The following is a 72,089-nucleotide window of genomic DNA, read 5'->3' as shown; positions in this document are numbered from 1 at the left end:
GCTATATGTGGAAATACATATAGAAGAATGGCATATGTTTAACATATATTGTATTACTTGCTATCAAAGGAAGGAGAGAGGGGAAACAGAGGGAGAAAATTTTGGAAGACAACGTTTTGCAAGAAAGATCGTTGAAAACTACATTTGCGTATATTTTCAAGATATAAAGTATTATGGGAGTCACCTGCTTGTGGCTGCTGGGGATCTAATTCTGACCAGCAGAATGATCCTTTCATGTGAGAGGAAGATAAGGATACAAGGAGACCGAGAGGCAGTTGCATTCTGTGACCTCTCCCCTCTTCCTTCTTGCCTCCAATTTATTTCATTCTCCAATTCACAAACCACATCTGCATCAGTAAAGGCTGCTTTGCAATTCCTTCAAGTGGGTTATATTCACAGATGTGGGGGCCCTCGGAAAATCCACCTGTCCCTTCACACTTAGGCATGGTCCTTAACAATAAAGCTATTATTTAGAAAAATAAGAAATTATAAAAATAAGTGGTTATAAAAAGGCACATTACACTGTGTACTTATTTGTGTATATTACTATACGTTCTTGTAAATATATGTATGTTGCATTATATATTTTGTGAATGAGGAAAAGTACACACACAAACACACATATATATTTATATGTCTATATGTGTCTTCATAACTGTATATACATTTTTCCTTATTGGAACCTTGAAATCCATAGTCCCAGCCACTCAAAGCCTCATTCCAATACCTACTTGTAGTTTGAAAAAACCTGAGCCTCTTCAATCTGTATAAAACTCTGGCAACAAGAGAATACACAATTTCTTTTCAGAAAAGTTCTGTAAGAGCTTGAAAAGGACCTAATGGACCATGTGAACAATAAGAAATGTTTTTTTTTTCTTTCCCTCAAGTTGTAACTACCATGACTGAAAAACATGCAAGGATAATGGGAAAGACCAGTTAATTGGGGATAATGGGCCACATCAATCTAACATATTATTCCTCTTAAGTCCTACTGTAAAGGTCAGTGTTTACAGAGAATCAAAGTCTTTTCCAAAGCAACACCATTCAGGAAGCTCATCTGCACTTGAAAGCTTTAGGGAATTTATTACCTGACATCAGAGTTTGGAAAAATCTCCATCTCTCCAGTATGAAAGCAAATAGAAAATCTTTTTGACTAGATAAGTGTAACTGGGAGAAGGGGAAGGGACAGAATATAATGGAAAGAGAGGAACTATCCTGAATCCTGCTCCTATCTCCACTCTCATTTCCCAGTGAGAAGGACAGATACATGCATCAACAGCAGAACCAGGGCCAGGAATCTGGGGAGGAAAAAGGCAAGTTCAGAAACTGGACCCTTTCTTCATCATTATTCTTCATCCTCGAATCAACTGAAGATTTTGGTGAGTTTAATCCTTTATAAATTTGTGTGCACAGCTGGGTATTAGCCTGGGAAGTAGGGAGCAGCAGAAATTTCTGCTTCTGAGGTCTTATGCTTTCTTTTTCCCTTGGAGGGCAAAAGCAACACCCAACCTTCAAACTCTTTGAAATATGGCCCCCAGCTAGGAGGGAGAATGAGTTTGGAGCGCTTACGAAGTCTCTGAACAAGGGCATGAAAGATCATGTTCCCAATCCTCCAAATGCAGATTCTGGCTCAGGGTATGAGGGAGTCCCACATCTCCTTAATTTTTTCCTATTCTTAGTCTGAGTTAACTGATGTATCCTTTCCCAGACATTTGACCCTAAATCTCATCATTTGTCAATAAAGAGAAACTGAAGCCATAGTCCCAGACATCTATTGTTGGGCATGTTCTGTGCTGATCAATTATCTGGTTTGGCACAAGGTGAACACCTGGGGCTGCATCCTGCTCCCCTCTGATTCCTCTCAGTACGATACCAGCTACTTCGGGGTAGAGACGATTTCATTGTCCTTGTATTCCAACACCAAGCTCAGTGGTAAAAATGAGTCTGGGACCAGAATCTCCAAATAAGTACTGAGCAAATACTTATTGCAGTTTGACACAGAAAAATCAGGGAAGAAAGTGTTTCATTTCCTTCTCTCCTTTCTAGAAGTGGTTGACTAAGGATGTGGGACATATAGAATTTAGCTCATGTGATGGTTAGTTGTGGTGATGTGGAGATTTTAAATGTCCAGCCTGCAATAAGTTAGACTGAGGGAAAGCTCTGAGCCAATGGCAGTTTATTAAAGGGTCTGTGGTCCCCTCAGATCTTAATTCTGGGAAATAGGTGCAAATATATTTTATTCCTTTTATACATATAAGGGCTCATTTAGTTCTCTAATTTCCTCCCATTACAATACTTTCAACACAATCAATTTTGATTTATCATGATTAGTGACAATAACCAAATCTCATTGCAAGTAAGTTTCCATTACTTTTTGTTGCATATATATATAATTATATAATTCATGGTGACTCTCCCACCCTCTCAGTACTGCTTCCTTGTTTCTTTCAGTTACCCAAAGAAATCCCAGAGCAAAGCCAGAGTTAAGAGATAATCCTTTCTCTATCAATCAATTAATTAGCATGTATTTTATGAAACAATTCTTTTAGAGTCTTATCAAAAGATGTAATTGAGTAACAAAATTGCTTTAATCAAATTTGCCAAGTGGATTCATCCATTGAAAGCGCTGTTTTGGTTCAATTTGTAGTAGAGAAGAGCTGGCTACATTTCCATATCTCTAGACTTTTTGCCCAAGTGTAACCAAGGGAAGAAAAAATGAGAATGATGCAGAGTTTAGCAATGTTCTAAGCTGATGGTGGGAGATTGATCAATAAAATCCCGTATGTCTCATCTATCAGCAACTTCCTTTGGAAACTGATTTAATAACCTACAAGGGGTTGGTTTCTGAATAAGTTAATAGGAATGAAAAATCTTCGTCCTAATTGGATAATTGGTTACCAATATGAGTGAAATAACCCTTTTTCTCACTAGTAAGTGAGACTAGAATATTTTTCATTGCTTACCCTTGACCTACACTTCTGGGGAGGAGAGGCTCTAATGCTTGAAGGTGGAGATGGGAGTAAGCCCTTTTCTGTCTCTGCATCCCTAGGGCGTCTGAGAGGAGCAGGGCTTTCTGGGGCTGGGACCCCCCACCATGGCTGTGTCCCCTACACCTCAGCAACAGGACTATGGTAATGACAGTGCTACGGAGGGAAGCATAAATGAGAGTGAGGCTTCTGGGACACCTGGAGGATTTCATTCTTATGATTGGATGCACGTGTTCTCGCTGCTTGTTGCCTCCCTTGGGCTGCTGGGGAACGGCACGGTCCTGTGGCTCCTGGGCTTCCGCATCCGGAGGAACCCCTTCTCCGTCTACATCCTCAACCTGGCGGGGGCCGACACCCTCTTCCTCTGCTGCTCCTTTCTGTTGTCCTTAATGAGACTTGTTACCTGTTTTTTTCCTATAATATACACGGTCGTGGTCTACCTCCAATGCATGTCCTACACCGTGGGCCTGAGCCTCCTAGCCGCGATCAGCACCGAGCGCTGTCTCTCCGTGCTCTTCCCCATCTGGTACCGATGTCACCGCCCCAAGCACTTGTCTGCTGTGGTCTGCGCCGGGCTCTGGATTCTGGCAGGGATGATCGAAGTCACAGAGTTTGTCACTGTGTTGTATGTGGCTCCTCAACCCTTCTGTGACAACTTCCTCATTATCTATTTCCTGTGGTTTCTATTCCTCACTTGCGTCCTGTGCTTGTCCAGCCTGACTCTACTGCTGAAGGTCCAGTGCAGCTCCCGGCGCCGGCGGCCTCCCAGGCTCTACCTCCTGATCCTGCTCACGGTCCTCGTGTTCCTGCTCTGCGGCCTGCCCATCGGGGCCTGGGGTTTCATATATACTCGCTTGGGAATAGAACTTATGCCAGTTAGCCTCCCTCAGCCCCTGGCTTGTGTGAACAGCTGCATGAACCCCTTCATTTACTTCCTCGTGGGCAAACAGGGGCATAAAGGGAGGGAGTCTCTCAGGCTGATCCTGCAGAGAGCCCTGGGGGAGGAGCAGGAGGTGGGAGGTGGGATGAGGGACATCCCCCACACCAACACCCAGGAGACCTCATCATGAGGCTAAGAACAAGAAGCCCAGAGATGAAGCCTAAGAAATAAGCCCCTGCTCCAGGCCACCTGCAGCCCCTTCCCACCTCCCTCCAGGAAAAGCACAATTTCCTCTGTCATTCTTTAGCTTTGTGTCCAGAGTTTCCAGTCTAAGGGATGAGCAAACATTTATTAGGTGTAAGCCAGGCAGGTGGAGATGGCAGAAGGTAGAGCTCCAGGGTCTGGAATGGGAAGAACTGGAATCTGGTCTGAGACACTTGCCAACTCTGTTACCCTGCACAAATCACTTAACTCTCTTTGCCTCAGTTTACTCATCTGTAAAATGAGCTACAGACAGAAATGGCAAAACACTCCATTCTCTGCCAAGAAAACTCCAGATGAGTTGACAAAGACTCACATGACTACAGGACAAAATTATACCAGGAACCCTCCTGTGTGCTTTACAAATAGCTCAATTAATCCTCACAATATACCTGAGAGGTAAGTGCTCTCAGGATATCCATTTTACACTTGAGGAAACTGAGGCAGAAAGAGATTAAGTGTATGTGAGATTGGATTTGAATTCAGAGCTTCTTGACCCAGGCCCTGTGCTCTGTGCTCTTTGAAGCCCTCTAGCTTGCTGGAGAGTTTTTACCTGGGAAGTGAGGTCCAGGGTCTCACATGCCATCAGCCCAGAGGAAACTTCTACAAGAAATGACCCTTGTCCTAAACAGTACAGGAAAAAGAAATCCATCCTTGAAGGCCCCAGGCCATCCTGTCATTTTGTAAATGAAGGCATGGATTCAGGTCAGACTCTTCACCCTTCTAGGAACTATGACCCTGCCGACCTGGTCTCCTCTTAGATTTGATCCAGTTAAGTTCCTTCAGGCCTCTGGGTTCCTACCCCAACTCTGTGCTCTGCCAGGAAAAGAGATTTCAGCTTAGCCATGTCCCCCTCCCTTCTCTGCCAGGGCTCCTGTCCCTTCCCCCCACCCTTCCTCTCCCAGCTGAGCCAAATCCTTTTCTCTAGATAAAGGGCAAGGCTGGAGCTCAGCATCCCTTCTTGTGTCCTCTCTGTCCAGGTCTCTCTGAGTTTCTCTGACTCTATTCCAATCTCTCTGCACTCTTCATGCCCCAGTTCCTGATGAATGCAGATATTATAGGGGTGATATATGACAGAGCACAAACTAATGAGACCAATACAAGGGAAGGAGACACATCATTTCACACACATACATAGCACCCACACCACACAAACATATCGCACAACATGCATACAACACAGGAAATACACACACACAAAGAAACACACACACACACACACACACACACACACACACACACACACATACACACACACTGACCAACCATTTCCTGTGTATTATCTCAATTGGGAAAATCATTCAGCCCCATTTGATTCCTCCAGTGGCAATAGTCTTATTTCTTCCTCAGTGGTTCCCAGTTCAATATTATACTTCGTTCAGACACCAAATGATATAAACTTATGATTCTTCTTAACTTTTATTATTCATGTGATCGATTATGTTGATATTTTTCTTTATGTTAAACCAATTCAACATTTCTGGTATAACTACCCCTCAGTCATAATGTACAATGTATATAATGGTTCCTATTAAGAAGGGGAGCAAAGGAGCACCGAATTTATTTAGGAATCTGAACACAAAGGGGAGTGTCTGACCAAGGGGGAGAGGCTAGCAGACAGATGCTGATGGAACAGAGAGGGGCCAGGAAATTGCTCAGGATGGTTGTGTTGCTGCATTAACAGGGTTTCTGAAAACAGTTTGGTAAAAAGTTGTTAAACATTTCACCTCAGTAAAATTATTGTAAGTAACAAAAAGGTTTGCAAACAATGTTGTGTAGCTTGAAAATGACCCAAGTACTCATAGCACGCATGGTGTGTTCTGCCTTGTACTAATGTAGACACCAGACACCAGACACCAAAAAAAAAAAAAAAAAAAAAAGGAATTTCATCATCCTACCAGAAGTCAAGAAAACCCTCTTAAGGAATCCCTGTCCATATTCTAAAGGGAGCAGATAAACCTCTTCACTCTCTCAAGTACATCTAGAAGCAGCCTCTCCAAACTTTTGAATAAATTTTCACAAAATCATATGTGGAATATGGGTGATGCTATTTTCCCCGTGTTTTTCATCTAATTAGGAGATGTAAACATGTGACTTCTTTAGGTAAGTTACCAGAGAACCAAAAAATTTTTAACTTAAAATCAAATCAAATATAGATTAAAATTTCTAGTAACAATACTTCAATGCACATATATTTCTACAGTCTTATACAAGAATAAACAAGTTCACAAGTTTAGCATGCAATAGTTAATAGTAATGATTTTATTCAATTTCAAAATAATGATTCCAATTTAAATATAAACACAGCCTCAAAGTTTAAGGTGATGGAAACCTGCCCTTTCCAGTCCATCCACAGGGCTTTAAGAAATTGGCAGCCAGCAGTTCCAATGATCCTGTGATGAAGAGAGCCATCTGCACTCAGAGAGAGGACTGGGGGAACTGAGTGTGGATCACAACATAGCATTTTCCCTCTTTTTGATGTTGTTTACTTGCATTTTGTTTTCTCTCATTTTTGCTTTTTTGATTTTGCTTGTGCAGCACAATAATTGTATAAATATATGTGTGTGTATATACATATATATATTGGATTTAACATACTTTAACATGTTTAATATATATTGGCTTACTTGCCATCTAGGGGAGGGGGTGAGGGGAAGGAGAGGGAAATTTGAAATACAAGGTTTTGCATGAGTCAATGTTGGGAAAATATCTATGTATGTGCTTTGAAAAATAAAAAGCTTTAATTAAAAAGAGAAATTGTCATACTTTAGGACCCTGGGGGAAGAAGGTTGGAAAAATTTGGACCCAGGTATCCTGCTACAGGTCTGTGGACCAGTGACCTCTCCATCCCTCATGTCCAAAATGGGGGGAGCATGTCAAAGATACTGAAGCACAAGCATAAATCCAAGAAGAATTCAGGGATAAAGACATAGACCCACTGTTCTCAATTGGTGACCATCGATCAAAGATGGTTACATCCTTTAGTCTATCCAGTAAAAATGTTTGGGTATTTTGCTTTTAAGTCCTGGACAAGCCAGAAGCTGGCCAGGTTCCAGGAGCACATGGGGGAGTTGGGATAGCTCCCAGGTGTGTGTTGGTCTCTCCCTGAAAGAAGTAAATAAATGCTTTCTCTTTGTATCTGATGATGTCTTTGATTGGTTAATTGGGAAATGGGGTTCTGCACCAGACCCCACACATACACTATCAAAAGGTACTTTTGAAAGGAAGGTTCCAGTACCAATCCTCAATATCTGCCTCTCACAATCCCAGAGTCCCAGAAAAGTAGAGTCAATGCAAAAGCAAACAATCTATCTGAGGAGTTCCCAAATAAATCCAGCCAACAGCACCCCAGTTCACTGTTAAGTCACCCTGAACCCCAGGAAAGAAACTGAGCCTTCCTGGAGAACATGCTACTCTGAAAAAGTGGGCCTTAAATTGGGGAACCCTCTTATCTTTAGGGGAAGGAGGCCAGCAGGTTTGCTAGACCTGAAGATCTAATACACTAACAATTTGAAAATTTAGCACTTACCTAGCAATTCTTAATAGCCTACAGAGTGGTAAAAGAGAGCTAAGGAAGATAAGTTAGGAAGGGGGTTTTCTTGCAGACAAATCAGCAGCAAAAAGATTTTAATTGCTTCACAGTCCTTTATTAGACAATAGTCCCTGGGCTGTGACCCACCATTTCCCCCTTTTCTGTCTCCTGGGGAGCAGAAATTCTGGAGACAAGGGCTGGAAATCTCTCTCTTCCGCTGGAACTGTCTGCTTCCAGCTAAAAAGGGGTGTCGTTCATCATGTGGATAAAATTTATATTCTACAACTAAAACATATCTTACATAAAAGAGAACTACCTTTCTGGACACATGGCAAGGACTTATCCTAGAAACTTAGGATGCAGTAAGTTTTCATTTTTCATTATCATTACTAATATGGCTACTAAAATCCCATCAACAATGAATGGTAACTGTGATTTCTTAGAGATGAATTAGTAATAATAATTTTGGAAAGTCAATATTTAAGCGTCAGACATAGCAGTGTCCAAGGGAGAACTCAACCATAATAAAATCAGGAATTTCCATTCTGTATTTGCTGTTTTAGTGCAAGCCCTAATTTAAATTGGATGCTGTAATGTCCGGGATAGCTTTCTGGAGGCCCTCAGGGTCAGTCAAAGTCAGGATCAATCACAATCCTTGGTTTTTAGGAGGAGAAATGAAGGAGGTAGGCAAGCTGCCATGTGTCTGGTCAAGGATGGATCCTGGACTCTGAAGTCTGGAGCCTAAGTCTTGAGCAAGCTGTGGCAGAGAGACTCTGAATCTCTCCCTCAGCCCTCCAATCCTTCCTAGGATTACCTCACCACAACACATTCAGCAGGCTCCAGTTGTGAGGAGATCCATCACATCACCATTATCATCTAAGTATATGTTTATAGAACCATTATCTCACATTGAGTAGCCATTTAGCCTTAAATACTCTGCTGTCTTGGATTCAAGTACACCTTTTCAGAGTTCCAGTCCTCTGCAATTCTTCCAGCCTTCTACAGGATGACTTTCCATTAAATGTCAGCAAGAGCACATGAGACTATCCAGGGAGGATCTCAGATTTAGAACATTTGGCCAATTTCAGGGTTGTGTTGCTTCATCTATGGGATTATTCCCTGGAAATCCATATGGAAGAAGATTACAATTTTCAGTGGAAAGGGGAGAAATAGTCATTCAAAGCTAAAATGATGAACTGAAAAATTAGTTGAATTTACATTAAAGATCACAAATCTACAGCTTAATTAGGGTTAGTTCTAAATGAATTTAAGCAGAATGATTGAAAATCAACTTAAAATACTTAAATTATCAACTGAGAATTAGCTCTTTTCAGAATTAATTTGAAAGGCTAAAATATTTATATTTCTAAGGCACAAATGTATGTCTATCAGTGGAAAAATATTTTAAAATATATTGCATTATAAAAATATACAAAAGGCTACTTCTATCCTTCCTCATTCAAAGTAAGCTCCTTTGGCTGCAAAAGTTTATTCAGTGGAACAAATTATTCGTTGAATACAATTCTGTCTCATTTTTCTGATTTAAGGAATCATATATTCCATGGCCTATTAAGTTGGAAGGAAAGGGGAAAGTTCAGGTAAAAATGATTCCCAGAGTTCCCCAAGCCACTTGGAGGCAATCTCTGTCTAGAGAGAGAGGAAGAGAGAGAAAGAGAGGGAGTGAGACAGAGATAGACAGAGACAGAGACACAGAAAGAGAGAGACAGAGAAAAGCAGAGAGATGGAAAGAGAGAGGGAGAGCCATGGACAGGGAAGGAGAGAGGGGGTAGATGGAGAGCAGGGGAGAGGGAAGGAGAGAGAGAGCGAGAGCGAGAGCGAGAGAGAGAGGGAGAGAGAGACAGACAGAGAGAGAGACAGACAAAGAGAGAGAGAGAGAGAGAGAGAGAGACAGACAGACAGAGAGAGAGAGAGAGAGAGAGAGAGAAAGAAAGTATTTCCTGAGGAGAAGCTGAAAGAGATACAACCTTCTATGTATTTGGGGTCACAGGAGTATTTTAGGACTTGAGACAAATGGTGAGGTACATAGCAGACTAGTCCTCAAACCCACTTCTAAATCAGAAAATTCCCCATCTAAAGGAAAATGAGGTAACTCCAGGATATGGGGAAAAGGTTTAGGAGAGCCTATCACACATTCAGAGAGACTGGACATAACTCCAAGCTGCAGAGATTTTTTATCATGAAGGAGAACAGTCTTGGACCTTGAATCTCTCCTCCAAGGACAAAAGGTTAACTTAGCAATAGTTCAGATTAGTTTGAATTGGAAAGACAAGGCAAACTGGGTCTGGCAAAAAAAAAAAAATGAAAGCACAGAGATAGGAATAATAGAGAGAAAAGTACATTTTTAAAATCTTAGATGGACAGACATTTACACTAGTTCCCTTTGCAACACTGGGGACTCAAACACCTCTAAAAACACAAAATGCTACCCTTAAGCATAGAGAAGTGGGGTTGTACATTTTACCCCTTTATGTTCAAGTCCATTACTCACTACCCAGTGAGCAAAGTGGTTACCGACTGTGACATCCCTGCTTTAGATGAGCAGGATGAAAATATTAGGGTTGACATATCTTACTTTTTGTTTCAAAAAAAAAAATGGGACAGTTTTCTTTCATGACTTTTTTTCTATGTCCACATCTCTATACAGAATGTCTGCATCAGTTTTGTTTTGTGAGCTAGATTCTGTTACCTGGAAAGATTTAAAATACAGCCAGCAAGGAAAAAAAACTTGTATACTGCAGTTGGAATGCTCGGAAAAACTTTTTAACATCCTTGACTCTCACCTTAAAAGGAGAAAAAACCTGACTTTTTTCTTTGGACCCCAGCTCTGGCCAAGTGTACAGAAATAAAGTTAACTAATTAAAATTATAGAATTGCCAAATAATATCTTAGCAGATTCTCAAGATTTTGAGAGCAACAGTTAAGCACCTTGGCAATTAGTCATTTTAAGATTGCAAGAAAAATTCTTGAAACATTAGGGATAATTCTTGGGATTTACCCTGTTCTGAAGGAAGGGCGTGAAAAAAGAAAAAAAAATTTAAAGTAACTTTTTGCTTATCCTTTCTTGATTTCTATCTTGTCTGAAGTTCCTTCTGTTGCATTGGGGAAATATCCCAGAAACCTGATCATTGAGCATGCTCCACTCCCTGGAGTCTTAAGTGTATCTCAGTGGTGGAGATTGCTAACAAGACTGATGCAGCAACAGCCATGGAAACGCCATATACCTTATCCAAACAGCTCGCCAATCCAGCTTGAGGAAATAGAGGTCAGGACCATAGTCAGCATTCCCTCCATCCTGGCACTTGAAACTACCATCAAAGGGAGATCCTGGCACCAACTGCCCCAACCTTCAGCAAGTTCTGTTCAGCCTTTTTGAGAAGAATCTGATGCCTCTGGCAGTGTTCAACAGGCAGTGTAAGGTGAGAAAGCCACTCAAGCTCTGCATTTGGTAAGTCCACTATTCTCTATGGCAGTTTGGGATATGTATTAACTGTGTAATTTCTGGCAAATTATTTTATCTCAGCTTAGTTTTCTGATTTGTAAAGAGAAATGATGATTGGTGTTGTGACAATCACATGAGTGCAAAAGTGCTTAGCAAAAACAAATGCAATATGAATGTTCACTGCTTTATGGTATTTAATTGCTTCATATTTGATATTTTTACATGGGTTTTTCAATATGAACAACATACAATGCCATTGTTGGGACAAATGATTTTTGGGTGTGCATAATGTAATTTGGAAGCAAATTCAATTAGATTAAGGCCTCCCCAAGACTAAGAGGATAGTGAATAGAGGAAAGAGAGTCTCTTTCTCTTTCTTCTTCCTTCCCACTTTCCATGACTGGAGCAGGGATATGTGAATGAAGGGGTGAGAGGAAGAGAAAGAAACTACACTCAGTTCACTGAAATTTGTTATTTGGGATATGATAGTATAAGCAATTTTAAAGGAGCTCTAATCAAAGCCCCCTAAAGGGATATGTGAATTGTAGTCTATTTGCACTGACTGTTAACAGAAGATTTAAGAATTTGGGAACTTTAGGAAAACAGAACATTCTTCTCAAAACCCAGTCAGTGAATGACTTACTGGTGGGTGGCGTTTTCTTGAAAATGGACAAAGGAAGACAGGTTACTCTGTGGTGAGTCTCAATAGCACCTTGGAGGCTAAGTCTCTCTCCCCCTGGAATCTCTGCTCAGAGGGCCAAACTCCCCCCTCATCAAAGCTTTTACACAGATGCCCCGTACATGAAGGAGGGTCAAACTGTTTTTGGCTTTTCTTGGCACCTTTACTAATTGGATAGAAGCATTCCTTTGTAAGACTGAAAAGACTGAGTTTTTTTTTGCTAAAGGAATTCTTGCCTCATTTTGGCCTGCCCAGTTCTTTTTTTTTTTTTTTTAACTTTTTATTGACAGAACCCATGCCAGGGTAATTTTTTTACACCATTATCCTTTGCACTCACTTCTTTTCCGATTTTTCCCCGCCCTCCCTTCACCCCTTCCCCCAGATGGCAAGCAATCCTTTATATGTTGAATAGGTTACAGAATATCCTAGATACAATATACGTGTCCAGAACCGAACAGTTCTCTTGTTGCACAGGGAGAATTGAATTCAGAAGGTAGAAATAACCCGGGAAGAAAAACAAAAATGTAAACAGTTTATATTCATCTCCCAGTGTTCTTTCTTTGGGTGTAGCTGCTTCTGCCCATCTTTCATCAATTGAAACTGAATTAGCTCTCTTTCTCGAAGAGATCCACTTCCATCAGAATACATCCTCAAACAGTATCATTGTTGATGTATATAATGATCTCCTGGTTCTGCTCATTTCACTTAGCATCAGTTCATGTAAGTCTCGCCAGTCCTCTCTGTAGTCATCCTGCTGGTCATTTCTTACAGAACAATAATATTCCATAACGTTCATATACCACAATTTACCCAGCCATTCTCCCATGGATGGGCATCCTTTCATTTTCCAGCTTCTAGCCACTACAAACAGGGCAGCCAGAAACATTTTGGCACATACAGGTCCCTTTCCCTTCTGCCCAATTCTTTATAGAGTGTCATTAGCCCAGTTTCACTTCTCAAAGAACCCAAGCTGCGGCCAAGGCACTTAAGATTAATTATGATCTCCACACTGCATTTTATTTTTTCTAGCCAATACTTAATGTCTTAATGCCTTTTCAATATTATGGTCCTTGTATCCGAGGTCACCTGAGCACTCCTTGCACTGTGTATAATGCTGCTATTCCTCCATTGACCCTACTCCTTTGAGAAGAAAAAAGCAGGGAATTAGAGAAAATGTTCTTTGGTACTTTTCCTAGGAAAAGCTGGCTGGATGTGAGACACTCATGATAGCCTCATCTATTCTACCCCAACAAACCCTCTTCCTCTGGGTGGGGTTCCTGGTATGGGGTAACCCCCATACTAACTTACTTTTGTTTATTTTTTTTTGTTCACTTTTGGTCCTTGAATTTTTAATCTACTTGTGAAAGTTGTTTCTTCCAGATTCCAAAGAATGAAATTCCAAATACTTGGCTAACCTGAATATTACCTTATACCTGACTCTGACACTCAACACTCCCTGGATACTGCTGCCACCACCTTTGAGTCATGTCTCTCCCCTCTTCAGTCTGGACCCCACTAGACAAGGCCAGCTCTACAGCCCTTATCAGCCTGAAGCAGTTCCAAAAAAATGTAACCTTCTTCCCTTTGTCACAAATTCATTTGGCGTACAAACTGCTTGTAATCCCGAAGCGCCCAGACCTTAGGAATGCTATTGTTCTAACAATCTGTTTGTGGATGATTTTAAAGTCTCCTGGCCTTAGGAATACTATAGTGGAGTCCTGCAAACATTGTTGACTATGATAACAATCTGTTGATCAGGATGACAGGGTTTCTGAGACATGGTGAAGTGCACACAGGACTAGTCCTCAGCCCCACCTCTAAACCAGAAAATTCAATACTGAAGTGCATATCAGACCACGCCTCATTCTACCTCTAAGCCATACAATTAGCAGATCAGTGACATGAAGAACTGAATCTCTGTCAGTTGCTACAAATTTATCTTCTTGCTCCTGGTGCTTTGCTAAATCCTTTTGGAACTTAGTCCACTTCCATTGGTGTTACAATTATAATAAACATTGTCCCTTGATTTGGAGATGGGTTCAAGCCTTCAAATTCTTTTGAGTCACCTTGTGACACCATTCTGCAACCTCATCTTTTTGCGGTCTCAACAATATTGTCTGTTTATAGGTGTATATTCCCATATGTTCTTACACATATTTATATTGTACAAGTATATTCCATGGATAAAGAAATATGTGATGTATAGAAGTAAATGTCTATATCTATCTTCATAACTGTATATGTAGGTTTTCTTATTTGCAACATGATAATAGTTTAAATTAGTATGTATTTGATTTAACATATTTTAATATGTTTAATATATATTGGCTTACTTGCCATCTAGGGGAGGGGGTTGGGGAAAGGAGAGAGAAATTTAAAACACAAGGTTTTGCAAGAGTCATTGTTGAAAAATTATCTATGCATATGGTTTGGAAAATGAAAAGCTTTGATTTTAAAAAAAAGAAATTGTCATACTTTAGAACCCTGGGGGAACAAGGTTGGAAAAATTTGGACCCAGGTATCCTGCTACAACTCTGTGGCCCAGTGACTGCCTCATCCCTGTATGGAATGGAGAGATGAAGAACTTAGAGTAATGTGTGAATTCTTTTTCTTGATTTTCATTACTTCTGTGTTTCCATATGACCTGCATAAGTACAATATGTGCAGGCCTATATTTATTTAAACCTTAGTTAATTACAGGCATATTTATCTAACCTAAGTTGGTGACATTTATCAGTTTGATAATTATTGATATCTAGTCTATGAGCTTTTCAACGGTGAGCTCCATTATCTAAAGCCTGGAGGCCTAAGCCAGAAACTATCCATTCCAATCTGTTGGGACAGCAACAACAAATTAGATACCCCCCCCCCAATGCTCTCTTACTTGTGATGTAATCTCTTGTAACAAAATCTATAAAAGCTGTGCACATTCACTAATTCTTTGGCCCTGCTGCTATGAGTACTTTCATTTTCCTTTATCTCTCACAGCTGGATTGCCCTGCCTCTCATGAGATGCTCATGACATAAAACAATCTTTCTGCTTTGTCCTTTGAGTGATCTCTAAGTAGTCATTTTGGGTAGGGGTCTTCCCCATCCCACACATCATCATTTGTAGCTAAGGTTTAGGTTTTCACCTAAGAGAATTCTTTTCCCCCCCTAATTTTACTAATTTTCTTAGAGTTATCAAAAAATGTAATTTTGGTAACAATTTGTATAAATACAAATACAAAATACAAATACAAATAGTTTTGATCAAATACAAAATACAAAATAGTTTTGATCAAATTTTCCACTTGAATTCACCCATTTAGAGTGCTATTTTGTTTACTCTCTAGTATGCAGAAGAGCTGACTAAAGTTCTATTTCTCTGGACTTTTTGTCCAATCTTGCCAAAAAAATTTTTGGGGAGAAAAAAGAAAGCCAAGCTTAGAGATCCCATGTTCATTAAAGTGAAAATGGAAAGGAAGATAGAAGGAGAGGAGAAAGAAAATATGGCATTGGGGTATCATAGATGAAGATTAGTCAATAATGGACAATAATCTCCCTTGAAAGAGGGGTATCAGAGGCATAAACAATCTCAGCAACAAATAGCTATGGTCAAGAGATGTTTGATCTGATGTTGCTTTGAGATACAAATCCTAACAAGATACTAGAACTAAAGTACAGCCACATATCAAATCTCCTGATGTCTGATTAGTCCTGATCTTAGATTGCTTTGATTTTACTTCTTTATTCATTCTGTGAAGGTGGGTATCATATGTCATTTCCACACATATTCACCATTTAAGAAGTCAGTGATTGAAAAATATTCATTTCCGGAACTGTGCAAGTACCACAAGAAAGATACTTTTCAGAACCTCCCAATGTGACATCATCTGCCCAGCCTCACATGGGCTACACATTCTTAATCTTGGTAACCCCAATTTGAGTCCTCATGCAAACTATTTATTCCTTTCTAGCACCTAGAATAGGATGGTTATGTATGATTTGGAGTAAACTGGAACAGCAGTTATAGTAATGAATATAGTTCAACCATATCCATAGTTAAGGTAAATCAACTTCCTCTCCAAGAAAGAAAACATAAAGAAAAGGGAGGGCGGGTGACAAAAGCAGCAGCAGCATTATCATCATCACCAATTATATATTATTACTTTAATTGGCATTTCTATAATACTTCAAATATCATAGAAGTACCTTACCAAAAGTTACACCTCTATTATCGCATTTGAGCCTCATAACACCTCAGGACCCAGGTATATTTCAGTTATCAAAACATAAGTTTCAGGTTCCCAAAACAAAACCTCATAGTAGTTCCAGCCAGAATTATATGGATGATCTTTGTCTACACTCCTGATGGCATCAACAGTCAGTCAGGAAATCAGTAACCATTTATTAAGTACCTTCTGTGTGCCAGGCACTGTGGGAATAAAAAAGAATCCCCAAAGCTTAAGCATGGTTAGATGATAATATCGGTATGAGGATCTAGGAAAGAATACTGAGAAGGAACGGTCAGATATGTAAAAGTATAACAAGGAGAGGTTACTCAAAAATCTAGAGAGGTGAGAATGCAAAGAGAATGAGGATTACGAAAAGGCTACTGGATTTGGAAATAAGCACTCATGGAGGCGATTCAGGACAATTCCAATAGTCTTGTGATCGAGAGAGCCATCTGCATCCAGACAGAGGACTGTGGGGACTGAAATGTGGCCCATAACCTAGTATTTTCACCATTTTGTTGCTGTTTGCTTGCTTTTTAAATTTCTAATTTTTTCCTCTTTTTAATCTGATTTTTCTTGTGCCACATGATAAATGTGGAAATACATATAGAAGAATGGCATATGTTTAACATATATTGGATTACTTGCTATCAAAGGGAGAAGAGAGGGGAAACAGAGGGAAAAAAATTTGGAAGACAAGGTTTTGCAAGAAAGATCGTTGAAAATTACCTCTGCATATATTTTGAAGATATAAAGTATTATGGGAGCCACCTGCTTGTGGCTGCTGGGGATCTAATTTGACCAGCAGAATGATCCTTTCATGTGAGAGGAAGATAAGGATACAAGGAGACTGAGAGGCAGTTGTATTCTGTGATCTGTCCCCTCTTCCCTTTTGCCTCCAATTTATTTCATTCTCCAATTCACAAGCCACATCTGCATCAGTAAAGGCTGCTTTGCAATTCCTTCAAGTGGGTTATATTCACAGATGTGGGGACCCTCGGAGAATCCACCTGTCCCTTCACACTTAGGCATGGACATTAACAATAAAGCTGTTTTTTAGAAAAATAAGAAATTATAAAAATAAGTGGTTATAAAAAGGTACTTTATACTGTATGCTTATTTGTGTATATTACTATATGTTCTTGTAAATATATGTATATAGTATGTATATATTTTGTGAATGAGGAAATGTATACACACAAACACACATATATATTTATATGTCTATATGTGTCTTCATAACTGTATATACATTTTTCCTTATTTGAACCTTGAAATCCATGGTTCCAGCCAGTCAAAGCCTCATTCCAATACCTACTTGTAGTTTGAAAAAACCTGAGCCTCTTCAATCTGTATAAAATTCTGGCAACAAGAGAATACACAATTTCTTTTCAGAAAAGTTCTGTAAGAGCTCGAAAAGGACCTAATGGACCATGTGAACAATAAGGAATGTTTTTTTTTCTTTCCCTCAAGTTGTAACTACCATGACTGAAAAACATGCAAGGATAATGGGAAAGACCAGTTAATTTGGGATAATGGGCCAGATCAATCTAACATTATTCCTCTTAAGTCCTACTGTAAAGGTCAGTGTTTACAGAGAATCAAAGTCTTTTCCAAAGCAACACCATTCAGGAAGCTTTATCTGCACTTGAAAGCTTTAGGGAATTTGTTACTTGGCATCAGAGTTTGGAAAATCTCCACCTCTCCAGTATGAAAGCAAATAGAAAATCTTTTTGACTAGATAAGTGTAACTGGGAGAAGGGGAAGGGACAGAATATAATGGAAAGAGAGGAACTATTCTGAATCCTGCTCCTATCTCCACTCTCATTTCCCAGCGAGAAGGACAGATACATGCATCAACAGCAGAACCAGGCACAGGAATCTGGGGAGGAAAAAGGGAAGTTCAGAGATTGGACCCTTTCTTCATCATTATCCATCATCCTCGAATCAACTGAAGATTTTGGTGAGTTTAATCCTTTATAAATTTGTGTGCACAGCTGGAAAACATTAGCCTGGGAAGTAGGGAGCAGCAGAAATTTCTGCTTCTGAGGTCTTATGCTTTCTTTTTCCCTTGGAGGGCAAGAGCAACACCCAACCTTCAAACTCTTTGAAATATGGCCCCCAGCTAGGAGGGAGAATGAGTTTGGAGCGCTTAAGAAATCTCTGAACAAATGCGTGAAAGATCATGTTCCCAATCCTCCAGATGCAGGTTATGACTCAGGGTATGAGTGAGTCCCACATCTCCTTAAATTTTTCCTATTCTTAGTCTGAGTTAACTGTTGTATCCTTTCCCAGACAATTGACCCTAAATCTCATCATTTGTCAATAAAGAGAAACTGAAGCCATAGTCCCAGACATTTATTGTTGGGCATGTTCTGTGCTGATCAATTATCTGGTTTGGCACAAGGTGAACACCTGGGGCTGCATCCTGCTCCCCTCTGATTCCTCTCAGTACGATACCAGCTACTTCAGGGTAGAGACGATTTCATTGTCCTTGTATTCCAACACCAAGCTTAGTGGTAAAAATTAGTCTGGGGCCAGAATCTCCAAGAGGTAAGTACTGAGCAAATGTTTATTGCAGTTTGACAAAGAAAATCAGTGAAGAAATTGTTTCATTTCCTTGTCTCCTTTCTAGAACTGGTTGAGTAAAGATGTGGAACATAGCGAATTTAGCTCATGTGATGGTTAGTTGTGGCGATGTGGAGATTTTAAATGTCCAGCCTGCAATAAGATAGACTGAGGGAAAGCTCTGAGCCAATGGCAGTTTATTAAAGGGTCTGTGGTCCCCTCAGATCTTACTCCTGGGAAATAGGCGCAAATATATTTTATTCCTTTTGTACATATAAGGTCTTATTTAGTTCCCTAGTTTCCTCCCATTACAATATTTTCAACACAATCAATTTTGATTTATAATGATTACTGATAATAACTAAATCTCAGTGCACATAAGTTTCCATTATTTTGTTGCTTATATTTAGACTATAAATTCATGGTGACTCTCCCACCTTCTCATTACTGCTTGCTTGTTTCTTTCAGTTACCCAAAGAAATCCCAGAGCAAAGCCAGAGTTAAGAGATAATGTACTCTCTATCAATCAGTTAATTAGAGTATATTTTATGAAACAATTATTTTACTCTTATCAAAAGATGTAATTGGGCAACAAAATTGCTTTAGTCAAATTTGCCAAGTGGATTCACCCATTGAAAGCGCTGTTTTGGTTCAATCTCTAGTATGTAGAAGAGCTGGCTAAATTTCCATATCTCTAGACTTTTTGCCCAAGTGTAACCACAGGAAGAAAAAATGAGAATGATGCCGAGTTTAGCAATGTTCTATGCTAATGGTGGGAGACTGATCAATACAATCCCATATATCTCATCTATCAGCAACGTCCTTTGGAAACTGATTTAATAACCTACAAGGGGCTGGTTTCTGAATGAGAAAATAGGAATGAAAAAGTCTTCAACCTAGTTGAATAATTGGTTACCAATATGAGTGAAATAACCCTTTCTCTCACTAGTAAGTGAGACTAGAATATTTTTCATTGCTTACCCTTGACCTACACTTGTGGGGAGGAGAGGCTCTAACGCTTGAAGATGGAGATGGGAGTAAGCCCTTCTCTGTCTCTGCATCCCCAGGGCGTCTGAGAGGAGCAGGGCTTTCTGAGGCCTGGGACCCCCATCATGGCTGTGTCCCCTACACCCCAGCAACAGGAATATGGTAATGACAGTGCTACGGAGGGAAGGATAAATGAGAGTGAGGCTTCTGGGACACCTGGAGGATTGCCTTTTTATGTTTGGATGAACGTGTTCTCGCTGCTTGTTGCCTCCCTTGGGCTGCTGGGGAACGGCACGGTCCTGTGGCTCCTGGGCTTCCGCATCCGGAGGAACCCCTTCTCCGTCTACATCCTCAACCTGGCGGGGGCCGACGCCCTCTTCCTCTGCTGCTCCTTTCTGTTGTCCTTAATGAACCTTCTTACCTGTTTTTTTCCTATAATATACACGGTCGTGGTCCACCTCCAATACATGTCCTACACTGCGGGAATGAGCCTCCTGGCGGCGATCAGCACCGAGCGCTGTCTCTCCGCGCTCTTCCCCATCTGGTACCGATGTCGCCGCTCCAAGCACACGTCGGCCGCCGTCTGCGCCGGGCTCTGGACTCTGGCCGGAGTGATCGAAGTCACAGAGTTTGTCACTGGGAAGTATTGGGCTTCTCGCCGTTTCTGCTTCCTCATTATCTATTTCGTGTGGCTCCTCCTCCTCACCTGCGTCCTGTGCGTGTGCAGCCTGACTCTGCTGCTGAGGGTCCAGTGCAGCTCCCGGCGCCGGCGGCCCCCCAGGCTCTACCTCCTGGTCCTGCTCACAGTCCTTGTGTTCCTGCTCTGCGGCCTGCCCTGGGGGATCGAAGGCTTCATAAATATTCGCTTCAGAATAGACCTCATGCCTGATAGCCTCCTTCAGCCCCTGGCTTGTGTAAACAGCTGCATGAATCCCTTCATTTATTTCTTCGTGGGCAAACAGGGCATAAAGGGAGGGAGTCTCTCAGGCTGGTCCTGCAGAGAGCCCTGGGGGAGGAGCAGGAGGTGGGATGCGGGAAGAGGGACATCCCCCACACCAGCACCCAGGAGACCTCATCATGAGGCTAAGAACAAGAGGCCCAAGAAATAAGCCCCTGCTCCAGGCCACTGCAGCCCCTTCCCACCTCCCTGCCATGAAAAGCACAATTCTCTCTGTCATTCTTTAAGTTTGTGTCCAGAGTTTCCATTCTAAGGGATGAGCAAATATTTATTAGGTGTGGGATGGCAGAAGATAAGAGCTCCAGGGTCTGGAATGGGAAGAACTAGGATCTGCCTGAGACACTTGCTAATTCTGTGACCCTGGGCAAATCACTTAACTGTTTGACTCAATTTACCCATCTGTAAAATGAGCTAGAGACAGAAGGGCAAAACACTCCATTCTCTGCCAAGAAAACTCCAAATGCATTGACAAAGACTCACATGACTGCAGGACAAAATTATACCAGGAACCCTCCTGTGTGCTTTACAAATAGTTCATTTAATCCTCACAATATACCTGAGAAATAAGTGCTCTCAGGATATCCATTTTACACTTGAGGAAACTGAGGTAGGAAGAGATTCTGTGTATGTGAGACTGTACTGGAATTCAGATCTTCTTGACCCAGGCCCTGTGCTCTGTGCTCTTTGAAGCCCTCTAGCTTGCTGGAGGCTTCTTTATCTAGGAAGTGAGGTCCAGGGTCTCACATGGCACCAGCCCAGAGGAAACTTCTACAAGAAATGGCCCTTGTCCTACACAGTACAGGAAGAAGAAATCCATCCTTGAAGGGCCCAGGCCACCCTGTCATTTTGTAAATGAAGGCATGGATTCAGGTCAGACTCTTCAAGGTTCTAGGAACTATGACCCTGCCAATCTTGTCTCCTCTCAGACTTGATCCACAAGGTTCTTCAGGCCTCTGGGTCCCTACCCCAAGCATATCCTCTGTCCTGAAAATAGAGTTCAGCTTAGTCATGTCCCCCTCCCTTCCCTGCCAGGGCTCCTTTCCTTTCCCCCCACCCCTTCCTCTCCCAGCTGAGCCAAATCTTTTTCTCTAGATAAAGGGCAAGACTGGAGCTCAGCATCCTTGCTTATGTCCTCTCTGTCCAGGTCTCTCTGGGTTTCTTTGATTCTATTCCAATCTCCCATTCCAGGTCAATCATGACCCTGTTCCTGATGAATGCAGGTATTGTAGGGGTGATATATGACAGGGCACAAACTAATGAGACCAATACAAGGGAAGGAGACACATCATTTCACACATATATATATCACATACACCACACAAACATATACAATGTGCATACAACACAGGAAACACACACATATATACTCAAGAACCATTTCCTAGGTAATATCTCAATTGGGAAAATCATTCAGCCCCATTTGATTCCATAAGTGACAATGATCTTATTTTGTCCTCAGTGGTTTCAAGTTCCATATTATACTTGGTTCAGACACTAAGTGGTGTAAACTCATAGTTCTTCTTAACTTTTATTATCCATGTGATCAACTATGTTGATAGTTTTCTTTATGTTTAACCATTTCAATATTCCTTGTATAATTTCCCCTCAGTCATAATGGAAAATGTATATAAAGGTTCCTGTTGGAAGGGGAGCACAGGAGCAACGAATTTATTTGAACATTGGAACACAAAGGGGAATGTTTGACCAAGGTGGAAAGGCTAGCAGAAGGATGCTGATCGACCAGAAAGAGATCAGGAAATTGCTCAGCATGATGTTGTTGCAGCATAAAAGGGGTTTCTGAAAAGCAGTTTGGTAAAAAGTTGGTAAACATTTTACCTCAGTAAAATAATTGTAAGTAACAAAAAGGTTTGCAAACAACTTTGTGTAGCTTGAAAATGAGCCGAGTACTCATAGCATGCACAGTGTGCTCTGCCTTGTACCAATGTAGACACCAGCAAAAAAAGGGAATTTCATCATCCTACCAGAAGTCAAGAAGACCCTCTCAAGGAATCCCTGTCCATATTCTAAAGGGGGCAGATAAAGCTCTTCACTCCCTCAAGTACATCTAGAAGCAGCCTCTCCAAACTTTTGAATGAACTGTCACAAAATTATACCTGGAATATGGGTCCTCCTTTTTCCCATGTGTTTCATCTAATTAGGAGATATAAACATGTGACTTCTTTAGGTAAGTTACCAGAGAACCAAAAAAAATTTGAACTGAAAATCAAATCAAATATGGATTAAAATTTCTAGTAACAATACTTCAATGCACATATATTTCTAAAGTCTTATACCACAATAAACAAGTTCACAAGTTTAGCATGCAATAGTTAATAGTAATGATCTTATTCAATTTCAGAATAATGATTCCAATTTAAACATAAACACAGCCTCAAAGTTTAAGGTGACAGAAAACTGTCCTTTCCAGTCCATCCACAGGGTTTAAGAAATTGGCAGACATCAGTTCCAGTGATCCGGTGATGAAGAGAGCCATCTGCACTCAGAGGGAGGACTGTGGGAAATGAGTGTAGATCACAACATAGCATTTTCCCTCTTTTTGGTGTTGTTCACTTGCATTTTGTTTTCTCTCATTTTTGCTTTTTTGAATTTGTTTGTGTGTGTGCAGCACAATAACTGTATAAATATATGTGTGTATATATACATATACGTGTATATATATATATATATTGGATTTAACATATTTTAATATGTTTAATATATATTGGCTTACTTGCCATCTAGGGGAGGGGGTGAAGGAAAGGAGAGGGAAATTTGAAATACAAGGTTTTGCAAGAGTCAATGTTGAAAAATTATCTATGCATGTGCTTTGAAAAATAAAAAGCTTTAATTAAAACAAGACATTGGCATACTTTAGGACTCTGGGGGGAAAGGGTTGGAAAAATTTGGACCCAGGTATCCTACTACAGGTCTGTGGACCAGTGACTACCCCATCCCTCATGCCAGAAATGGGGGGGAGCATGTCAAAGATACTGAAGCACAGGCACAAACCTTAGAAGAATTGAGAGATAAAGACATAGACCACTGTTCTGAATTGGTGACCGTTGGTCAAGGATGGTTACATCCTTTAGTTTACCCAATGAAAATGCTTGGGTCTTTTGCTTTTAAGTCCTGGACAAGCCAGAAGCTGGCCAGATTCCAGGAGTACATGGGGGAGTTGGGATAGCTCCCAGATATGTGTGGTTCTCTCCCTGCGGGGATTAAACAAATGCTTTCTCTTTGTACCTGATGATGTCTCTGATCAGTTAATTGGGAAATGGGGTTTTGCACCCAATCCCATTCACACACTACCTTTTGTAGTGTGTAGTGTGTAGGCACTTTTGAGAGGAAGGTTCCAGTCCCAATCCTCAATATCTGACTCTCACAATCCCAGCATCCCAGAAAAGTAGAGTCGATGCAAAATGGAATGATCTATCTGAGCAGTCCCCAAATAAATCCAACCAATAGTACCCGGTTCACTATTGGGTCACCTTGCACCTCAGGAAAGAAACTGAGCTTTCCTGGGGGCCCTGCTACTCTGAAAAAGTGGGCCTTAAATTAGGGAACCTTCTTTTCTTTAGGGGAAGGAGGCCAGCAGGTTTGCTAGACCTGAAGATCTAGCACACTAGCAATTCTAAAATTTAGCACTTACCAAGCAATTCTTTTTTTTAAAATAACTTTTTTATTGATAGAACGCATGCCAGGGTAATTTTTTTACAGGATTATCCCTTGCATTTACTTCTGTTCCGATTTTTCCCATCCCTCCCTCCACCCCTTCCCCCAGATGGCAAGCAGTCCTTGACATGTTGAATGGGTTACAGGATATCCTAGATACAATGTATGTGTGCAGAACCAGACAGTTTTCTTGTTGCACAGGGAGAATTGAATTCAGAAGGTAGAAATAACCCGGGAAGAAAAACCAAAATGCAAGCAGTTTATATTCATTTCCCAGTGTTCTTTCTCTGGGTGTAGCTGCTTCTGTCCATCTTTGATCAATTAAAGCTCTCCTTATCGAAGAGATCCACTTCCATCAGAATACATCCTCAAACCGTATCATTGTTGAGGTGTATAATGATCTCCTGGTTCTGCTCATTTCCCTCAGCATCAGTTCATGTAAGTCTCGCCAGTCCTCTCTGTATTCATCCTGCTGGTCATTCCTTACAGAACAATAATATTCCATAACATTCATATACCACAATTTACCCAGCCATTCTCCAATTGATGGGCATCCATTCATTTTCCAGTTTCTGGCCACTACAAACAGGGCTGCCACAAACATTTTGGCACATACAGGTCCCTTTCCCTTCTTTAGTATCTCTTTGGGGTATAAGCCCAGTAGAAACACTGCTGGATCAAAGGGTATGCACAGTTTGATAACTTTTTGAGCATAGTTCCAAATTGCTCTCCAGAATGGCTGGATGTGTTCCCAATTCCACCAACAATGTATCAGTGTCCCTGTTTTCCCACATCCCCTCCAACATTCCCCATTATCTTTCCCTGTCATTCTAGCCAATTTGACAGATGTGTAGTAGTATCTTAGAGTTGTCTTAATTTGCATTTCTCTGATTAATAATGATTTGGAGCATATTATCTTATGTCTATAAATAGTTTCAATTTCTTCATCTGAGAATTGTCTGTTCATATCCTTTGACCATTTATCAATTGGAGAATAGTTTGATTTCTTATAGATTAGAGTCAATTCTCTATATATTTTGGAAATGAGACCTTTATCAGAACCTTTGATTATAAAAATGTTTTCCCAGTTTACAAGCAATTCTTAATAGCCTACAAAGTGGTAAAAGAGAGTTAAGGAAGATAAGTTAGGATGGGGCTTTTCTTGCAGACAAATCAGGAGCAAAAAGATTTTAATTGCTTTACAATTTTTGGTTAGACAGTAGTCCCTGGGCTGTGACCCACCATTTCCCCCTTTTCTATTTCTTGGGAAGCAGAAATTCTGGGGACAAGGGCTAGAAATCCCTGTCTTCCACTGGAACTGTCTGCTTCCAGCTGGAAAAGGGTGCAGTTCATCATGTGGATAAAGTTTATATTCTAGAACTAAAACACATCTTACATAAAAGAGAACTACTTTTCTGGCCACATGGCAAGGACTTATCCTGGAAACTTAGGATGCATTAAGTTTTCATTTTTCATTATCATTACTAATATGGCTACTAAAATCCCACCAACACTGTGATTTCTTAGAGATGAATTAGTAATAATAATTTTGGAAAGTCAATATTTAAGCATCAGAAATGGCAGTGTCCAAGGGAGAACTCAGCCATAATAAAATCGGGAATTTCCATTCTGTATTTGGGGCTTTAATAGAAGCCCTAATTTAAGCTGAATGATGTAATGTCCAGGATAGCTTTCTGGAAGGCCTCAGGAGAGGTCAGAGTCAGGATCAGTAAAAGTCTTTGGTCTTTAGGAGGAGAAGTGAAGGAGGCAGGCAAGCTGCCATGTGGCTAGTGAAAGATGGATCCTGGACTCTGGAGTCTGGAGCCTGAAGTCTTTCCTGCTTGAGAGAGCTGTGGCAGAGAGACTCTGAATCTCTCCCTCAGCCCTCCAATCCTTCTAGGATTACCTCACCACAACACATTCAACAGGCTCAATTGTGAGGACATCCATCATATCACCATTATCATCTAAGTATATGTTTATAGACTCATTATCTCACATTGAGTAGGCACTTAGCCTTAAGTACTCTGCTGTCTTATGATTCAGGTAGGTCTTTCAGAATTCCAGCCCTCTACAGGATGACTTTCCATTAAATGTCAGCAAGAGCTCATGAGACTATCCAGGGAGGATCTCAGATATAGAACACTTGGCCAATTTCAGAGTTATGTTGCTTCATCTATGTGATTATTCCCTGAAAATCCATATGAAACAAGATTACAATTTTAAGTGGAAAGGGGAGAAATAGTCATTCAAAGCTAAAATGATGAACTGAAAAATTAGCCGGATTTACATTAAAGATCCCAAATCTACAGCTTAATTAGGGTTAGTTCTAAACGAATTTAAGCAAAATGATTGAAAATCTATTTAAAATACTTAAATTATCAACTGAGAATTAGATTTTTTCAGAATTAATTTGAAAGGCTAAAATATTTCTGATATTTCTAAGGCATGGATGTATGTCTATCAGTGGCAAATATTTTAAAATATATTGTGTTGTAAAAATATATAAAAGACTATTATCTTCCCTCATTCAAAATAAACTACTTTGGTTGCAAAAGTTTATTCAATGGAACAAATTATTTGTTGGATACAATTCTGTCCCATTTTCCTCTTTTAAGGAATCATATATTCCATGGCCTATTTCTTTGGAAGGAGAGAGGAAAGTTCAGGTAAAAATGGTTCCCAGAGTTCCGCAAGCCACTTGGAGGCAATCTCAGAGAGAGAGAGAGAGAGAGAGAGAGAGAGAGAGAGAGAGAGAGAGAGAGAGAGAGAGAGAGAGAGAGAGAGAGAATTTTTTGAGGAGAAGCTGAAAGAGGTACACCTTTCTATGTATTTGGGGTCCTGAGAACATTTTAGGACTTGGGAAATTGGGGACATAGAAGGTCCCCATCTAGAGGGAAACCGAGGCTAACTCCAGGATATGGGGAAAGGGTTTTGGGGAGCCTATCACACATTTAGAGAGACTGGACATAACTCCAAGCTGCAGAGATCATTTATCATTAAGGAGGCAATCTAATCAGGACAGTCTTGGACCTCGAATCTCTCTTCCAAGGACAAAAGGTTAATTTAGAAAAAGTTCAGGTTAGTTTCAATTACAAAGACAAGGCAAACTGGGTCTGGCAAAAAAAAAAAAAAAGAAAGAAAGAAAAAAGAAAGCACAGAGACAGGAATAATAGAGAGAAAAGTACATTTTAAAAATCTGAGATGACAGATATTACACTAGTTCCCTTTGCTACATTGGAGACTCAAATACCTCTAAAAACCCAAAATGTTACCCTTAAGCATAGAGAAGTGGGGTTGTACATTTTACCCCCTTATTTTCAGGTCCATTACTCACTACCCAGTGAGCAAAGTGGTTCCCAACTGTGACATCCCTGACTTAGATGATCAGTAAGAAAAATATTAGCGTTTATATATATTCCTTTTTGTCTCAAAGAAAGGGACAGTTTTCTTCCATGTCTTTTTTTTGTGTCCACATTTTTGTACAGAATGTCTCCATCAAGTTTGTTCTGTGAGCTAGATTCTGTTACCTGGAAAGATTTAAAATACAGCCAGCAAGGAAAAACTTGGATACTGTAGTTAGAATGCTAGGAAAAGCTTTTAACATCCTTGACTCTCACCTTAAAAGGAGAAAAAGTTTGACGTTTTCCTTTGGACTCCAGCTCTAGCCAAGTTTACAGAAATAAAGTTAGCTAATTAAAATTGTAGAACTGCCAAATAATATCTTAGCGGATTCTCAAGGTTTTGAGAGCAACATACCTTGGCAATTAGTCATTTTAAGATTGCAAGATAAATTACTGAAAGATTAGGGATAATTCCGGGAATTTACACCCTTCTGAAAGAAAGGGGTGAAAAAAATTAAGAAAAAGCAAATTTTTTGCTCATCCTTTCTTGATTTCTGTTTTTTTCTGAAATCCCTTCTGTTGTATTGGGAAAGTATCCCAGAAAATATTAAAGGACCCTTTCCACAACCGTGATCATTAAGCATACTTCACTCCCTGGAGTCTTAAGTGTATCTCAGTGGTGGAGATTGCTAACAAGACTGATGCAGCAACAATCATGGAGACCCCATATACCTTATCCAAACAGCTCGCCAATCCAGCTTGAGGAAATAGAAGTCAGGACCACGGTCAGCATTCCCTCCATCCTGACACTTGAAACTATGGTCAGCATTTCCTCCATCCCTGGTACTTGAAACTACCATCAAAGGGAGATCCTGGCACCAACTGCCTTCAGCAGGTTCTGTCCAGCAACTTCCTGAGAGGAATCTGAGTGCCTCTGGCAGTGTTCAACAGGCAATGTAAGGTGAGAAAGCCACTCAAGCTCTGCATTTGGTAAGTCTACTATTCTCTATTGCAGTTTGGGATATGTAATTAACTGTGTATTACCTCAGCCCAGTTTTCTGATTTTAAAGAGAAATAATGATTGTTGTTGTAAGATCACATGATTGCAAAAGTGCTTAGCATAAAACAAATGCAATGTGAATGTTCACTGCTTTATGGTATTTAATTGCTTCATATTTGATATCTTTACATGGGTTTTTCAATATGAACAACATACAATGCCATTGTTGAGACAAATGATTTTGGGGTATGCGTAAAGTAATTTAGAAGCAAATTCGACTAGATGAAGGGCTCCCCAAGACTAAGAGGATAGTGAATAGAGGAAAGAGAGTCTCTTTCTCTTTCTTCCTCCTTCCCTCTTTCCATGACTGGAGCAGGGATACATGGATGAAGGGGTGAGAGGAAGAGAAAGAAAGTACACTCAATTCACTGAAATTTGTTATTTGGGATATGATAGTATAAGCAGTTTTAAAGGAGCTCTAATCAAAGCCCACTAAGGAATATGTAAAGGAATATGTAATAGTCTATTTGCACTGACTGTGTTAACAGAAGATTTAAGAATTTGGGAACTTTAGGAAAACAGAACATTCTTCTTACAACCCAGACAGTGAATGACTTACTGATGGGTGCAATTTTCTTGAAAATGGACAAAGGAAGGCAGATTACTCTGTGGTGAATCTCAATAGCACCTTGGAGGCTAAGGCTCTCTCCCCTGGAATCTCTGCTCAGAGGGCCAAATTCTCCCCTCATCAAAGCTTTTACACAGATGCCCCCCACACGAAGGAGGGTTAAACTGCTTTTGGTTTTTCTTGGCACCTCTACTAATTGGATAGAAGCCTTCCTTTGTAAGACTGAAAAGACTGCTTTTTTTGCTAAAGGAAATCTTGCCTCATTTTGGCCTGCCCAGTTCTTTATGGAGTATCATTAGCCCAATTTCACTTCTCAAATAACCCAAGCTGCAGCCAAGGCACTTAAGATTAATTATGATCTCCACACTGCATGTTATTTTTTCTACCCAATGCTTAATGTCTTAATGCCTTTTCAACATTATGGTCCTTGCATCCTAGGTCACCTGAGCACTCCTTGCACTGTGTATGCTGCTGCTATTCCTCCCATTGACCCTACTCCTTTGAGGAAAAAGAAGCAGGGAATTGGGGAAAATGTTCTTTGGTATTTTTCCTAGGAAAAGCTGGGTGGATGTGAGACACTCATGATAGCCTCGTCTATTCTCCCCCAACACACACTCTTCCTCTGGGTGGGGTTCCTGGTATGGGGTAACCCCCATACTAAATTACTTTTGTTTATTTTTTTTTGTTCACTTTTGGTCCTTGAATTTTTAATCTACTTGTGAAAGTTGTTTCTTCCGGATTCCAAATAATGAAATTCCAAATACTTGGCTGACCAGAATATCACCTCATACCTGACTCTGACACTCAACACCCTCTGGATACTGCTGCCACCACCTTTGAGTCATGTGTCTTCCCTCGTCAGTCTGGGTCCCACTAGACAAGGCCAGATCTACAGTCCTTATAGGCCTAAAGCAGCTCCAGAAAATGTAACCTTTTTCCCCTTTGTCATTCATTTGGTCTACAAACTTCTTGAGAGCAGATTGATAGGGTACAGATTCTAGGGGAAATATAGCAGTAATCCTGAGGACCCCAGACCTTAGGAATGCTATTGTTCTAACAACCTGTTTGTTGATGATTTTAAAATCTCTGGGCCTTAGGAATACTATAGTGGAGTCCTGCAAACATTGTTGACTATGATAACAATCTGTTGATCAGGATGACAGGGTTTCTGAGACAAATGGTCAGGTGCACGCCGGACTAGTCCTCAGCCCCACCTCTAAACCAGAAAATTCAATATTGAAGTGCATATCAAACCACGCCTCAGTTCTACCTCTAAGCCATACACTTAGCAGATCAGTGACATGAAGAACTGAATCTCTGTCAGTTGCTACAAATTTATCTTCTTGCTCCTGGTGCTTTGCTAAATCCTTTTGGAACTTAGTCCACTTCCATTGGTGTTACAATTATAATAAACATTGTCCCTTGATTTGGAGATGGGTTCAAGCCTTCAAATTCTTTTGAGTCACCTCATGACACCATTCTGCAACCTCATCTTTTTGTGGTCTACTTTTGAACCTCTGTTTATAAGTGTATACTCCCATATGTTCTTACACATATGTATATTGTACAAGTATATTCCATGAATAAAGAAAAAATGTGTATAGAAGTAAATGTATATATCTATCTTCATAACTGTATATATAAGCTTTCTTATTTGCAGCATGATGATTATTTAAATTAGTATGTATTGGATTTAACATATTTTAACATGTTTAATATATATTGGCTTACTTGCCATCTAGGGGAGGGGGTGGGGGAAAGGAGAGAGAAATTTGAAACACAAGGTTTTGCAAGAGTCAATGTTGAAAAATTATCTATGAATATGCTTTGAAAAATGAAAAGCTTTAATTAAAAAAAATAAATTGTCATACTTTAAAACCCTGAGGGAAGAAGGTTGGAAAAATTTGGACCCAGGTATCCTGCTACAACTCTGTGGCCCAGTGACTGCCTCATCCCTGTATGGAATGGAGAGATGAAGAACTTAGAGTAATGTGTGAATTCTTTTTCTTGATTTTCCTTATTTCTGTGTTTCCATATGACCTGCATAAGTACAATATGTGCAGGCCTATATTTACTTAAACCTTAGTTAGTTAAAGGCATATTTATTTAATCTAAGTTGGTGACATTTATCAGTGTTTGACAATTATTGATATCTAGTCTATGAGCTTGACAACTGTAAGCTCGATTATCTAAAGCCTGAAGGCCTAAGCCAGAAACTATCCATTCCAATCCCTTGGGACAGCAACAACCAATTAGATACACCCCCCTTGGTGCTCTCTTACTTGTGATGTAATCTCTTGTAACAAAATCTATAAAAGCTGTGCATATTCACTAATTCTTTGGCCCTGATGCTATGAGTACTTTCATTTTCCTTTATCTCTCACAGCTGGACTGCCCTGCCTCTCATTAGATGCTCATGACATAATAAACAATCTTTCTGCTTTCTCCTTTGAGTGATCTCTAAGTAGTCATTTTGGGTAGGGGTCTTCCCATCCCACACATCACCATTTTGTAGCTAAGGTTTAGGTTTTCAGCCTAAGAGAATTCTTCCCCCCCCCCTAATTTTACTAATTCTCTTAGAGTTATTAAAAAATGTAATTTTGGTAACAATTTGTGGCAACAATACAAAATAGTTTTGATCAAATTTTCCCCTTGGATTCACCCATTTAGAGTGATATTTTGTTTACTCTCTAGTATGCAGAAGAGCCAACTGAAATTCTATTTCTCTGGACTTTTTGTCCAATCTTGCCAAAGAATTTTTGAGGGAAAAAAAGAAAGCCAAGCTTAGAGATCCCATGTTCATTAAAGTGATAAAGGAAAGGAAGATAGGAGGAGAGGAGAAAGAAAATATGGCATTGGGGCATCTAGATGAAGATTATCCAAATATAGAATACAGAATGGTCAATAATCTCCCTTGAAAGGGGGGTATCAAAGGCATAAACAATCTCAACAACAAAGAGCTATGGTCAAGAGATGTTTGATCTGATGTTGCTTTGAGATACAAATCCTAACAAGATACTAGAACTAAAGTACAGCCACATATCAAATCTCCTGATGTCTGATTAGTCCTGATCTCAGATTACTTTGATTTTACTTTTTTATTCACTCTGTGAAAGTGGGTATAATGTGTCAGTTCCACACATATTCACCACTTCAGAAATCAGTAATTGAAAAATATTCATTTCCAGAACTGTGCAAGTACCACAAGAAAGATACTTTTCTGAACCTCCCAATGCGACATCATCTGCCCAGTCTCACATATGCTACGCATTCTTATGCTTGGTAACCCCACTTTGAGTCCTCATACACAGCTATTAATTTCTTTCTAGCACCTAGAATAGAATGGTCATGTATGATTTGGAGTAAACTGGAACAGCAATTATAGTAATGACTATAGTTCCAGCATATTCACAGAAGGTAAATCAACTTCCTCTCCAAGAAAGAGAACATAAAGAAAAGGGAAGGTGGGTGACTAAACCCTCATCATCATCATCATCACCAGACAATCATATATTATTACTTTAATTGGCATTTATATAGTACTTTAAATATTATAAAAGTACCTTACCAAAAGTGATATCTCCATTATTTCATTTGAGCCTCATAACAGGTCAGGACCCAGGTAGATTTCAGTTGCCAAAACATAAGTTTCAGGTTCTTAAACAAAACCTCATAATAGTTCCAGCCAGAATTATATGGATGACCTTTGTCTACAGTCCTGGTGGTATCAACAGTCGGTGAGGAAGGCAGTAGCCATTTATTAAGTACTTTCTGTATGCCAGGCACTATGGGAATAAAAAAGAAACCCAAAAGGTTAATCATGGTTAGATGGTACTACCTGGATGAAGATCTAAGAAAGGATACTGAGAAGGAACGGTCAGATATGTAAAAGTACAACAAGGAGAGGTTACTCAAAAATCTAGAGAGGTGAGAATGCAAAGAGAATGAGGATTAAGAATAGGCTACTGGATTTGGAAATAAGAGCTCATGGAGGTGATTCAGGATAATTCTAATAGACTTGTGATCGAGAGAGCCATCTGCATCCAGACAGAGGACTGTGGGGACTGAAATGAGGACCATAACTTAGTATTTTCCCCATTTTGTTGTTGTTTGCTTGCCTTTTAAATTTCTAATTTTTTCCTCTTTTTGATCTGATTTTTCTTGTGCCAAGTGCTATATGTGGAAATACATATAGAAGAATGGCATATGTTTAACATATATTGGATTACTTGCTGTCAAAGGGAGGAGAGAGAGGAAACAGAGGGAGAAAATTTTGGGAGACAAGGTTTTGCAAGGAAGATCGTTGAAAAATACATTTGCATATATTTTGAAGATATAAAGTATTATGGGAGCCACCTGCTTGTGGCTGCTGGGGATCTAATTCTGACCAGCAGAATGATCCTTTCATGTGAGAGGAAGATAAGGATACAAGGAGACCGAGAGGCAGTTGCATTCTGTGACCTCTCCCCTCTGCCTTCTTGCCTCCAATGTATTTCATTCTCTAATTCACAAGCCACATCTGCATCAGTCAAGGCTGCTTTGCAATTCCTTCAAGTGGGTTATATTCACAGATGTGGGGGCCCTTGGAGAATCCACCTGTCCCTTCACACTTAGGCATGGTCCTTAACAATAAAGCTATTATTTAGAAAAATAAGAAATTATAAAAATAAGTGGTTATAAAAAGGTACATTTCACTGTGTGCTTATTTGTGTATATTACTGTACATTCTTGTAAATATATGTATGATGTATTATATATTATGTGAATGAGGAAATGTACACACACAAACACACATATATATTTATATGTCTATATGTGTCTTCATAACTGTATATACATTTTTCCTTATTGGAACCTTGAAATCCATGGATCCAGCCACTCAAAGCCTCATTCCAATACCTACTTGTAGTTTGAAAAAACCTGAGCCTCTTCAATCTGTATAAAACTCTGGCAACAAGAGAATACACAATTTCTTTTCAGAAAAGTTCTGTAAGAGCTTGAAAAGGACCTAATGGACCTGTGAACAATAGGGAATGTTTTTTTCTTTCCCTCAAGTGTAACTACCATGACTGAAATACATGCAAGGATAATGGGAAAGACCAGTTAATTGGGGATAATGGGCCAGATCAATCTAACATATTATTCCTCTTAAGTCCTACTGTAAAGGTCAGTGTTAACAGAGAATCAAAGTCTTTTCCAAAGCAACACCATTCAGGAAGTTTTATCTGCACTTGAAAGCTTTAGGGAATTTATTACCTGACATCAGAGTTTGGAAAAAATCTTCATCTCTCCAGTAAGAAAGCAAATAGAAAGTCTTTTAGACTAGGTAAGTATAACTGGGAGAAGGGGAGGGGACTGTATATAATGGAAAGAGAGGAACTATCCTGAATCTTGCTCCTATCTTCACTCTCATGTCCCAGTGAGAACAGATACATGCCTCAATTGCAGTATCAGGGACAGGAATCTGGGAAGGAAAAAGGGAAGTTTAGAGTCTGGACCCTTTCTTCATCATTATTTGTCTTCGTCGAATCAATTGAAGATTTTGGTGAGTTTAATTCTTTATAAATTTGTGTGCACAGCTGGAAAACATTAGCCTGGGAAGTGGGGAGCAGCAGAAAATTCTGCGTCTGAGGTCTTATGCTTTCTTTTCCCCTTGGAGGGCAAAAACAACATCCAACCTTCAAACTCTTTGTAATATGGCCCCCAGCTGGGAGGGAGAATCAGTTTGGAGCCCTTAAGTAGTCTCTGAACAAGGCCATGAAAGATCATGTTCCCAATCCTCCAGATGCAGGTTCTGGCTCAGGATATGAGTGAATCCCACATCTCCTTAATTTTTTCCTATTCTTAGTCTGAGTTAACTGATGTATCCTTTCCCAGACATTTGGCCCTAAATCTCATCATTTGTCAATAAAGAGAAACTGAAGCCATAGCAATCAACAATCCCATATGTCTACTGTTAGGCATATTCTGTGCTGATCAATTATCTGGTTTGGCATAAGGTGAACACCTGGGGTTGCATTCTGCTCTCCCCTGCCTCCTCTCAGTAGGACAGCAGCTACTTCAAGATAGGGATGATTTCATTGTCCTTGTATTCCAACACCAAGCTCAGTGGTAAAAATGAGTCTGGAGCCAGAATCTCCAAGAGGTAAGTACCGAGCAAATGTTTATTGCAGTTTGACACAGAAAAATCAGGGAAGAAACTGTTTCATTTCCTTCTCTCCTTTCTAGAAGTGGTTGACTAAGGATGTGGAACATATCGAATTTAGCTCATGTGATAGTTAGTTGTGGTGATGTAAAGATTTAAAATGTCCAGCCTGCAATAAGATAGACTGAGGGAAAGCTCTGAGCCAATGACAGTTTATTAAAGGGTCTGTGGTCCCTTCAGATCTTACTCCTGGAAAATAGGTGCAAATATATTTTATTCCTTTTGTACATATAAAGACTCATTTAGTTATCTAATTTCCTCCCATTACAATATTTTCAACACAATCAATTTTGATTTAAAATGATTAGTGACAATAACTAAATCTCAGTGCACATGTTTCCATTATTTTTTGTTGCTTATATTTAGAATATAAATTCATGATTACTCTCCCACCCTCTCAGTACTGCTTCCTTGTTTCTTTCAGTTACCCAAAGAAATCCCAGAACAAAGCCAGAGTTAAGAGATAATCCTTTCTCTATCAATCAATTAATCAGGATGTATTTTATGAAACAATTCTTTTAGAGTCTTATCAAAAGATGTAATTGAGGAACAAAATTGCTTTAGTCAAATTTGCCAAATGGATTCACCCATTGAAAGCGCTGTTTTGGTTCAATCTCTAGTATATAGAAGAGCTGGCTAAATTTCCATTCTCTAGACTTTTTGCCCAAGTGTAACCACAGGAAGAAAAAATGAGAATGATGCAGAGTTTAGCAATGTTCTAAACTGATCTTGAGAGATAGATCAATAAAATCCCATGTATCTCATGTATCAGCAATGTCCTTTGGAAACTTATTTAATAACCTACAAGAGGCTGGTTTCTGAATGAGTAAATAGGAATGAAAAAGTCTTCATTCTAATTGAACAATTGGTTACCAATATGAGTGAAATAACCCTTTCTCTCACTAGTAAGTGAGACTAGAATATTATTCATTGCTTACCTTTGACCTACACTTGTGGGGAGGAGAGGCTCTAACTCTTGAAGGCGGAGATGGGAGTAAGCCCTTCTCTGTCTCTGCATCCCCAGGGCATCTGAGAGGAACAGGGCTTTCTGGGGCTGGGACCCCCCACCATGGCTGTGTCCCCTACACCCCAGCAACAGGAATATGGTAATGGCAGTGCTACGGAGGGAAGGCTAAATGAGAGTGAGGCTTCTGGGACACCTGGAGGATTTCATTCTTATGACTGGATGGACGTGTTCTCTCTGCTTGTTACCTCCCTTGGGCTGCTGGGGAACGGAACGGTCCTGTGGCTCCTGGGCTTCCGCATCAGGAGGACCCCCTATTCTGTCTACATCCTCAACCTGGCGGGGGCCGACGCCCTCTTCCTGTGCTGCTCTTTTCTGATCTCCTTGAGAAGACTTGCTACCTGTTTTTATTATATAATGTACATGGTCGTGCTCTACCTCCAATGCATGTCCTACACTGCGGGCCTGAGCCTCCTGGCGGCGATCAGCACCGAGCGCTGTCTCTCCGCACTCTTCCCCCTCTGGTACCGATGTCGCCGCCCCAAGCACACGTCGGCCGCGGTCTGCGCCGGGCTCTGGGCTCAGGCCGGAGTGATCGAAGTCACAGAGTTTGTCACTCGGAATTATTTGGCCCCTCGCCGTTTCTGCAACTTCCTCACTATCTATTTTGTGTGTTTCGTCCTCCTCACCTGCATCCTGTGCGTGTCCAGCCTGACTCTGCTGCTGCGGGTCCAGTGCAGCTCCCGGCGCCGGCGGCCCCCCAGACTCTACCTCCTGGTCCTGCTCACAGTCCTTGTGTTCCTGCTCTGCGGCCTGCCCTGGGGGATCGAAGGTTTCATAAATGATCGCTTCAGAATAGAACTTATGCCAGATATCCTCCCTCATTCCCTGGCTTGTGTGAACAGCAGCGTGAACCCCTTCATTTACTTCTTCCTGGGAAAACAAGGGCATAAAGGGAGGGAGTCTCTCAGGCTGATCCTGCAGAGAGCCCTGGGGGAGGAGCAGGAGGTGGGAGGTGGGATGAGGGACATCCCCCACACCAACACCCAGGAGACTTCATCAGGAGGCTAAGAACAAGAAGCCCACAGATGAAGCCTAAGAAATAAGCCCCTGCTCCAGGCCACTTGCAGCCCCTTCCCACCTCCCTGCCATGAAAAGCACAATTTCCTCTGTCATTCTTTAGCTTTATGTCCAGAGTTTCCATTCTAAGGGATGAGCAAACATTTATTAGGTGTAAGCCAGGCAGGTGGGGATGGCAGAAGGTAGAGCTCCAGGATCTGGAATGGGAACAACTGGGATCTGGCCTGAGACACTTGCCAACTTTGTGACCCTGGGCAAATCACTTAACTCTGTTTACCTCAATTTGCTCATCTGTAAAATGAGCTAGAGACAGAAATGGCAAAACACTCCATTCTCTGCCAAGAAAACTCCAAATGCATTGACAAAGACTCACATGATTGCAGAACAAAATTATACCAGGAACCCTCCTGTGTGCTTTACAAATATCTCATTTAATCCTCACAATATACCTGAGAGGTAAGTGCTCTAAGGATATCCATTTTACACTTGAGGAAACTGAGGCAGGAAGAGATTCAGTGTATGTGAGACTGGATTGGAATTCAGATCTTCTTGACCCAGGCCCTCTGCTCTGTGCTCTTTGAAGCCCTCTAGCTTGCTGGAGGCTTCTTTACCTAGGAAGTGAGGTCCAGGGTCTCACCTGCCACCAACCCAGAGGAAACTTCTACAAGAAATGGCCCTTGTCCTAAACAGTACAGGAAGAAGGAATCCATCCTCGAAGGGCCCAGGCCAACCTGTCATTTTGTAAATGAAGGCATGGATTCAGGTCAGACTCTTCAAGGTTCTAGGAACTATGACCCGCCCACCTGGTCTCCTCTCAGATTTGATCCACTAGGTTCCTTCAGGCCTCTGGGTACCTACTCCAACTCTATCCTCTGTTCCCCCTCCCTTCCCTGCCAGGACTCCTTTCTCTTCTCCCCACCCTTCCTCTCTCAGCTGAGCCAAATCCTTTTCTCTTAGATAAAGGGCAAGACTGGCTCAGCATTCTTTCTTGTGTCCTCTCTGTCCAGGTCTCTCTGGGTTTCTCTGACTCTATTCCAATCTCTCCTCACTCTTCATGCCCCAGTTCCTGATGAATGCAGGTGTTGTAGGGGTGATATATGACAGGGCACAAACTAATGAGACCAGTACAAGGAGACACATCATTTCACACAAATATATACAATATGCATACCACACAGGAAACACACACATATACACTCAAGAACCATTTCCTAGGTAATATCTCAATTGGGAAAATCATTCAGCCCCATTTGATTCCTCAAGTGACAATGACCTTTTTTCTTAGTGATTTCAAGTTCCATATTATACTTGGTTCAGACACCAAATGGTGTAAACTCATGGTTCTTCTTAACTTTTATTATCCATGTGATCAACTATGCTGATATTTTTCTTTATATTAAACCATTTCAATATTCCTTGTATAACTTCCCCTCAGTCATAATGGACAATGTATATAAAGGTTCCTGTTGGAAGGGGAGCACAGGAGCAATGAATTTATTTGAACATCGGAACACAAAAGGGAATGTTTGACCAAGGTGGAGAGGTTAGCAGAGGGATGCTGATCGACAAGAAAGAGATCAGGAAATTGCTCAGGATGGTGGTGTAGCTGCATTAACAGGGTTTCTGAAAAGCATTTTGGTAATGAGATAAACATTTTACCTCAGTAAAATAATTGTAAGTAACAAAAAGGTTTGCAAACAACTTTGTGTAGCTTGAAAATGAGCCGACTATTCATAGCATGCACAGTGTGCTCTGCCTTGTACTAATGTAGACACCAGCAAAAAAAAGGGAATTTCATCATCCTACCGTAAGTCAAGAAGACCTTCTCAAGGAATCCCTGTCCATATTCTAAAGGGGCAGATAAAGCTCTTCACTCCCTCAAGTATTTCTAGAAGCTGCCTCTCCAAACTTTTGAATGAATTGTCACAAAATTATACCTGGAATATGGGTCCTCCTATTTTCCCCATGTTTTTCATCTAATTAGAAGATGTAAACATGTGACCTCTTCAGGTAAGTTACAAGAGAACCAAAAAAAATTTGAACTGAAAATCAAATTAAATATGGATTAAAATGCCTAGTAACAATACTTCAATGCACATATATTTCTAAAGTCTTATACCACAATAAACAAGTTCACAAGTTTAGCATTCAGTAGTTAATAGTAATGATCTTATTCAATTTCAGAATAATGATTCCAATTTAAACTAAACACAGCCTCAAAGTTTAAGGTGACAGAAACCTGCCCTTTCCAATCCATCCACAGGGCTTTAAGAAATTAGTGGACACCAGTTCCAGTGATCCTGTGATGAAGAGAGCCATCTGCACTCAGAGAGAGGACTGTGGGAACTGAGTGTGGGTCACAACATAGCAGTTTCCTTTTTTGTTGTTGTTTATTTGCATTTTGCTTTCTCTCCTTATTTTCTTTTTTGATCTGATTTTTCTTGTGCAGTATGATGATTGCATAAATGTATGTTTGTGTATATATACATATATATATACTCATATATATTGGATTTAACATATTTTAACATGTTTCATATATATTGGCTTACTTACCATCTAGGGGAGGGGGTGAAGGAAAGGAGAGGGAAATTTGAAATACAAGGTTTTGCAAGAGTCAATGTTGGGAAATTATCTATGCATGTACTTTGAAAAATAAAAAGCTTTAATTTAAAAAAAAAAGACATTGGCATACTTTAGGACCCTGGGGGGAAAAGGTTGGAAAAATTTGGACCCAGGTATCCTACTACAGGTCTGTGGACCAGTGACTACTCCATCCCTCATGTCAAAAATGGGGGGAGCATGTCAAAGATACTGAAGCACAAGCACAAACCTTAGAAGAATTGAGGGATAAAGACATAGACCACTGTTCTCAATTGGTGACCATTGATCAAGGATGGTTATATCCTTCAGTCTATCCAATGAAAATGCTTGGGTCTTTTGCTTTTTTACGTCTTGGACAAGCCAGAAGCTGGCCAGGTTTCAGGAGCACATGGGGGAGTTGGGATAGCTCCCAGCAGTGTGTGGGTCTCTCCCTGAAAGAAGTAAATAAATGCTTTCTCTTTGTATCTGATGATGTCTCTGATTAATTAATTGGGAAATGGGGTTTTGCACCAGATCCCACACACACTACTAAAAATACTTTTGACAGGAAAGTTCCAGTCCCAATCCTCAATATCTGTCTTTCACAATCCCAGCATCCCAGAAAAGTAGAGTCGATGCAAAAGGAAAAGATCTATCTAAGGAGTCCCCAAATAAATCCAACCAATAGCACCCTGCACCCCAGGAAAGAAACTGAGCTTTCCTGGAGAACATGCTACTCTGAAAAAGTGGGCCTTAAATTGGGGAACCTTCTTATCTTTAGAGGAAGGAGGCCAGCAGGTTTGCTAGACCTGAAGATCTAGCACACTAGCAATTTGAAATTTAGCACTTACCTAGCAATTCTTAATAGCCTACAAAGTGGTAAAAGAGAGTTAAGGAAGATAAGGTAGGATAGGGGTTTTCTTGCAGACAAATCAGGAGCAAAAAGATTTTAATTGCTTCACAATTCTTTATTAGACAGTAGTCCCTGGGCTGTGACCCACCTTTTCTATCTCCTGGGGAGCAGAAATTCTGGGGACGAGGGCTGTAAATCTCTGTCTTCTGCTGGAATTTTCTGCTTCCAGCTGGAAAGGGCTGTCATTCATCAGGTGGATAAAGTTTATATTCTACAACTAAAACACATCTTACATAAAAGAGAACTACCTTTCTGGACACATGGCAAGGACTTATCCTAGAAACTTAGGATGCAGTAAGTTTTCATTTTTCATTATCATTACTAATATGCCACTAAAATCCCATCAACAATGAATGGTCACTGTGATTTCTTAGAGATGAATTAGTAATAATAATTTTGGAAAGTCAGTATTTAAGCATCAGAAATAGCAGCATCCAAGGGAGGACTCAGCCATAATGAAATTGGAAATTTCCATTCTGTATTTGCTGTTTTAGTGGAAGCCCTCATTTAAATTGGATGCTGTAATGTCCGGGATAGCTTTCTGGAGGGCCTCAGGATCAGTCAAAGTCAGGATCAATCACAATCCTGGGTTTTTAGGAGGAGAAATGAAGGAGGTAGGCAAGCTGCCATGTGTCTGGTCAAGGATGGATCCTGTACTCTGAAGTCTGGAGCCTGAAGTCTTGAGCAACCTGTGGTAGAGAGACTCTGAATTTCTCCCTCAGCCATCCAATCCTTCCTAGGATTACCTCACCACAACACATTCAGCAAGCTCTAATTGTGAGGAGATCCATCATATCACCATTATCACCTAAGTATATGTTTATAGAACCATTATCTCACATTGAGTAGCCACTTAGCCTTAAGTACTCTGCTGTCTTGGATTCAAGTACACCTTTTCAGAGTTCCAGTCCTCTGCAATCCTTCCAGCCCTCTACAGGATGACTTTCCATTAAATGTCAGCAAGAGTATATTTGACTATCCAGGGAGGATCTCAGATTTAAAACACTTGGCCAATTTCAGGGTTGTGTTGCTTCATCTATGGGATTATTCCCTGGAAATCCATATGGAAGAAGATTAAAATTTTCAATGGAAAAGGGAGAAATAGTCATTCAATGCTAAAATGATGAACTGAAAAATTAGTTGAATTTACATTAAAGATCCCAAATCTACAGCTTAATTAAAGTTAGTTCTAAATGAATTTAAGCAGAATGATTGAAAATCAACTTAAAATACTTAAATTATCAACTGAGAATTAGTTTTTTTCAGAATTAATTTGAAAGGCTAAAATATTTATGATATTTCTAAGGCATGGATGTATGTTTATCAGTGGCAAAATATTATAAAATATATTGTTATAAAATATATACAAAAGACTACTTCTATCCTTCCTCATTCAAAATAAACTACTTTGGCTGCAAAAGTTTATTTAGTGGAACAAATTATTTATTGGATGCAATTCTGTCCCATTTTCCTGATTTAAGGAATCATAGATTCTATGGCCTATTAATTTGGAAGGAAAGGGAAAATTTCAGGTAAAAATGGTTCCCAGAGTTTCCCAAGCCACTTGGAGGCAAACTCTATCAAGATAGAGACAGAGAGAGACAGAGACAGAGACAGAGACAGAGATAGAGATAGAGACAGAGAGAAATAGAGAGAGACGGGGAGACAGAGTGAGAGAGGGAGAGAGAGAGAGAGAGAGAGAGAGAGAGAGAGAGAGAGAGAGAGACGAGGTGGGGGGGGGGAAGTATTTCCTGAGGAGAAGCTGAAAGAGATACACCCTTCTTTGTATTTGGGATCACAAGAGGATTTTAGGACTTGGGAAGTTGGGGACACAGAAATTCCCCATCTAGAGGGAAACTGAGGCTAACACCAGGACATGAGGAAAGAGTTTGGGGGAGCCTATCACACATTTAGAGAGGCTGGACATAACTCCAAGCTGCAGAGATCCTTTATCATTAAGGAGGCAATCTAATCAGGACAGTCTTGGACCTTGAATCTCTCCTTCAAGGACAAAAAATTAACTTAGGAAAAGTTCAGGTTAGTTTCAATTGCAAAGATAAGGCAAACTGGGTCTAGCAAAAAAAAAAAAAAAATGAAAGCACAGAGACAGGAATAATATAGAGAAAAGTACATTTTTAAAATTTTAGATGGACAGGCATTACTATTGCAACACTGGGGACTCAAACACCTCTAAAAACCCAAAAAGCTACCCTTAGCCATAGAGAAGTGGGGTTATTCGTTTGACCTCCTTATTTTCAGGTCCATTACTCACTACTCAGTGACCAAAGTGGTTCCCAACTGTGACATCCCCGCTTTAGATGAGAAGTAAGAAAATATTAGGGTTTACATATCTTAACTTTTTGTCTCAAAAAATGGGACAGTTCTTCCATGTCTTTTTTCTATGTTGATGTTTCTGTACAGAATGTCTCCATCAGGTTTGTTCTGTGAGCTAGATTCTGTTACCTGGAAAGATTTAAAATACAGCCAGCAAGAAAAAAACTTGTATAATGTAGTTTGAATGCTAGGAAAACTTTTTAACATTCTTGACTCTCGCCTTAAAAGGAGAAAAAGCCTGACTTTTTCCTTTGGATCCCAGCTCTGCCCAAGTGTACAGACATAAAATTAGCTAATTAAAATTATAGAACTGCCAAATAATGTCTTAGCAGATTCTCAAGGTTTTGAGAGCAACAGTTAAGCACCTTGGCAATTAGTCATTTTAAGATTGCAAGAAAAATTCTTGAAACATTAGGGATAATTCCTGGAATTTGCCCCATTCTGAAAGAAGGGAGTAAAAAAAAAATTAAAATGTAACTTTTTGCTTATTCTTCCTTGATTTCTATCTTGTCTGAAGTCCCTTCTGTTGCATTGGGAAAGTATCCCAGAAACCTGATCATTGAGCATGCTCCACTCCCTGGAGTCTTAAGTGTATCTCAGTGGTGGAGATTGCTAACAAGACTGATGCAGCAACAGCCATGGAGACCCCATATACCTTATCCAAACACCTTGCCAATGCAGCTTGAGGAAATAGAGGTCAGGACCATGGTCAGCATTCCCTCCATCCTGGCACTTGAAACTACCATCAAAGGGAGATCCTGGCACCAACTGCCCCAACCTTCAGCAGCTTCTGTCCAGCAACTTCCTGAGAAGAATCTGAGTGCCTCTGGCAGTGTTCAACAGGCAGTGTAAGATGAGAAAGCCACTCAAGCTCTGCATTTGGTAAGTCCACTGTTCTCTATTGCAGTTTGGGATATGTATTAGCTGTGTAATTTCTGGCAAATTATTTTCTCTGTGTCCAGTTTTCTGATTTGTAAAGAGAAATAATGATTGTTGTTGTGACGATCACATGATTGCAAAAGTGCTTAGCATAAAACAAATGCAATATGAATGTTCACTGCTTTATGATATATAATTGCTTCATATTTGATATCTTCGTATCGATTTTTCGATATGACCAACATACAATGACATTGTTGAGACAAATGATTTTTGGGTGTGTGTCAAGTAATTTGGAAGCAAATTCGACTAGATGAAGGCCTCCCCAAGACTAAGAGGACACTGATAAAGGAAAGAAAGTCTCTTTCTCTTTCTTCCTCCTTCCCTCTTCCATGACTGGAGGAGGGATACATAGATGAAGGGGTGAGGGGAACAGAAAGAAACAATACTCAGTTCTCTGAAATTTGTTATTTGGGATATGACAGTATAAGCAGTTTTAAAGGAGCTCTAATCAAAGCCCACTAAAGGGATGTGTAAATCATAGTCTATTTGCACTGACTGTGTTAAGAGAAGATTTAAGAATCTGGGAACATTAGGAAAACAGAACATTCTTCTCAAAACCCAGTCAGTGAATGACTTACTGATGGGTGCAGTTTTCTTGAAAATGGACAAAGGAAGGCAGGTTACTCTGTGGTGAGTCTCAATAGCACCTTGGAGTCTAAGTCACTCTCCCCCTGAAACCTCTGCTCAGAGGGCCAAACTCTCCCCTCATCAAAGCTTTTACACAGATGCCCCCCACACGAAGGAAAGTCAAACTGCTTTTGGTTTTTGTTGGCATCTTTACTAATTGAACAGAAGCCATCCTTTATAAGGCTAAAGGAAATCTTGCCTCATTTTGGCCTGCCCAGTTCTTTGTAGAGTGTCATTAGCCCAGTTTCACTTCTCAAATAACCCAAGTTGTGGCCAAGGCACTTATGATTAATTATGATCTCCACATTGCATGTTATCTTCTCTACCCAATGCCTAATGCCTTTTCAACATTATGGTCCCTGCATCCTAGGTCACCTCAGCACTCCTTTCACTCTGTATAATGCCGCTGTTCCTTCCATTAACCTATTCCTTTGAGGAGACAGAAGCAGGGATTGGGGAAAATGTTCTTTGGTATTTATCCTAGGAAAAGCTGTCTGGATGTGAGACACTCATGATAACCTCGTCTATTCTCCCCCACACATACACTCTTCCTCTGGGTGGGGTTCCTGGTTACTCTCCCTTAACCCCCATACTAACTTACTTTTGTTTACTCTTTTTTTTTTGCTCACTTTTGATCCTTGCGTTTTTAATCTACTTGTGGACATCGTTTCTTCCAGACTCCAAATAATGAAATTTCAACTACTTGGCTGACCTCATACCTGACTCTGACACTCAACATTCCCTGGGTACTGCTGTCACTGCCTTTGAGTCATGTGTCTCCCCTCCTCAGTCTGGACCCCACTAGACAAGGCCAGGTCTACAATCCTTATCAGCCTGAAACAGCTCCAGAAGATGCAACTTTTCTCCCTTTATCACAAATTAATTTAGGCTACAAACTGCTTGAGAGCAGATTGATAGGTTGACGTTTCTAGGGGAAATATAGCAGTAATCCTGAGGTCTCCCCACTTTAGAATTGCTATTGTTCTAATAATCTGTTTGTTGGTGATTTTAAAGTCTCCTGGTCTTAGGAATACTATAGCAGAGTCTTGCAAACATTGTTGACTACCAGATAACTATCTGTTGATCAGGATGACAGGGTTTCTGAGACAAATGATGAGGTGCACACCAGACTAGTCCTCAGCCCCACCTCTACACCATAAAATTCAATATTGCAGGGCATACCAGACCATGCTTCAGTTCTATCTCTAAGCCATAAAATTAGCAGATCAGTGACATGAAGAACTGAATCTCTGTCGGTTCCTACAAATTTATCTTCTTGCTTCTGGTGCTTTGCTAAATCCTTTGGAACTTAGTCCACTGCAATTGGTGTTACAATTATAATAAACTTTGCCCCTTGACTGGGAGATGGGTTCAAATCTTCACATTCTGTTGAGATACCTTATGACTCCATTCTACAACTTCATCCTTTTGGGGTCTACTTTTGAACCTCAACAATATTGTATATTTATGGGTGTATATTCCCATATGTTCTTACAGATATATATATTGTACATGTATATTCTATGAATAAAGAAACATATGTGTGGATGTAACTGTATATATCTGTCTTCATAACTGTATATATATGTTTTCTGATTTGCACCTTGAAATCCAGAACTCCAGCCAGTTCAAGTCTTACTTCATATCCCCTTGTAGTTTAGGGAAGTCTCAGACTCTATAGAGAGCTCTGGTAATCGGAGAATACACAATTTCTCTTTCAGAAAAGTTCTGTGATCATTGGGAGGGATCTCATGAACCAGGTGGACCACAGGGAATATTTTTTTCCTCAAAATGTAGCTACCATGATTGATAAACATGCCAGGATAATGGGAAAAATCAGTGCATTGGGAATAATGGGCACATCAATCTAACAGTAATTCCTCTTAAGTCCTAGAGTACAGGTTGGTGTTTACAGAGAATCAAAGTCTTTCCCAGAGCAACACTATTTAGGAAGCTTTATCTGCACTTGAAGGCTTTGGGGAGTTCATCACCTGAGGTTGGTGTCTGGGAAATCTACACCCTTTCTATCTAAAAGCAAATAGAATTTTTAAAATTTGTGTGTGTGTGTGTGTATGTATGTATGTAACTGGGAGAAGGGAGGGGCAGAATATAATGGTAAGGAAGAAACTGCCTGAATCCTGCTCCTAATCCCACCCTCATGCCTCAGTGAGAAAGACAGTTACATGCATTAACATCAAGACCAGGCACAGGAGGCATTAGGAACTTGAGGAGGAAAAAGGGAAGTTCAGATTCTGGGGCCTTTCCTCATCGTTATTTGTCATCCTTGGATTTACTGAATATTTTGGTGAGTTTAACTCTTTCTTTATACATTTGCTCATAGTTGGGAAATATCAGTCAGGGAAGTAGGGAACTCCAGAAGTTTCTGCTGTTGTGTTTTCATATTTTCTTTTACTCCAGAAGGGGACGAATAGCCCCCGACCTTCAGATATTTTGTAATAGGGCCCTCCAGTAATGAGTGAGAGTGTGTTTGGAATGTTCAGAAACCTCTAAACACCAAGGATTTGTAAGATCTTATTCCCAGTCCCTCTGGTTCAGGCTGAGTGGACCCTACATCTCCTTGATTTTCCCCTCTTCTTGATCTGGGTAAACAGACATTTGCCCCTAAAACTCATCATTTGTCAACAAGGAGAAACTGAAACCATAGAAATCACCAATTCAGATATCTGCTGTCAGTCATGTTCTATTCTGGCCAATTACCTGGTTTGGCAGGAGGCAAACACCTGGGGCTGCATCCTGCTGCCCTCTGCCTCCTCTCAGTAAGGTATCAGCTACTTCAGGATAAGGACAGTTTCACTGTCTTTGTATTCCTACACCAAGCCTAGTGGTACAAATGAGTCTGGGCCCAGAATCTCCAAGATGTAGGTACTCAGCAAATATTTATTGCAGTTTGACAAAGAAAATCAGTGAAGAGCTTGTTTCACTTCCTTCTCTCCTTTTTAGAAGTGGTTGTCTAAGGATGTGAAAATTGGATTTAGATCATGTGATGGTTAGTTGTGGTGATGTGGAGATTTCAAATGTCCAACCTGCAATAAGATAGACTGAGGGAAAGCTCTGAGCCAATGGCAGTTTATTAAAGGGCCTGGGGTTCCCTCATGATGTGGTTTGGGATGTGGGATTTGGCACCAATTATGTGGTTCAAGAACCAAAATAATGTGGGTGATGTAGACACCAGATGATGATGGGTACAAAAAGGGAGGGGTGGACAAGGAAGAATTCACAATGGCCATTCTCTTTGGAAAAAAGGAGCTTTATTTAGGGAAGATCAAATGAAGGGATGCAATGGATACCAGAAATAGTAGATATGAAATAGAGCTGGGAGAGCATAACAATTAATCATGGAAAGGGCATGTTCCCTAGTAAAAGAGAGAAAGGAGACATCCCATGAAACTGCAGCATGCCATAGCTCCCCAAAAGAGTTAGCTAGCTGTGAGGAGGAGAAGTAGCTTTAAGAATGCTGGAGTTGGGAGAGATCCCATGTGACATGGGGGAAGGATAGAGAAAAAGACATCATGAGACAGAGTGCCCTGGAAGACTGACCCAAAGGAAGACAGCAGCCATAGGATGGCTTGTAAATAGGTTTTATAGGGAAAATTTAACCTCGGGGACATGACTGGGATCTGTGACAAGGCATGGGAAGACGAGACTCCTGGAGACCTCTACCAAGGGTGGGACTCAGGAGTTTACTATAACTTGGATTTTTGGACTGGGTGACAGAGGGTGGGACCATGGAGCTAAACTGATCTCCATCGGCGCCTTCTCCCTGTCTGCCTCGGGATCAATTCCTTGGCCACAGCTACTGTTGAAGAGCTCATCATTTCCTCGCTCTTTTAATTTGTTAAAGAAATCTCTTGAAAAGTTTGAATTGTGAAAACGAAACAAACCTGCAGAAAAGCAAGCACGGAGACAGGAACAATGCAGAGAAAAGGGTGCTTTTTAAATCTTAGACAGACATTACTTTAGTCCCCTCTGGAATACTGAGGACTCAAACATCTCTAAATCCCCCAAATCCTGCCCTTAAGCACAGAGAAGTGAGGAACATGCATTTTACCCCACTATTTTCAGGTACACAACTCAATACCCATCTAGCAAAGCAATGCCATATGTATAGGAGCATGCTCTGGGGCTTTGCTGGCTTCCCAGGTGTGACACCCCCACTTTAGATGAGAATAGGAAATTTTTTGGTTTTGCTTGTTTGTTTACGGAGGCAGTTGGGGTTAAGTGACTTGCCCAGGATCAATCACACAGCTAGGAAGTGTGTCTGAGGCCAGATTTAAACTCAGGTCCTCCTGACTTCGGGGCTGGTGCTTTATCCACTTAGGCACCTAGCTTCCCCAAAACAAGATTTTTAAGGGCCTATTCTGCATCAGGCACTGTGTTAAAATACTTTACAAATATTATCTCATTTCATCCTCTGAAGAACCCTGTGATGTTGGTGCTATTATTGGTTACAGTTAAGTATATTAAGTGACTTTTCCAGAATTACACAGCTAATTTGACTCATGAAAAATCCTGGAGACATAATTTCTGGGTAATTAATAATCAGTTTATTAATAATGGCTAGCAAATAAGAGATTGAGGTTAGTGTCTCAGTTGAAAGCTAAAGATGCTCCGTGGAGAGCACTGAATGCTTAAAAAGTCTTTAGAAAAGTGGGTGTGACACCTTCAGATGGAAATCAGCTCTGATTGGTTGACAATCAATGAAGGGGTGGACAAGAAGTTGGACTGTAAGCCTTCATCTCCACCTTCTGAGGCCATGAGGAGGTTCAGCTGCCCCAGGTATCTGAACAAAGGCATGCATCTCTACTCAGTCAACAACCACGAACAATGATGGCGGAAGAATAACACCTTTGTAAAGTCTTTGTAAGATGCTCTTTGTAAGATCTACTTAGGTGGGGTCCCATTCACGATGGAAAATCATGTACCCAGAGTTCTTGGACAATCTCATCCATCAGCAATGTCCTCCAGAGACTGACTGAATAACCAATAGCTTCTAAATGAGGAAATAAGAAGGGAAAGTCTTAATCCTAATTGAATAATTGGTTACTAATATGAATGAAAGAATTCTTTCTCTCACTAGTGAATATCAGAGACTAGATTTTAATTTATTTCTCACTCTCTGCGCACTGTGGCGCCACCTAACTGCACCCTAGAGGAATATAGTGAGGAAGAGGAGGTTCTGACTCTTGAAAGTGGAGATGGGAGTAAATCTCTGGAAAAACTCCCTGATGTTTTTCTATATTTTTGTATCCCGGTGTGTGAGGGGGGCGGAGCTTCCTGGGGCTGGAACTAACCTCCATGACTGTGCCCTCCCACGTGAGCAATGGGTATATGTTTATGACCATGAAATTGAGAGTACCACAAATGAAACTTCAGCCCCTTTGACAACTGATGATTTCGACTTTAGATGAATGGATGCGGCTCCCCTTACTTCTCATTACCCTGGCTAGGCTGGCGGGGAACAGCACCGTCCTGTGGCTCCTGGGCTTCCGCATCCAAAAGAACATCCTCAGTTTGGTGGGGGCCGACGCCCTCTTTCTTTGTTACTCTTTACTTATCTCCAGGAACACATTATTTAAGTACTTAAATAATCCTTTCAGGTACTTGCTAACGATCTGCCCCAAATTCATGTTCTGCGCTGCGGACCTGAGCCTCCTGGCGGCGATCAGCACCGGGCGCTGTTTATCCGCGCTCTTCCGCATCTGGTCCCCATGTCTCCGCCCCTAGAACGCGTCTGCTGCGGTCTGCGCTGGGCTCTGGGTTTAGCGACTCTGCTGGAGGTAACAGTTTGTTGCTGTTCACATGGGTACCATCACCTTTTCTGTCATGATTTCTTCTTCATCCAGTCCCTGTGCTTCCTCCTCCTCACGTGTGTGATGGGCGTGTCCAGCCTGACTCTGCAGCTGAGGGTCCAGTGCAGCTCCCGGCACCGGCGGCCCCGCAGGCTCTACCTCCTGGTCCTGCTCCGGGGCCTACTTATGGGAGTCAAAGGTGAAAGCTGGCATTTGGGCTTACATTTCTTGGCTTTTTGCCTGCAAAAGCCTCTTTTACTTCTTCCTGGGCGGCCAAAGGCAATAAAGAAGGGAGGCCCTCAAGGTAGTCCTGCAGAGCATCCTGGGGGATGAGCAAGAGGTGGAAAGTGGAGAGAGGAACACTCTCACCAACAGCCCTGAGACATCATTCTGAGGCTAAGAATAACATAATCATGAGACCCTTGAAATGAGCCTCCTGCCCCAAGTCTAACTGCAGCCCCTTTCCACCTCCCTGGGAGAGCAACAAGGATCCCCCCTTCCACTCCTTACATCAGTGCCTAGGTCTTCAATTCTAAATGATAAATAAACATTTATTAGGTGGCTACTGTGTGCCAGGCAGTTGGGTAGTGCCGAAGATAGAGCTCCAGGACCTGGAATAGGAAGAAATGAGTTCAGATCTGGCCTGAGACGCCAGTTGTGTGACTGAGCAATTCACCTAACTTTTGCCTCAGTTTCCTCATCAGTAAAATGGATTAGCAAAGAAATAGCAAACCACTTCAGTATCTTAGCCAAGAAAACCCTAGATGGAGTCACAGAGTCACATGACTGGACAAGACTATACTACACTATCCTAAAGTACAAATTTCTCATTTAATCCTCACAATATATCTGGAGGTAGGCATTCTCATGATATCATTTTATACTTGAGGAAACTGAGGCACACAGGTTCACTGATTGCCCATTGTCCCAAAATCGGTAAGTATTTGAGACTGAAATTGAACTCAAATGTTCCTGATTCCAGGCCCAATGCTCTGCACACTTTGGAGCCCTCTAAGTTGCTAGATACTTCTTTACCTAAGGAATGAGATCCTGGGGTTCCTGTACCACCAGTCCAGTGGAAGAATACCCCAACAAATGGCCACTATCCCTGTCTTGAAGAATACAGGAAAAAGAAATACATCTTCAAAGTTCCCAAGTCTCCCTGTCCTCTCCCTGTCACTTTCTGTAAGTGGAGGCATGGGGAGTCAGGGCACAGACTGCTCAAGGTTCTAGGGGCCATTCTCCCCTATCTTGTCTTCTTCCATCATGCTTGATTCATCCCTCTGGCTTCCTCCTTTTCCCCTACCTTAAAAAGAGGAGTTTGCAGCTCAGCCATGTCCCTCTCCCTTCCCTGCCGGAGCTCCTTTCCCTTTTCCCCTTCACAGTTCCATCATTGGCCGAACCAAATATTTCTCTTCCCTTAAAGGATAAGGCTGGGGCTCAGCACCCTCTCTTGTATCCAGTCTGTTTGTCCAGGTCTCAATCTCTCTGGTTTCTATGTTTTAATGACTCTATCCTAATATTTCTTCATTTATCATGATCTAGTTACTGAAGAGGGCAGGTATTTTAGGGGTCTCATTTGACAAGTGGGCAACCCAGTGAGACCAAGGTAAGGGAAGAGAACACAACTTCTCACACGCATACATATCACATATGTCATATAACTGTACAACCCAACACACATGCACATCACACACAGGAGACACATCATACAACATCTCTCTCTCTCTCTCTTTCACACACACACACACACACACACACACACACACACACTTGGCTAAAAAATAAACAAGTCCCCAAATCCTCTCCTTACCACCCCAAGCTAGGCTAACCTGTCGTTTCCAGGAGGAGATCCAGGAGCTCGTTGGAACAGGCTAACCCCGATAATGACAAAGCCGGAGTAAACCACCTGAAAAGAAAAAAGCTAAGGGCTTTTAGACAGCTGTTACCCATATTACAGAAGGCAGCAGATTGTAGGTTTAATGCTAGAAGGAACCTTGTCCAACCCTGATATTTTACAGAGGGGAAACTGAGGCCACACAAATATTAAGAGTCAGGTTTTCTGACTCCAAAGGCATGGCAGTCTTTGAATTCATGACTTTTCGGGTCAGCTGATTTTATTCAAGAGACAAGATGTAAGATTTACAGAAGGTTACTGGGCCTTGGAATGGATTGGGTCAAGGTTGTGCAAGTTTTCCACTGAAATCTTTGAAAAGGAACAAGGGCTCTGCAATAAAGAAAAGAGCATAAAGGACCTCTCAAGGTTTCCTTTGCAGCTCAAGACCTGGGATGTCCCGTGTCCCTCCAGAAGAGAACTTTGCTCATTCCAGGTGAGATTTCATAGTAAGGCAATAGCCACTAGATGGCATCAGATGACAGACAAAGGAGGGTCCAACCAACAGTGCTCCCCTCTCCAGCTGCCATTTGCCCTAGGTGGGGAGGGAGTCCTGCATAATTCTTCAGACCCTTCCTCACTATAGTTCAATAAGAAGTCCTTGTTTCATCAGTAAAGGAATTCTCCATCACTGGATCTGCCTGTAATGTGGGGGAGGGGGAGGGAGAGGGGAAGGATTTACTCAGGTGTCAGAGGATTGGGCTCAAATATGAGTGATTCCTACTTATGTAACCTTGGGCAAAGTACAAGATGAAGTGGGAGAGAAATGGGCATTGGGATAAGAATTGCTTCCTCCAAGACCCAGGCAAAGAAGCCTTGAAAAAGGCCAGCCTGGGAGTCAGGAGGCTTGGGTTTCATTGCCAACTGATCTTGGGAAAGCTGCTTCATTTCTCTGGGTGTCAGTTTCCTTGTTTGTAAAATTGAGGAATTAGATAAGGATGATTCCTTACAGGCCTTTCAACTCTTCCCATCTGTGTTCTAGGAATGGGGCTTTCTGGATCCATACCCAATGGGCCAATAAGAGTTGTTCCCACAGATGGGGCCAATATATCCCCAAGACCTAAATTACACCTCTTGCTATACAGATGGAAGACCAAAAAATGTTCCTTTCATGAGTACCTGAGAAGGCAGCAGATGGCAGCAGAGGATGCTTTTATTTCCCTTTATCCTAAAATGTCCAGTTCCTATTTTCTTGGAAGCCAATAGAGTTAGTTACAAAAGATCACTGGGAGGAGCTGGGGAAACTGGCCAAACTCTAAAAATCAAATAAAATACAAGGGAAGGAGTGAGGCTAGAGTATAGAATGCTGAGCTTGGGGTCAGAGAGGACATTTGAATCCTGACTCAGATACTCACCAGAAGCTTGGAGGCATTGTGCAAATCACTACCTTTCTCAGCCTCAGTTTCCCTGTCTGCAAAATGGGGTGAACAGTAACAGCCACCTCCCAAGTTTGTTGTGAATATCAAGTGAAACAATAACATATTTGGAGCATTTTGCATATCTCCAATTGCACATTATTATTAGCTATTAGCATTCTGGGCTCGGAGTATTCTTACTGTCCTTTGACCTGGTCAGACCATATGTGGAATGTTATATTTGATTCTAGATGCTACATTTTAGGAAGGACATTCATAAACTGGAGAGCATCTAGAACATGTGTTCTTCACCCAACATCTACAGATCGAGAACTAAAGGGGCTTTCATGCACATAGATGAGTTTTTAAATTCATCTTTAATTTCATACATAATTCATACGTCATTTTATATCAAATTTATAAGAAATTTCTAACAAAAAATTATAATAAATTTATTTTTAAAATTTAGTATTTCTTTCAATTATTTAAAAATTTCATTCTGAGGAGAGGCCCATGGGCTTCCTAAGACACACTGCCCAAGAAATCATCTCACTCACACACACACATACACATACACATTCACACACACATACTCATACTCACTCAACTGACATGTGAACATCAAACATTTCTGGCCACATGTCCATGCTCCAGACACATCTGGGGATGAGTTGGCTCTGTGAAAGGCTCCTCTTCCATAAAACTGCTAACAGTGATGATGATGGAGACCTGGAGCCTGGCCTGAGATATCTGAGCCCAGACTAAACACACCTTCTGGTTCCTGGGGACAGGTCAGTCTGTTCCACTGTGGTCAGTGACTAGCACTAGTCCTAGAACCACAGACTTCTGTCTTAGTCTGTTTTAATAGGGTTCGTTATATTGTCTGCTTGCTGGTCTTTGAATTACCTCCAAAATTATACCAGAAAATATGCCCCAAAAGGGGGTATAGGGTTTTTGAGGGAGGACTAGCACTTCTGGTGTGAGGGTTACTGAGCCCTTTTCAGGGCTGCCCTTCTACCTTTGGGGTCCACCTTCACTCATTTCTCACATGGAGCTCCAAGAAGCTTTAGCATGTTCAGCAGAACCAGAAGATAGTGTCAGCAGATTGGAGCACTTTTCTGAAAGTGAACAGCTCTTTGCTAACTCAGGAGGAAAGCTAAGTCAACACATAGATGGTAATAGTGGAGCACAAAAAGAGACATTTGGTGTATGGCACTGCATTGACTCCCTTGGACCAGGACGCTTGCGAACATCAAGATTGCTTTGACTAAAATGATAGGGAAATTCAGAAGCTGCTAAAGGAAAAATGAGAATTCCCCAGGGCTTACCAGCAGGATAGTTCATTCATCTCTAAGAAAGTAGCATTTAACGGCATCAAAAATAAAATGCAAGCAAAGCTTAAAGGGTAGAGGATTGTTGGCTCAGTAAGAAGGCAGAGGAAATTCCGTTTTATACTGATAGTCAAAGGGCTTTTATGATGTTCTGAAGGCTAGATATGTACTAAACACATATGGTGCATCTCAGCTACTCTGTGCTGATTGAGCCATATTGACTAGCCATAAGGACATGAAATGGATTAGCCATAAGGAAAGATGGGCTGAAGTGTTCTCATCAATCAATGCTGAAGCCATTGGCTGTTAAGGATTCTTACAAGGTGCCAAGTTAATGGTATTGATGCAATAATGATTCTCTAATTTACATGTACTTAGTATTAATTATAATAAAGATTCACACCTTTAAGAGAGCATACATAAGGAGGAGCTCTCGGGGGCCAAAGAAGAGAAGCCCACTAGAAGGTCTCAGAGGAGGAGATAGATTCATTCCATCTTCCACCTTTGTGCTGGCTGGAAATATTTGGAGGGAGCTAGAGGGAGAAGCTGGCAGAGGCAAAGGACTACCAGCAGGATCTCTCAAAACCAAGGAGAAAGATAGGCCTCTATTAAAGCTAACTGAGACAAAATTGGAAAGAGAAAATAAAGGATTTGGACTTTAACTCCTGGCTACCTTAGGGGTGATTACACTGAACTGAAACGAAGGCTGCTCCCAGAAGTCCCCCAAGAAACCTGCTCCCAGAAAACATTATATTTCAGAGAAGAACATGAAAATTGGCTGTTTAACCAAGGTTGAAGTCAATCTCTCTAGCTGAACTTTGCCTTTGGATAGAGTCAAATGCAAACTTAGATCCAGCAATGTTGTCGTATGCTTTCAATGAGGAGGAAAATGGCATCAGTCAGCTATTACACTGATGGTAAATTAACTTGAAAAGGCTACAAACCAAGACTAAAGTAAAGGGAGACTTGGTGTGTGATTTTTTTATTGTTTGAAGGTGATCGGGGTTGAGATGCAACAAAGTTTGGATCGATTCTCTGCTGCTTGTGCTAATTTTAGCCTAATCATTAACAAGAAGAAAATACACGTTCTCCACAAGCCAGTATCACACCATCCTTATGGGGAATCATCAGTTATAGCAAATGGAGAAGGTCTGAATGCTGTGGGTAAGTTGGCTATATACTTTCCAGGGATGTCCACATCGATAACAAGACATGAATGACCAGAGCTAGCTCAGTGTTTGGATTTAGTGTTTCCTGAAGGAACTTTTCCTGGGAAAGGAGAGGTATTAGACTGACTACCAAACTGAAGATCTACAGAGCTGTTTGCTGATCTCATTATTATATGCCTGGGAAACATGGACAGTATACTAATGTCATGCAGGGAAATTGAATTGCTTCCACTTGAATTGTCTTAGGAAGATTCTGAAGATCACCTGGCAGGGTAAGACACCAGACACTGAGTTCCTTTCTCCAGGTGAATTGTCAGAGAGCATCTCTGATGGCCTGGCCATGTTGTTCCAGTGCCAAACGTATACTTGCCAAAAAAAGACCATTTTGTGGAAAAGAGCTCACATGGGGGTCGGAAGAAGTGATACAAAGACATGCTCAAGGTCTTTCTGAAGAACTTTGGAATCGATTGTGAAACACAGGAGAAACTAGTACAGGACCGCGCAGCACGCCTGCCTGCATTGCAGAAGGCATTGCGCTCTCTGTGTAAAGCAGAATGGCAGTAGCCCAAAAGAAATGTGAGGTGCACAAATTCAGAGACATCACCACTCCCGAGTGTTCATATTTGCCAGCTGTGGCAAAGCCTTCCAAGCTCACACTGTTCTGATCAGCCACTGCTGGACGCACTCTTCCTTGAGCCTGACATAATGATGTCATTTTAGTGACGTCTTTGAGCACGCAGGACAGCAATCGACCAACTTTCGCAACTCCCCAATGCCCAAGTTTTGAATGACTAGCAGGCTAGGCTGGTGTTGCCATATTGTAATTCTCTGTAGTGTCGCTTTGTCTCCCAGCTGGCTGTATCATTATTGTCGTGGGTTGCGAATGGCTATATTGTTATTCAATAGGCTGCAAACCACTGAACCTGTCGTTCTCTGGGGATCACCAAAAGGGCCATACTGAAGCACATAGTAGGAAGCAAAGTGCTGGCATTACTTGAGGAAAGTTTGTGAAGGATGGACATCTGGGAGAAAAGATGAGTCAGTCAGGTAGAGAGAGCCAGGGGCAAGCAGACAACAGCCTGAATGGCTCATGAGAACTCAAGGAAGGTCCCCTTATTCCTTGGAAGGAGCCCCCCCTGGTGATCCCATGGGATGAGAATCAGCCAGATTGAGCCAACAGAAGTGGGCCACAGAGCAAGGGAACCAGGGGAGTAATAAGCTCTTCTTAGGGTCCTCAGCTTTGAAGTTGGAAGAGACCTTGGAGACCACTGGGGTCAATCCTCTTATTTTTCAGAGATATCAAATAACTCAACAAATAACTCAAACAAAGGGAGACTAAGCCAAGGAGACAGGAGACCTGTGTTTCCTCTGTTCATGAGCATGATCCTTGATCATGCTTGATGGCCTCTCTGGTCTCCAGAGGAGCTCCCAGAAGATCTGGGTTCTCTGGACAGACAGGAGAAGAGATAGAATAGGAAAGGAAAGTAGTCAATTGAAAGGGTTCGGATTTAGCCATTAAAAACAATCTCAGCCAAGTGATGCAAAGATAAGAATATACATGATAACTTGAGGAGGCAGGGAGCCTTACAGCCTTACACAAGAACCACCTCCCCATCTCTGACATCAAATTACTATCATCCATCACCCCCTAGGCCAAATCAATTTCCAGTCTGCTGACAACTCTAATACAGCAGCTGACAAGGGCAGGGCTGGTTCACTTGAGTCAAAGTTGGGCTGAATCAGTCATGGGGCAGGGCATTTGGGGGCCATTTTTGATTTGGTGTGGCCTGCAATGCAAGCGAGATGCATTCTGAACACTCTGGAGAAGTTATCAGGATCATATGAGAGAACAAACCGTTTAGAAGCTATAAGGCAAACAGGATATCCCCCATCTGAAGGGATATCTGATCACAGATCCAGGGCTGACATTGGCTAGTCGGGGCTGCCCAGGAAGTCACAGGGAGCAGTGATAACCCTCAATGAATCACCAGCCAGACTTTAAGGCCTGCTCTGTTGCACTGGGGGACAGACTGCCCCATCAAGTATTCATCCAGAGAGTTCTGCCCAGTCCTGGGCCCTGGTCTGGCCTACCCTGACCTGCTCTCCCCAGAGTGGCCACATTTTCCAGCCTGACCCCCAGAGAACCAGCCTGGGAAGGTGAGCAAAGCTCAGGGGAAGAACGTGCTGTGGGTGGGAGTCTTCTCCAATTCTGCTTCTTGGGCATTTTTCTTTTGTTATGTCCTCCCCTCCAGGGGCCAAATCTCCCTCTCCATTCTCAGCACAAAGATCTCTTCAGAGATTCCTCTATCTTTTCCCCCTTCCTTTTCTTTGTCTATCCGTCTCTTACATCACTGCCTCTCCCCCACCCCATCTCTCTGTCACCCTCTCTGTCTTTTGTGTCCCTCTCAATCTGTGTCTGTTCCTATCTTGTCTCTATGGATCTTTTCCAATTGCTCTTTCTCTCTACTTCTGTCTCTTCACTCCCCTTATCTTTTTCCCAGTCTCCCTATGTGTCTCTGTCACTCTGTCTCTTTCATAATTTCTTTCTCTTTTTCTCTTTGCCTCTGTCTTTATCTCTTTGGCTCTCTCTGTGTGTCTTCATCAATCTTTATCTTTCTGTCTCTCCAACTGTCCTTTCCCTCCCTCCATGTCTTGCTATCTCTCTGTCAGTCTTTCTTTGTCCATTTCTCTGTCTGTCTCTCATTCTTTCTCAATATCTCTCTCTCGTGATCTCTATGTCTCTCAATTTGTCTATCTGTATCTCCCTTCCTTCTCTCTGTCTCTCACTTTTTCTCTGTGTGTGTTTATCTGTCTTCCTCTCATGTCTCTTATCTCTCTCTTCCTGTCTCTGAGTTCCATGTCTTTCTGTGTGTTGCCCCTCATGCCAGTTCCCATTCATCTGTGTCTCTCTGTCTCTTCCCTCTCCCCTTCTCTCTCTTTCTGTGTCTCTGATCATCAAATGCCTGAGATATAAGAGATCCCCTTTTCCAGCATCCTGGTCTTCAATCACAACCAATTTAATTTTTATGATGACAATAACCATCAGACATAGTGCTTTAAAGCTTGCAAAATGTGTGCAGAGTCTCAGTTAGTCATCCCAATAACCTTATAGTATGGTATTATTACCCCCATTTTAGAGATGAGGAATCAAAAGCCCAGAGAGATTTGACTTGCCCAGCTAAAGGGTGGGAGAATGTATTAGTCAGTCATCACCTCTGCAGATAGGTGGCAGCACGGTAGATAGAGTGCTGGACCAAGTCAGGAAGACTCATCTTCCTGAATCCAAACTCTTACTAGCTATGTGATTCTGGGCAAGTCACTCACCCTGTTTGCCTCAGTTTCCTCATCTGTCAAATGAGCTGGAAAAGGAAATGGCCAGCCCAGTTTCTTTGCCAAGAAAACCTCAAACGGGGCAGGAAGACCTGACGCAAATGAATGATTGAATAACAACAAAGAGAAGAGACCCATGGCTGGATCTATTAAGAACTTGTCATTCCAGAAACCACTATAACCATATAAGTGAATATATAATTATTCACCTTTAAGTTACCATAGGTTTTTAGTAGGGAATATGCCACACTTAATCAATTAATCAATTATCAATTAATAAGAATTAAATACTACATTCCAGGCACTATGCTAAGTGCAAATAATAAGGCCTGCAGATTCCCTTTCTGGGCTCCTTCCAACTACAAAAGCTTTTTCACCCATCTTTTTGTGATTTCTTTTGTGTGGGAACTCTCAGAGTGGACACCTGCTCTGCAGGTACAGAAGAGTAACTCCTCTATCCCTGACAGACCTTGGGAGCTGCCTTTGGGATTTATCTGTCTCCTTTTTCCAGGGAGTTCAACATCTGAGCCCATACTCTCTTCCAGGTTCTGTGTATGTATGATGCACTTACTCTCCCCTCTCTCCCCTGCCTCCACCAGACGTATTCTGTGACTACCATTGATCTTCCAAAAGGGGTTGATGGGCATCAGATTTTCTTGCTTGTTTTGTTTTTAATAAATCTAGTAATCATCTTCTTAATCTGTAAGACTCAGGGGCAAGAACAGTAATAGGAAACAAATGGAAAAAACAGTGTCACAAAGTATGTCACTGAATTAGGGTTAGCGGTCAGGGCAGGAAGATAATGAGTGCGATTTTGGATATGTTGAGCATAAGATGTGTTAAAGGATATCCTGTTTGATATGTTCAATAGGCCACTGAAGTGGTGAAACTACTAGTTATAGATAGATAAAAAGTTCTGAGAATCATTCACAGAGAGACAATCATTGAAGCCTCAGGAGCTGATGGGATCACCAAGTGAAGTAGTAGAGAGAGAAAGGAAAAAGAAGCCAGGATAGAGCTGAATTGATTCCCCAAAAGATCCAGACGGAGAGAGGAGGTAGATAGTGCAGAGGAAAGAGCTGCATGGTGGAAGGATTGGAGATCACAGTAAGAAGGCAGAATGGAGTTAGGGATTTGGAAACAGAGGGAGTGGTGAGATGGCAAGACACTGTGATCAGGAAAGGGAATCTCGGAATTCATAAACATGGAAGCAGAAAACATGTGGGCAATGCAAGATTAAGGTTACAAGCATCTCTCTTTTTAGCGGAGGTGGGCTGGAGGAGGAGGTCATGGGAAGTGAGTGGGTTTGGGAACTGGGAGTTTTAGGTGTTTGAGGGAGAGTCACTATGTGTGTTGAAGTTTCCTAATTTAGGGGCAGGAGTTAGGAAGGAGAGAGACTGTGAGTGTGATACTTAACTCATTGAGGATGAAATCTGTTCCTGGAGGTGAGCAGATGACAATAGCCAGCAGAATCTCGATTCAACAACATCCCACTAACCTTTAAAGCGGGACACATTCTCCCCTCTACACAACCACTCAGTCTTTGAAGGAAATACTCAAACTCAAAATGACTAAGGAATATCCTTCTGCAGCCTCAGATCACGTGACTTTTGAGTGTTCCATAGCCAATGGGAGAATGGTTGCCTGATTTGCCATCTATTGGTCTTGGCTACTGTGTCAATCCACTGTTGGACTATATAAGTGAGTTAAGCAGGTGTTACTCATTGGCTTGGCTACTTTCTCGCCTGCAGTTGTTGAAATTAATCCTTCATTTTATTTTTTTAAGCAGTTAAAGAAAGTATATATATATATATATATATTAGCAGAAGAAATTATATTCAGTGTCTGTCTTTTCTTTACTTCCTTGTAAATTCTTCTATTCTCTGCTGTGCATCTTTTTTACTTTATTGTTTCCCCTTTCATCCCCCACCCCATCCCAAGCAGGCTATAGTTAAGAAAGGATATATTTATGTACACATATGTAGATAGATATATACATTCATACACACACACCACACCACACCTGCACTCACACATCTTTCCTGTTCTTGCTGACTCTTTAATTCCGCTCCTTAACTTGCCTTGCCATTACTTAACCTCCCCCATCCTTGTTTCTTGCAAAATTTTCTTTTTATCTGGGGGTTTCAAAAATTGGCAATAATATTCCTGCCATTTTCTACACACAGGATCTCAGTGAGATGGTGATAGGTGGATTTTTTCTATTTCTACTTTCCCCTCATGTTCTATCACTCCAGGATAGTTTTCTTGGATTATTTCTTGCATTGTTACATCAAGGTTCTTTTTTTGGTCACAACTTTCAAGCAGTCCAATTGTTCTATTTTTTTTCTTGATCTGTTCTCCAGATCTGTCATTTTTTTATAAGATGTTCCATATTCTGTTATTTTTCCATTTTTTATAATCTGATTTGTTATTTCTTGTTCTCTCATAGCTTCACTGGCTCCCTCTTGCCCAATTCTAATTTTCAAAGAATTGTTTTCATCTCTGAAACTCTTATCTCCTCTTCTAGTTGGTTAGCTTTTTTTCATAATCTTGTTTTTCTTGGATGTTGGATTTTTGTGGGGTCTTTTGGTTATTGTTGTTTTTTTCTCCATGTCGCTCATTTGACTTTTAAATTCTTTTTGAGTTCTTCTATAAATTCTCTCTGGGCAGGAAGCCATTTCACATTACTCTTTGGGGTAGAAGTTCTGAAGATGAAACCCACTCTTCTCTGTTCCCATAGTAAGTTTCTATGGTGGGGTTCTTTCTTCTTTGCCAGTTCATTTTTTTTTCTTTTTCAGTAAGAGGTATTAGTGAAATTATATTCACTCTAATATATACGCTCTAATCATGGGATAGGGAGATGGTGCCTCTGCCATCACTTCAGCTCTCTCCTCTGACCTGGAGCCCCAGACCAAAGGCATCATCCTTCAGCAGGTGCCCCCAGCTAGCAGCATTCCTTGCCCCACTGCCTCTGTACTCACAGGTTCCTTATTGCCCAGTCCCTACTGCATAGTGGAGCCTGGCATTCCTAATCAACCAAGATTTGCTTTCAGGACTCAGACTCCTGGCTCCTCAAGCTTAATGGGAAGTGAAAGTTTCTGTGGCTCCTGCTGAGGCTCCAGACAAATCCAGCTAGCCCCAGGCTCTCTACTTGAGGTTTGTGTGGAGGTAGCCCAGAGGTACCACTTGAGTTAATCCCTTGGTCCAGATTTTCTTCAGATGTAATTAAATTGAACTAGAAGGACCTTTGTTCTGAATCAAGTCTTCTTGACTTTTCATCAGTCTATGTTTACCCTTCAGTGAAAATTTATTCTATTTGTGGGGGAAATCTGGAAAGTTTGAACTTTACAGCCTACTCCACCATCTTCTCAGAATTCTCCATTTTTCATTTTCAAAGAAGAAAAATGACATCATGGGTGATATCTTGACTTGTACAAGAACTGGATTTTAGTGGCAGATTCTGAGATGGGTGTCAGTTGGTACACTTCTGATGGCTGTTCTGGCTTTGTCAAATATGATGTTCTTTTTTCAGACTGCTTGAAGTTTCTGCTTCATTCAACACTGCTAACACCTTCTTATCCTCTCATGCTTTGCATGACACTGTTTTCTCCTCATTCTCCTCCCATCTGTTTAAACGCTCCTTCTCTAACTTTTTGCTGGCTCTGTGTCCCATTACCCAACTGTGTTATTCCCCAAGGCTCTCTCTAAGATCCCTTCTCTAGTCATTCTGTTTTCTCTCTTGATTACTTCATCAATGTGCATTGGTCTAATTCCATCTCTACACAGATGCCTTCCAGATTTACATATCAGTCCCAGTTTCTCTCTTGAGCTTCAATCCTTCATCAGTAATTAGCTATTGGATGTTTCAAAATGGATGTTTGAGGGAGAATCACTATGTATGTTGAAGTTAACCAATCTGAGGGCAGGAGTTGGAAAGGAGAGACATATTGTGAATGTGGAATTTATCTCATTGGGGAGAAAATGAGTGTCCCAGAGGAGAGCATATGACAATAGCCACCAGAATCTAGAATCAATAGCATGTCATCAATCTTTGAAAAAGGATCCCTTATCCCCACTACACAATCCCTGAAGAGAGTGGACTCAAATTCAAAATGACTATGGAATATCCTTCTCCAGACTCAAACAACTGACTTCGGAGTGTTCCATAGCCAATGGGAGAATGTTTGCCTGATTTTCCACCCATCAGTCTTGGGAATGATGGGATGACAAGACACTGTGATCAGGAAAGGGAATCACAGAATTCATAGACATAGACGTAGAAAATATGTGGGCAATGAAAGATTACAGGTACAACCATCTATATAAATAACTGAGATGTGCTGAAGGAGGAGACATTATAAACCCAACATGAGGAAAACCACATTTCAATACCTAACAATCAAATTATCAAGGGGGTACTCTATAGAGTTTGGTAAAAAAAAAAACAATAGCAAAATTCATTTAGAAAAGCAAACCGTCTAAATTTTCAGTGGTAATGATGGAAAGAAATAGGACAAAAGATGAATAGAATTTCCACTGAAAATTTAGGTGGTTTGTTTTTCTAAATGAAGAAGGCAGATTAGGCACCTATATGGCACAGTGGAGAGCGCACCAGCTCTAGAATCAGGACGACTGAATTCAAATGTGACCTTAGCCACTTGATATTTCTTAGCTCCATGATCTTGGACAAGTCACTTTTCAAAAAAAAAAAAAGATAAATCAATAAAATTGACTAAATGTAGTCTCTGTCTAAGTAACCAAGAACCAGGCTTATCATTTATATCTCAGTAGATTGTGCTTGTTAGATTTCATATCAAGTCTATAAGCACTGGAGGTATATATATTTGTCTCTCTGATCAATAAAATTTGAAGAGTTCTTATCAAATTCTTTCACCTAGCCCCTGAATCTCATGCCCTTCATTTCGCTACAGGACCTAGATTCCAACAATTAAACAAGAGAAGCAGAAAAAAAATAGAACTCAGTAATTCAATGTTTGACAAAGTAAATACATGGGTTATATAGGGGAAAAGTCACCCTATTTGATATTTTTAAAAACTGGGAAAACTGGAAAACAGCCTAGTAGAAATTATGCTTAGACTAACACCTTACACCATACTCCACAATATATTCTAAATGGATGTGCAACTTTAATAAAGAAGATCATAGTATGAAAAAATTAGAGGAGAAATAGATCAAGTAGTTTTCACAGCTATGGGCAAGTGATGTATTCTTAACCAAAAAAAAAAAAAAAAGATAGAAGTAATTACAAAAAATAAAATTGATAACTTTGATTACTTAAAATTGAAATGCTTCTGCAAGGCAACATTAATGTAGCTAGGATAGGAAGTGGTCAAATGAGAGGAAATCTTTATATTACATTTTTTTGATAAAGGTTTGGGTATTCAAAAGATAAAAACTATTTTATATAATATGCATGTACATATGAATGTATGAATACATGTATATGTATGTATTGTATATACATGACTAATAGCCATTCCCTTATAGTCAGAGGATATGAATTAGCAGTTCTCAAAAGAATTACAAAATATTCACAACCACATGAAACGATGTTCCAAATCATTAATAAGAGAAACACAAATTAAAATAATCCTGAGGTTTCACCTCATATCCAGAAAATTAGCTAAGTTGACCAAAAATGGCAACAGGAAATGTTGGAGGAGCTATGGAATGACAACCCCATTAATATCAGCTGTGAGCTGATACAGCCATTTTAAAAAATAACTTATGCAAACTTAGTGATTAAGATGTTTATGCCCTTTGAACCAGAGATTCTATTACTGAGCTTTTATTCCAAGGAAACTATCAAAAGTGCCCATATGAAGCAAAATATTTTTTAGCAGCACTTTTTGTGATAGCCAAGAATTGTAAACAAAGTGGATGCCCCTTAATTGGAAATGGCTACACAAATTGTGGCCCATGATTCTTAAACTGTGAGAAATGATGAATATGATGAATACAAAGATGTCTAGAAAATCTCTAACAGAGATGCAGAATGGAGACAACAGAGACAAGAAAACATTAGACACAATAACTGTAATAAGGTAAACGGAAAGAACAACCACACACAAAAAAATCAAAAGTGAATGTAACAAAATTATAAAGATCAATCAGGATTTGGTGAAGAGTCAAGAGAAGAATCCCATCTCATTCCACTCCTTTGTGGAGGTGGGAGGTCCACCATTATTGCACACTATACATGTTTTGGGACTTTCTCAATATATTGTGCTGATTTTTTTTCTTCTCTAAAAAAAATCATATTTTAATACAGGTGGCTCTCTGGAAAGGAATGATACTAGAGATAATTATGATGATAAAAGAAGCAGAAGACACAAATAAAAACTTATTTTTTAAAAACCTATTTTCATTCCCCTGGAATCATCCCTCCTAAAACTTTCCTATTTCAGTCAAGGATACCTTCAGCTTTCCAATCTACTTACGCTCATAACTTCAGCATTAGCTGTGATATCTCACCCCACCTCTCCAATCAGTTGCCAAATCTTGTTTTTTCTAACATCCTCACATCTGTTGCATCTGACCCCTTTTCTCCGCCTACACAGCCCCCACCTTAGTGGAATTACTAAGCAATGTCCTCAACGGTCTCCCTGCTACATACAGATCTCTCCCCTCTCTGGACCAGCTGGTGCCAAAGTGATTTTCCTTAAACACAGATCTGACTGTATGACTTCTCTACTCGTTAAGCTTACTGATCTCCCCTTTGCCTCAAGGATAAAGGCAAGTTGCATTGCTTAGTATTTAAAGCCCTATACAACCAAGAATAACTTTTATTTCAGTTTTATTGGACATTACTCTTCCTTCTGCATTCTTTGATTAAACCAAACAATGCTCCACCTCCCATCTCACTGTTTCTGCCCAGGCTATCCTGCAAACCTGGAATGCATTCATTTTCTCCTCCTTAGTTCCATCTCATGGGGCTCCTCTTTTCTTTTAAGACACAGCCCAAACAGCTTCTGCAGGACGCTTTTTTCTCCCTGATCCTTCAATTCCTTGTGGCCTCCCTCTTATACTGCCTTCTATTTAAGTTGTTTCACATTAATTCCTTTTATAGTTATTCTGTCTGCATTTAGATCTGTCCTCATTGTCTCCCCCATTAGAATCTAAACTTTTTTTGTCATTAAGGAGCGATTTATTCTCATCATATTTGTACTCCTATTGCCTGGTATACAGTAGGAACTTAATGAAACTGAATGATGACTTCAGGATATCCTCTTTTCCTTGAGTTTTCCTGACATTGTCATTTTGGGTTAAATTAGGAAAGCCCCAGAAGCAGCTCTCAGAGGCAGGATAGCTATCACCCAGTGGCATTAGATCAAGCCTTCTTAATTTATGCTGCCATGAAAAAGGCAGTAGATTCAAGTTCTGACATTGCCACTCATTAACTGTATGACCTCAGACTGAGCATTTCTTTTTTCCTGGTCTCAGTTTCCTATCTGTCTAATGGGAATAATGTCTATATCTCTCTGGTCAAAAAGTGCTACATAAATATGAATTCTTCATGTGACTGGAAGAATCTTTTTCATGTGAATGAAAAGAACCAGAAGTGGGCAAGATTATATTGGTTTGTGGCACAAAAAACAGGCATTCAATTAATCTGAAGCATGAACTCAAAGTCCAGCAAGCCCTCATTCACTATGGATCCCAAATAAGAATTAGCCCCCAGTAAATAGCAAGTGAAAAACAAACATCGGGCTTCTATAATTGCTTCCTCCCCTAGTTCTAGGCATCTTGGAATAAGACCCAGACTTCCTTTGGTCTTAAGGCTTATCCTGAGCTTACACTCAGAGGATCTGCCCTTAACCCCAGCTCTACTGCTTGCTATCTGTGACCTTGACACCTGCTTTGTGAACTCCAGTTTCCTTGACTCTGAAACGGACAAGATGGTCCCTGTGCTCCTCGAAATCTATAATTCTGTGAAAGCTGCCCCCACCAGCCATGTCCTGCCAGTGCAGTTGGGCTTTTTATGTTGTATTTTTTAAAAATCAGGTCATAATCATATCCCCCTTCCTATCCTCACACACTATTCCTGGACCTTCCCTCATACAAGAAGCAGCTCAGTATATTCACTAATAGTCAGGAAGATGAGTTCAAATCCTGCTTTGAATACATATAAGTTGTGTGTTCCTGGGCAGGTCGGGCTATCTCGGTATCCTTCTCTATAAAATGGGATCATAATATCACCTACCTTCCAAGGTTTTTGTGAGAATAAGATGAGATAACATTTGCAAAGTGCTATTATTATTAACAATGTCCCAGTGACTAAGACTGACAACATATGTTCCACCTCATATTCAGTTCTCCACTTCAGCATTAGTTCTCTGGGTCCAAGATTGGACATTGTAATGATCTGGGATATTGTAATTGGGCTGAGGTATGTTGGTAAGAAGTACTCTTCAACCACTCCTATTTGCCACCCCCTCTCCTCCTATTTCTGATTCATTGCTCGATGGGCTTCCTTGGATAAATATTCCTTCCCATTGTGGGACATTTTGTAAAAAGATCCATAATTCTTCATCTCGTCTAGCTTTGAACCCCCAGCCAGCAACAGCACACAGAAAAAATACACAGCACTGGAGCAACCTCTTTCTCTTTCCTTAAAATGTTTTCTCCCTTAGTTGTTTCCTCTTAATTCCATTCCCAAAATACACCCAAACTAGAAAATGCCTGTGGCTAACTCTGTTTATAAAGATAAAGTAAATGTTTAAAATGAAGAAAGTAAGCAGACTTTCTCTGTGCCCGAGGAAATAAAGGAGATCCAGAATTAGCACCTAGGGATTTGAAATGGATGTGGGGGAGATTTCAGCAATATGACCTATCCTGATTATTCACACCTATTTACACCTGAGCTACCCACAATCCCTTACTCCTGGAGCCTTGGTCTGGATCCTTATGGCATCTGCCGCTGCTCGACCTTTATCAGTTCCATGTGTCTTCTCCCTGTTTACCTTCCCCTAGCTTAGCACAAGTTCTGGCATATCATACACATTTTTAGCTGACTGACTTCAGCTCCATAAATCTTATATATGCCTTGTTAGGAACTGGCTTCCTTTTAAAATCTGACTTCTACTGACTGACAAAATCATCTTTTCAAGGTCACCCAGGTCTGAGGTCATATTTTAACTCAGGTCCTCCTGACTTAAGGGTTGATGCTCTATCACTACACCAACTAGCTGCCCCGTGATCTATTTTTAAAAAATAAAAATCATCATGTTGATTACTTTATGGTTTAAATGAACAATTATTGTATGCTGTTTTCCTAATGTTAAATCATTCTTTCATACCTTGGATAAATCCAATTTGTCATTATGAATGTTTACCAAATATGTTGTGGGGACCCTTTGCTATGACTTTGTTTAAAATTTTTGCATCCCCCTTTATCACTGAGAATGTGCTTTAGATTTCTTTTTCTGCTTTATCCATTTCTGGTTTGTGTCTATTGCCATTTTTCTGGCATTTGACCTAACCTAGAATCATCAGCTCACATCCCTCTTCTCATTTTTAGCAGGCATATAAAAGAGTTCCAGAAAGTCTCTATTACATCCAACACCTCCAGAGAAGATCAAATTATCATCACAGAATCAAAGAATTTGAGAATTAGAAGAAACCTCAGAGGTCATCTAATCCAACTCATAGACAAAACATAGCCCCATTATAATATAACTTACCCAAGTGATAATCATTCAACATCTGCTTGAAGACTTCTGAAGAGGAGGAACTCAACAGCTCTTTTAGACAGCACATCTGCCTTTTCATAAATTTACACTCCCTGCCTATTAAAAAGATGACCTGCAATGAATCTAGTAATGGTAGCCAGAAAATTAATACCTGCTTCCCTTCACATGGTCCCAACATAGAATCCTCCATCATGACCTTCTTTAATTTGATCACTTCTCTGTGTGGGCTTCTGGGAAATGGCATCGTCCTGTGGTTTCTCAGTTTCTACATTAAGAAAAGTCACTTTACCATCTACATCCTCAATCTGACAGTTGCTGACTTCAGCTTCCTCCTGGGACGTGTAGTTTGGTACCTCGCCAAGATTCTTTATGTGTATACTAGCCATCTTCTTACCAAGTGCTCCATGTTTTATATATGTCATGGAACGCTTGTATTCAATATCTTTTTGTATAACACAGGGCTGGGCTTCCTGACGGTTATCAGTGTGGAGAGGTGTCTTTCCATGCTCTATCCCCGCTGGTATAGATGTCACCATTTGAAAAAGAAATCTCCTTCTATCTGTGCTTTCATCTGGTCCCTTTCAGTCTTCATGGCAGTCCTGGAGTTGTACTTTGAGATCTACATAGGGAACACCTACAAGACCTGGAGGTACATCATTAGTATCTCTAGCTGTATACTTAACTTCCTGGTGTTCATGCCCCTGATGGTTCTATCCAGTCTGATTCTCTTTGTGAAATCCTGGAAGCGATCCCGGCACCACCATCCTGCCAAGCTCCATATCACCATTCTGGTGACCATCCTCGTGTTCCTTTTCTTCGGCTTTCCACAGAAGGTTTGGTTTGTTGTCCATTTTGGATTCAAAGTGGCCGTCCGCAGGTCTGTCTCCATGATTTTTGAGCTTCTCTCCTGCATCAACAGCAGCGCCAACCCTGCCATTTACTTCTTTGTTGGCAACCTCTGGAAGAATAAGAAAAGAAGGTCCCTGAAGCTGACTCTCTTGAGAGCCTTCAAGGAGGATTTCCAAGGGAGAGGGGATAGAAGGACTCTCCCTGCCACCATTTCAGAGACCATAGAGAGGAAGCACCCAAAGAAGTAGTCCTGAAACCACATGAGCATGAAGACCTTCTCATCAAGGGTGAGATGCAACTTTCCAAGCCTTCAGCAAAAGAAGTCATGATTTCCTCCTTCGATACTTTTTTCCTAGGAAACTGAGGCCAGTATGACATTAAATTTCCAATATGGGGGCAAAGAATAATAACAAAAAATGAAATTCACAGAACTCTTCCAAGTTTTCAAAGCACTTTACAGACATCTCATTTGAAATTCACAACAACCCTGGAAGATCAGTACTACATAGATGATCTTTATTTCACAGATGAGAAGGAACCAGAGGCTCAAAGGCTTGACCAGGATTACCTAATTATCAAATATCGATGGTAATATTTAAATCCAGATCTTCCTGGCTCCAAGCCCAGGTCTCTGTCTATAATGCTATACTCCCCTTCATGTATGGAACAATGGCACACCAAGTCTTGAATCCAGCAAAATATTGTGATTTTCCCCTCCTACTAGACTATGAACAAGAACTATAGTTTTAAAGCATTTATTAAATTGACTAGTCAATAAATCTCAGATCAACTGCTTGTTCTGAGCTCAGTCTATGTTCAGTGGGGAGGGGTTATAGAAGTCCCTGATAAACAATAGGTATTCCATGAATTTTTGCTGAAGGAATGGAACCACTGATCAGAGGTTGGGAGGGACTTCAGAGGCCATTTAACTCCCCCCCTTATTTTACAGACAAGGAAACTGAGACCCAAAGAAGACTCTGAGCAATAATTCTCCTTCCCCCTGCACCTGTTTAATGTTGGGCCAATCCTAGGACCTAATTTTCTGTCCAAGATCCCCTACCACATCTCTAGGGTCAAACAGCAGTCCCAGCAGAGAGGGATAGGAAGTCCAAATGAGGAAGTCCAGGGAGCCAGACCAGTTTTTCCAGGAAATTCTCAGCTGGAGGCTGAGCCAGGACTATAGAAGAACTCTTCCAGGGACATTGGGCAGATGCTCTGCTGGGGGATTTTCTCATGACCCCCCCCCACACACACACACAACAGAGTTCTCCAGAACAATCTGGTGCCCAGATCAGAAAGACAGGAAATGATCTGCCATAATCACGCAAGGGCCAGAAAGCCAAGGAAGGAATTAATAGAAAACTGGGAAAAACCCAAGAGAGCTTCAACAGTTGGAAAGAGGATTAGCAACATGTTTGAGCCTGGAAGTGCAATTGGTTTTGGGAGGACAATCAATCTCTTCCAGGGCTTGACAAGATAGACTCAAGGGACACTAGAACAGGCTATCTGCACCATCACCATTATTACAGTTTCCAACATGAAGGAGCTCAAATTCCCAAGTTGGAAGGGCTGAAACCCAAGGAAGGACTGGATCAGAATGAAAAGTAGGATGGGATTTTTCACATGAGCAAAGGGTAACAGAGAAGAAGACAGGATGGAAGCATGAGCTCCAGCCAAACGGGAATGGTGTCTTGTGTCCACTCTACACATACATGGAATATGACACAGACTTTGAGCGTTTGAGGAAAAAAAAAAAGACCAACGTGGTGATAATCTCAAGACTGGACTGGAGGGCACAGGCTCTTTCCTTCTTATC

At 40.9% G+C, this 72,089-nt stretch overlaps 4 protein-coding genes across 4 annotated transcripts; all 4 read left to right on the top strand.

The window, feature by feature from the left end:
• The first annotated feature begins 3,079 nt into the window (after window positions 1-3,079).
• Window positions 3,080-4,057, top strand: LOC127540260 (mas-related G-protein coupled receptor member X4-like). The gene has a single exon (XM_051964871.1). It carries the CDS (start codon window positions 3,095-3,097, stop codon window positions 4,055-4,057), a length of 963 nt encoding a protein of 320 aa, XP_051820831.1. The 5' UTR covers window positions 3,080-3,094.
• Window positions 4,058-19,696: 15,639 nt separating this feature from the next.
• Window positions 19,697-20,652, top strand: LOC127540258 (mas-related G-protein coupled receptor member A-like). The gene is given in 2 exon segments (XM_051964868.1): window positions 19,697-20,528; window positions 20,531-20,652. Coding segments are annotated over 2 exon segments (954 nt in total).
• Window positions 20,653-35,290: 14,638 nt separating this feature from the next.
• On the top strand, window positions 35,291-37,413 carry LOC127541711 (mas-related G-protein coupled receptor member A-like). Its single transcript, XM_051966928.1, has 2 exons — window positions 35,291-35,318; window positions 36,413-37,413. Exons 1-2 carry the CDS (start codon window positions 35,291-35,293, stop codon window positions 37,411-37,413), a joined length of 1,029 nt encoding a protein of 342 aa, XP_051822888.1.
• Window positions 37,414-48,448: 11,035 nt separating this feature from the next.
• Window positions 48,449-70,521, top strand: LOC127541710 (proto-oncogene Mas-like). The gene is made up of 5 exons (XM_051966927.1): window positions 48,449-48,507; window positions 50,290-50,356; window positions 50,440-50,619; window positions 50,686-50,830; window positions 70,010-70,521. The coding sequence occupies exons 1-5, from the start codon at window positions 48,449-48,451 to the stop codon at window positions 70,519-70,521; spliced, it is 963 nt and encodes a 320-aa protein (XP_051822887.1).
• The last annotated feature ends 1,568 nt before the right edge of the window (window positions 70,522-72,089 follow it).

This window comes from Antechinus flavipes, chromosome 6 (assembly GCF_016432865.1).
Source record: "Antechinus flavipes isolate AdamAnt ecotype Samford, QLD, Australia chromosome 6, AdamAnt_v2, whole genome shotgun sequence".
NCBI classification, from domain to species: domain Eukaryota; kingdom Metazoa; phylum Chordata; class Mammalia; order Dasyuromorphia; family Dasyuridae; genus Antechinus; species Antechinus flavipes.
Note: the sequence above shows the minus strand (reverse complement) of the source record. Positions and strands in the feature narration are given on the sequence as shown.

Coding starts and splice junctions, on each gene's coding strand:
- LOC127540260 (XM_051964871.1), top strand. CDS start 3,095: ATGGCTGTGTCCCCTACACCTCAGCAACAGGACTATGGTAATGACAGT.
- LOC127541711 (XM_051966928.1), top strand. CDS start 35,291: ATGAGTCTGGAGCCAGAATCTCCAAGAG. Junction 35,319..36,412: donor GGAGCCAGAATCTCCAAGAG/GTAAGTACCGAG, acceptor AGGGCATCTGAG/AGGAACAGGGCTTTCTGGGG.
- LOC127541710 (XM_051966927.1), top strand. CDS start 48,449: ATGACTGGGATCTGTGACAAGGCATGGGAAGACGAGACTCCTGGAGAC. Junction 50,357..50,439: donor AAAAGAACATCCTCAGTTTG/GTGGGGGCCGAC, acceptor TAATCCTTTCAG/GTACTTGCTAACGATCTGCC. Junction 50,831..70,009: donor CCTACTTATGGGAGTCAAAG/GTGAAAGCTGGC, acceptor GGTCCCTTTCAG/TCTTCATGGCAGTCCTGGAG.